This window comes from Mesoplodon mirus, assembly GCF_964341445.2.
Source record: "Mesoplodon mirus genome assembly, chromosome: X".
Classification (NCBI taxonomy): Eukaryota; Metazoa; Chordata; class Mammalia; order Artiodactyla; family Ziphiidae; genus Mesoplodon; species Mesoplodon mirus.
Genome location: NC_138981.1, coordinates 99,390,150 through 99,462,238, shown reverse-complemented (window position 1 = coordinate 99,462,238; position 72,089 = coordinate 99,390,150).

Here is a 72,089-nt window from a genome sequence, read left to right as displayed (position 1 = left end):
AATTTGCCTTTTTTTTTTCTTTTTTTTTTGTGGTATGCGGGCCTCTCACTGTTGTGGCCTCCCCCGTTGCGGAGCACAGGCTCCGGACGCGCAGGCTCAGCGGCCATGGCTCACGGGCCCAGCCGCTCCGCGGCATGTGGGATCTTCCCGGACTGGGGCATGAACCCGTGTCCCCTGCATCGGCAGGCGGACTCTCAACAACTGCGCCACCAGGGAAGCCCTTGAATTTGACTTTTAAAATCCATTTTATTGGGGTATAGTTTACATACGATAAAAATTTAGCCATATATCCATTTAAAATCAATTTGATGAGTTTTAATTTATTTTATTTTTATAGGTTTATTGAGGTAAAATTTACATAGATTAAACTTTAACCTTTTTAGGTGTACAGTTCTATGCATTTCGACAAACTTACTCAGTCGTGTAACTACCACCACAATCAAGATATAGAGTATTTGAAAGTGCTAAGAGAGTAGACCTTAAAAGTTCTCACCACAAAACAAAAGGTAACTATGTAAGGTGATGGATAAGTTAACTAACCTTATGGTGATAATCATCTCGCAATCTATACGTATTATCAAATCTTCATGTTGTACACTTGAAACTTACACAACGTTATATGTCAATTATATCTCAATAAAGCTGGAAAAAAAAGTCTAAAACGAAAGATACGGTATTTCCTCTACCCAAAAGACTTCCTTCATGCCCTATTGTATTAGTTTTCTATTGCTGCCAAAACAAATTACCACAAACTTAGTGGTTTAAAACAACACCCACTTATCTCACAATTCTGTATCTCAGAAGTCCAGGCACAGTGTGTTGGGTTCTCTGCTCAAGGTCTCACAAGGCTGAAATCAAAGTGTTGTCCAGGTTGAGTTCCTTTTTGGAGATCTGAGTGAAAATCTGCTTTCAAGCTCATTCACGTGGTTGGTATAATTCAGTTCTGTGTGGCTGTAGGACCGAGGTTCCCCGTTTTTTTGACATTTGGCCCCTCTATCCTCAAGCCAGCAACAGCCAAGTTGAATCCTTCTTGGGCCTCATACCTCTCTGCCTGCCTCTTCTGCTTCAAGAGCTCATGTGATTACATTGGGCCTACCTAGATAATCCAGGTTGATCTTGTCATTTTAAGGTTAACTGACTAATAACCTTAATTACATCTACAAAGTTCCTTTTGCTACGTAACATATTATAACATATTCATGGGCATAAAGCCAGGGTTGGGGTCAAAATTCTGCTTCCCTTACCTTTTGAATCAATCCCTTTGCTCCATTCTAGCTTCTGGCAACCTCTGGTCTGTTTTCTGCCCCTATAGTTTGTTTTTTCCAGAGTGTCATATAAATAGAATTATACAGTGTATAGTCTTTGAGTCTGGCTATCCACAACATTGCATGGATAAATAGTTCCTTTCTATTGTGGGGTAGGTAGCATTTCATTGTATGGTTATATCATAGTTTGTTTCACCTGATGAGATGGTCCAGTCACAAATGTAATCTAAGAATATGAGTAGTGGTCACATTCAGTTTAAGGGAACAGGGAGAGGACAAAGGTTAGGAATCCCTTAGTGATCTAAAGTTACAGGTAGATTCACACATTCAGGGGATGACCTGGTTCTAGGAGATCATCTATATGCGCCATTTTTTCAAATAAGAAAAAAGAAGCTCCAAGGGCTTATCTAATTGGCTAAGATCACACTGCTGGTCAGTGCCTGAGTTGGGACTTAAACCTATATCTGTCTGACAAGAATTACATTGATGATTCTTAACTTTTGATATGATAAAAGTTATGGATCTTCTCTCCAGAAAAATTTATTATGCAAATACATACCAGCCCCAGTTTAAGAACCGCTGTGCCATGGCACTGTTCTTCAGCATGAGCTACGGCTCTGTGGGTAATTTGGGTTGATGATTTCTCCCCAGATACAAGACGATCTTCAGATTCCTTATGGTTCTAAAGGCTGGGGTGGGGGTGGGGTGGCAGGGAATTTCATTTACTAATGAAGGCATCTCCTGAACCTATAGGACATTTTGATGGGTCAGCAGGGGTTCCCAAACTTTTTTTTTTAAGGGCCAGAAAATAAATATTTTAGGCTTGCAGGGATATAGTCTCTGTGACAACTACTCATCTCTGCAGTTGTAGATCATATGTAAGTGAACGAATGAGCACAGCTGTGTTCCAATAACACTTCATCTACAAAACCAGGCTGTGGGCCTTCAGGTCATAATTTGCTGACCCCAGGTCGGAGTGGCCACAGTCTGTTGTAAATATATAATGCTACAGAGTCTAATGTGTGCATCTGTATCCCTTTATACACTTATCCCTAATCCCCTAGGGCGAAATACAATTACTCCTTGTGATAAAAATGCAGAATATTGCTGCAGGTAGGGACAATTGGAGTAGGAAGACCTGGTTTCAAATTCTGTCATTTACTGTCTGTGTGACCTTGATCCTGTTACTTTGAGCATCAGTAAAACAGTATAAGACCAGGAAAATGAGTGTAATAATGCCAGCCTTGCATGGTTGTTGTGAAGCACACAGTGGGTATCCGGTGATGCCTGATAAACTGAACTGCTCAATGAATTTCACCTCCCTGTCCCTATTTCCTTTCTTCTGACCATCCCATCATAATAAAGAACTCCATCATCAACTTTAGTGGCGATTACTGGTCCGACTGGTTAGTCACATCAGGAAGTTTGATAAGGCATGAGCATCAAGAAACCTTCTGGGAGGGACTTCCCTGGAGATTCAGTGGTTAAGACTCCGTGCTTCCACTGCAGGGTGCACGGGTTGGATCCCTGGCTCGGGGAATTAAGATCCCATATGCCCCACGGTGCAGCCAAAAAAAGAAAAAAAAAAAAGAAACCTCTTGGGAAATAAATCATCCAAAGTTAAAGGGTGACACGTAACTTGATTAAAGGGTAGTTGGGCTCATGTTAGGAGCTTGGCTAGATTATGAGCTCAGCCCAGTGTCTGTCACAGATACCATCTGGCCCAGCCCCCTTGAACCCGGGCCCGAATCTAACGTCAAAGGATCTCCAATAAAAGAACAAATGTAAAGGAAAAGAGCTTTACGGTAATATGTCAGCAGCCTCAGTGTCAGCTTTTGTGGCACCCTGGGAGGCTGTAGCACTGGCTTCTGCAGCATTGGAAGATAGCACCTTCCTTATTGGGCACTGACAGCCTGGACATGGATACTGCTGGCCACCAGTCTTACCCTTGGCAGGCACCAGTAGAGGTTTTGCTTTTGATGGCCATTGGCCAAGACAGTATATGTACCCAGAGCAAGTCCCAGAAGAAAAGAAGAGAAATGGGAGATACATGGTGGCCATGAGTACCAGTTCCCAGAGAACTTGTGAGATATTGTCTTGGTTTGACAGAGGTGGGTTTTTTTTCCTTTTTTTGGTGGGAGTGGGGGGCAGGGCGGTGGGGAAGGGTGGGAGAGAGGACATATGGGAATGTATGGGTACGGAATGGGGAGTGAAGCTCCTGGAGAGTACATGGGAATGGAGCCAGAAAAACACTGACTTGTGATTTCCCCCTTTCTTGCAAACCTAGTGCGATCATGGAAACTCAGGTGCAAAGTAGTAATGTTTACTATCCCTGAAGATTGTGTACTTCATAACCCTCTTTTTCTTTTTTTAAGTTATTTATTTATTTATTTATTGGCTGCATCAGGTCTTCGTTGCTGTGCACGGGCTTTTCTCTAGTTGCGGGGAGCGGGGGCTACTCTTCGTTGCTGTGCGTGGGCTTCTCATTGCGGTGGCTTCTCTTGTTGCAGAGTTCGTGCTCTAGGCATGTGGGCTTCAGTAGTTGTGGCTCGTGGGCTCTAGAGCGCAGGCTCAGTAGTTGTGGCACATGGGCTTAGTTGTTCTGTGGCGTGTGGGATCTTCTGGGACCAGGGCTCAAACCCGTGTCTCTTGCATTGGCAGGCAGATTCTTAACCACTGCACCACCAGGAAAGCCCTTTTTCTTTCTTTACTTGAAGTACAGTTGATTTACAATGTTGTGTTAATTTCTGCTATATAGCAAAGTGATTCATAACCCTCTGACCTTTGCATGTGGGTTTTTTCCTCTAGTACTATCTCTCCTCTTGTGGTTTTCCTCCCTGAAGGCTCCTCTTCATGTCTTTTGTTCATCCCAAGGTTCACTTTTAGTCCAATTTTCTTCTAAGGTATAGTATCTTGGATTCAGGCACAGGCTACGCTTTACTAGGGAAGTCATTCTCAAACTTGCTCAAGTGTTAGAGTACTTGAAAGCCATGGTGCTCTTTGTGGGACTTTAACAAATGATATTTTTTTCATTTGGTTCCATGAGAATGAATTAATAGCTGTATCACAGCACCTGTCATTGGCAGCACTTACTATGTACCAAGCACTCTGCTAACCTCTCTACACGCATGACCTTATTTGCCTCTGACTATAACCCTGTGCGCTGTGTGCCGTGTGAAGATGTAGGCTCAGAGATATTCAGACACTTCCCCCGGGTCACACAACCAGGAAGTGACAACCAGGATTTGCACTCTGGACTTCAAAGTTTGTGATTGTAACTAATGCATCTACTGTCTCTCCTTATGAACAATTTTCCTAATAGAAAACATGCCTATGTGACAAGTGGGCAATATTAAATACAGCCTCTAGAATATGGATTTGAGCACACAAAATAAGTTGATGAATACGTGCATTCCCCCGAATATTCCATGAATATTCTTTTGCACACCATAGTAACATGGTCTTTTCTGTCCCTCGGGATTATTTATAGTAATTAGCTGCACTTCTTTCTCTCTCTGAGGTTCATTTAAAAGCATCAGTTGATGATACTCCCATCATAGAACTACTGTGAGAACTTACACACTATCACCAGTGACAGATTGCAAAGACTCTCTAAGGTACTTCAGAGACTTGGGGACACGTGAAGATAGGCCAGTCTGCCATCCAGACTGCCATTTTATTGATATCTGGAATGGATAGGCCACATGGAGAACAGAGCATGAATGTCTCTAATCTTGCTTCAAAATCGATATTCTGAAATGCTTATACGAGAAAGTTCAAAACCTTTTCTTTCATCTTGCCACTGTGTCAGTTCTGGTTTACCTCACATATGTTTCTCTGGGATGACTTTTCTTCCTGCTTTAGTTCCTTACTAGGTGTCTTAGAGCTTCAGCCTTCACCCGGCTCCAGGTTTAGCAGGTCAAGTACTCGGAATTAGTATAGATCTTAGACATCCACTAGGGAGGAATGCTGACACATTTTGAGATTAAGTGGTTTGTTTAACAGAAAAGGAGACTGCATAGAAAGTAGGCAGTAACATTTTAAAATTTGGGGTCAACTATGACTATAAACCCCAATACTTTTGTGGGGAATCACCAAATACTTAAATGCCCTTAACACCACCCTAATACTGATTGCCCACCCCACTGTAAGCAATGAGTAAGAGGTAGCTATTACTTTTGTGATGATGAGGATGATGTTAATGATGATGTTAATGATGGATAGATGGCCAATTGGAGTGTTCTCAAAGATTATTCAGATTTTTTAAGGTACATAAAAAAATCAAAAGGGGAAAGTCAAACTGGAAAAATGTTTCTATCTGTTTACTCTGGATACATAAAATGAGTGATATCTGTGATTTCTGTTTGTCCCTCTATATTCATTCTTCCCTTCTATTAGTAACAGAACTACCTGAGTTTGACTCAGCCAAAGACTACATATCCCAATCTGCTTTGCAGCTAGGTTTGGCCATGCCACCATCTGGCCAATAACGTGTAAGTGGCAAGTGCAGCCTCCAGGTCACATACTTGAAAGGAAACTGCTTGCCCTTCACTTTCTTGTTCCTTTTCTCATGAGAATTGAGTGTCAATCATGTGACCAAGGAAAACAAAGATAGAAGAACGCCAAGGACTTGGATGACCTTGTGGAGCAAAGCCATCTACCTCCAGACTGTTACACGGGAGCCACTAATTTCTATTTTGTTTCAGCCACTCTGTTTCTGAGTCTCTTCATTATTTATAGCAAGTTAGCCTAATACATGAAATAAAATGCCTGGTACAATGCCCGCCAACTATAAAAGAAAATGACATATTTTTAAAAGAAGCACAAATGAGAGAGTGGCATGGACATATATACACTACCAAACGTAAAATAGATAGCTAGTGGGAAGCAGCCGCATAGCACAGGGAGATCAGCTCGGTGCTTTGTGACCACCTAGAGAGGTGGGATAGGGAGGGTGGGAGGGAGACGCAACAGGGAGGAGATTGGGGATATATGTATATGTATAGCTGATTCACTTTGTTATACAGCAGCAACCAACACAACATTGTAAATCAACTATACTCCAATAAAGATGTTAAAAAAAGAAAAAGATGCAATTAAAACAAAATACAGTTGACCCTCGAACAACTTTCTAGAGAGTTTTTTTTATCATAAATGGGTGTTGAATTTTGTTGAAAGCTTTTTCTGCATCTATTGAGATTATCATACACTACCAAATGTAAAATAGATAGTGGGAAGCAGCCTCATAGCACAGGGAGACCCGCTCGGTGCTTTGTGAACACCTAGAGGGGTGGGATAGGGAGGGTGGGAGGGAGACGCAAGAGGGAGGGGATATGGGGATATATGTATACGTGTAGCTGATTCACTTTGTTATACAGCAGAAACTAACACACCATTGTAAAGCAATTATACTCCAATAAAGATGGTAAATAAATAAATAAGAAGAAGCACAAATAATAAAAATACATCATTAAAGATGATATATCTAAAAATGTGGGGGGAAAAGCATCAGTTGATACCAAATGATGCATTGTTTGCTATCAGCACCTAATACAAGAAAGGAAAGAGAATTGCTGTTCTTCAGGATGTACTTTTGATTACTTCCAGAAACTGTTCTTTGAAAAACAAATGTATTTTAATCATTTTGTTTTCAATTTCCTTCACAAAACTTGAGATCTTCACAGTTTTAAAGAGCAGAGTGTTGGAGATGTTCACTAGAAAGGTGTCTGAGACTTTTCTTTTAACACACTTTCTTTGGCCAAAAATGTCAGGACTACTCAAGTAACAGAACATTCGCCATTATTGTCATTGGTTTCCCATCCCCATTCCTCAGAGGATGAAGATATTCTCCTTTTGGATGTCAGTACCCCCTCAGAATTGACCTTTACGCCCCACCATGAAGGATGCATGAACAGCCACACCGTGAAAAACCTCAGGTTCCAAACCATACCCAGGAAAACAAATGATAATTGCCTAGATAAGGCTCGAGCCAAGACTACATTTGTCTTCTTAGTTTCAGCCTCCTTCACCTTTATGCCAACCAGGACAACTATTAAGCCCATGGTAACTACAGAAAAATAGGTCTTTGTGACTGGACTTTAGGCATAAGCCTAAGATTCTAGACCAATAATAAAATAGCAAAATAGCAATTGCCCTGACAGCCCAGTTGGACCGCTCTCCTTCAAATCCCCTGAATAAAACCTTAGCTTGGACACTTGACCTAGGTCAGGTTACACGAGCTGTTCATGAATCGATCATCCAGTTTCTGTATCTTACTTTTTCTCTAGTCTGTTCTTTTTGTCACTTCAGTCCTTTCTCTTCTTGTCATCATATGGTTTATATTTGACTCAGAGTCATCTTAAATTCTAGGTTGTCTTCACATTTGTATTTTCTCTCTCCTGAGCCAGCATCCATGCTGCCTGAATTTTCTTCAACATACATAACATTGCTTTTCTTAAAATAAAATGGAGCTACATAGAAAATACAGATGGTTCTTGGGAGGCGTGAATCATCATATCTTCAGTACATAATGTAATTGGTGCATAATATCAAAGAAACACGCCTCCAAGGTCTCAGACCATTATATGTATACCAAAACCCAGAGAGGAAAGGGGGACTCTTATAGGAAATGTCTGTTGTTGGGTTTTTTTTAATATTTTATTTATTTATTTTGGCTGCACCTGGTCTTAGTTGCAGCACGTGGGCTCTTCATTGCAGCATGTTTAGTTGCGGCATACGGGATCTTTAGTTGTGGCATGTGAACTCTCAGTTGCGGCATGTGGGACCTAGTTTCCTGACTAGGGACCGAACCCAGGGCCCCTGCATTGGGAGCGTGGAGTCTTACCCACTGGACCACCGCGGAAGTCCACAGGAAACGTCTGTTTTTTAACTCAGCCTTAAAAGCAGCATTAAAAAAAACCTCAGGCAGTGAACTGAAGATCTTATTTTTCAGTGCAAAGATTCAGGAGCGGCTGGTTCATAAAGTATCAGTTCAGATCTCTTTTGGGGAACCTAAGTTGCCAAAAAATATGTGAAAACCCACAGGCTAATTGAAATGCAAATTTCTCCCCAGGTAAAAGTTAAATACCAATGATATCTTATCTTGATGGTTCCAATGTTCTTGAAGTTGCTGCCTGGTGAGAATAACTTTGTTGCACAATAACTTGCTACACAGAAGCATCTTTTGTTAAATTGTGAGTCCTTGACCAAAAAGTTTTCTTTAAGTAAAATTTCTAAAAGATCACGCAGAAGAAAGAGCAGCTAGACACTTATGTTTAGCAATTTTCTTTTTAGATTTTTAAAACCTTGATCAGATGGCTAGGCTTTGTACCAAATTATGAAGACTGAGCTTATGTGAATGACATTGTAACCATAGAAACCTACTCCCTAATATACATGTTTGGCCCTGACCTTTCACCTTTTTTTGGCCACACCTATGTTTTCAGCTATCTATAGTTATCTTCATTTGGGTTTCTCAAATTTGGGTCTCCTCAAACCCTTTATTTAAAAATAAACTCATTATTTCCCCAGCTTTCTGTTTCTCTTGTTATTGTTCATCTATGCTTCCAACCTAGAAATCTTGGTGTCACCTTGAATACCCACCTTTCCTCCATTAACAGACATTTATCGAGCATCTACTGTGAGCCAGGTCCCATGCAAAGTGCTGGGGTATGGTGTCAGCTCTCAAGGAGTTCTATTTTCAGATTGTAACTGAGTTGAATTGTTACCTGATTTACACGAAGGCATATAGAAAACAATGAATGTTGGCTGCTATTATTTTAATATTGCCAGTGTTGTTTTCTTAATGTGTTGGATTCATCCTCTTCTCTCCTTTTCCCATCAATTCTTTTTAATTGTCATTGATTTTTTTCCATTAATTCTTTCTTTTTTTTTTGCGGTACGTAGGCCTCTCAATGTTGTGGCCTCTCCCGTTGCGGAGCACAGGCTCCGGACGCGCAGGCGCTGTCAGCAGCCATGGCTCACGGGCCCAGCCGCTCCGCGGCATGTGGGATCTTCCCGGACCGGGGCACGAACCCGTGTCCCCTGCATCGGCAGGTGGACTCTCAACCACTGCGCCACCAGGGAAGCCGCCACTAATTTTTTTAGTTCTCTCCTCTTCTCTCCTTCTTACTATCTAAATCCTAACTCTTAAAATCTGATGCTTAAAATATTGCAGCAGTTTTTCCTTTTCTTCAAAGAGTATGCATGGTTACATGTGATCATTTTAGTCTTGTTATTTAGTCCACCCACTGAATTTGCTGTGTTTAGGCCTAATATTACAGTCTTTTATGAACATTCTCAGCCCCAGCCATCTTGTGTCAGATTCTGCAGAAGCAGGGATTTGGTTGTAAATAATACGTTGAGGGAATGCTCTTTAGGAAACACCTATCAGTGAGTGAGAGAAGCATGATAAAAGGGAAAAGAACCAGGAAAAGATGTGGTCTTAGATTAAAGTCAAACCTTGATCTGATCCATGGGATTAGGATTCTGGAGCATAAACCACACTGCAGAGTTGTTCCCATTTTTGTCAAGAAGTCAGGCTTTCACACTTCTATCAGTGGTTCAGAAGTTATGGGCCACCCCCAACCAGGGGCACAACTGCCCGGGAGAGGCGGCTCTGACAGCTGAGGGCAATTCCCCCGAAAAAGGGGGACAACTGTGAGACTTTAGCAGCTGCTTGGTGGGTGCACTGGTGAGATCTGGGCAGGACACTAACAGAGCTGGCTATATCACTTGTTTTCTTTTTTTTAATTAAAAATTTTTTAATTTATATTGGAGTATAGTTGATTAACAATGTTGTTAGTTGCAGGTGTACAGCAAAGGGATTCAGTTATATGTATACAAGTATCTATTCTTTTTCATATTCTTTTCCCATTTAGGTTATTACAGAATATTGAGCAGAATTCCCTGTGCTATACAGTACGCCCTTGTTGGTTATCTGTTTTAAATATAGCAGTGTGTACGTGTCAATCCCCAAACTCCCTAACTATCCCTCACCCCCACCCTTCCCCCCTGGTAACCATAAATTCTGTCTCTAAGTCTGTGAGTCTGTTTTTCTTTTGTAAAGAAGTTCATTTGTATCATTTTTTAAGATTCCGCATATAAGCGATATCATATGTATAGCAGTTGTTTTCAAATTTTAGTATATACCAGGATTACCTGCTGGGCTTGTTAAAACAGACTGCTGGGCCCCAAGCTCAGAGTTTCTGATTCATTTGTTTTGCCTGAGGTAAACCCAGGAATTTGCATTCATAACAAGTTCCCAGGTAATGCTGAGGTTGCTGGTTTCAGGATCATACTTTGAGAACCAGTGCTTTATATAGAATAACATTTCATCATAGGTATTCAATCAACCTTGATGAATTTAATTGAATCCTGCATAGGACTGCCAGATAAAATATAAGATGCCCAGTTAAATTTGAATTTCATATAAGCAACAGATCATTTTTAGTATAAATACAACTATTCTATCATATACTACATATACAAATATATGTTTATATGTAATATAAATATAAATGCAAAACATAAATATGTCCCAAATATTGCATGGGACATACTTATACAAAAAAATTGTTGTTTCTCTGAAATTCCCATTTAAATTTAAATGTATTAGCTAAAGCTGGAAACTCTAATCCTGCATCATCATGAGTACAAATGTAGAGAAATTGTTGTGTCACGAGATCAGTGTATTCACGACAAAAATAAAAGTAGAGAATAAAAAAATTGAAATTGGTGGGAAATGACCAGTATTTGATGGGATAACTCCTTCTGTGATAGAAACAACTGTGAATGACAAATAGCAAATAATGACAGATATAAAAAGTTCTGTGCCTTTGCAATCCACGATAATCAGGGAGAGGACATGGAAATCTATTGAGGAAATGGAAAACTTTTGAATGTGGTACTGAGGGCCCAGCATCAGTGTCCTATGCCTGTTAGGGTACTATTAATTTAGGAGAAGGCTAGTTTAGAAGTTCAAAACCTCAAAAGCTAAGCCCGATAAACATGCTGTGAATGAAGATATATTGCGTTAATTTAATATGATGACCCTTTTTATTTAATACTGCAGCCTCTTTCTCTCACCTCTCTCCCTGCTCTCTCTTTTCTTTTTCTACAGCAGTTATTTCCTTCCAATATATAACTTACCTACGTACTATGTTTATTGCCTGTTTCCCCCCTACTAAAATGTAAGCTCCATGAGGGCAAGGATCTGTAGTTGGTTCACTGATACACGTATCCTGAGAACCTAGAACAGTCTCTGACACGTACTAAGTACTCAATATGTATTTCTGAATGAATGAAGAGATGAATGAATGCTTCGCAAGCAATGGCTTATTCCCTATGCTCTAGGTTCCCCGAGTTCAGGGTCATTTGAATCTAGGCAGGAAAGTGAGATCAGGTGGTGAAAGGTTAATGATTGCTACAGGATTCTCTACGACACCAGTTACTGTGCGAGATAGGGGCTGGTGTTGGGAGCGGGTATTTACCTGAACAGATTTTCAGTATATTCGAAACTGGTCTGTTTGGAGGAAGAGATGCTTGATAGAACAGATCAACAAGGAGGAGACGGGTGTGCTTGATTTTAGAGCTGGAAAGGACAGCCCCACACTGATTGATTGATGGCAGAAACTGCACAGCGGTGTTGCTCCTTGGTGAACAGCCTTTTGAAGCACTTATCACTCAATCTCTGGTTATCTGGCCCTTCCAGACTGGAGTGTACCCTTCTTAGTGGGCAGCTCCTATCAGCCCAGGGCAGTTCTCCAGAGAAGAGGGGCAACTGTGAGCCCTCAGCAGCCGACACTCATAGCAGCTGCTCGTAAATGTTTCCAGGGACCTTAAACCTCTCCCTTTGGACTTCTGTACCCATCGACTTATATATAGCTCTTTTGAATTTATCCTCTCCTTAATTGTAGGAGTATTTGTATTTAGTCAATGGGAGGAGAGAGGCCCTGGTGGAAGAGTCTGAGTTGGGAGAGAGAGGCCAGGATAGCTAAGAGAGGGCTGAATGGGAGTGAAGGCACAAGGTTGGGGGGTGGGCTGGGAGGGCAGCAGGGAGGGGGATTCAAGGTAGAGACACTGGAAAAGTAAGTGGGAAAGATGGTCCTGTGCCTGGCCTGGGAAGATTCTCTGTCTCTGGCTTGCAAAGGGAATACAGCTGTGACACAATGGCTCCACTTTGCTTCATCCTTGGAAACTCTTGGGACCAAAGAACCCCACACTGCAGGTGCATTAAGATGGCCCCTACCTAATTCTCCACCTATGACAGTCACCTTCAATCGTTTTTACTTGCATAGCCTCTAAAAGAATTTTGGAAAAACTATATGCCCCATAACATATCTTAAAGTTGACACCTAGCAACTTTTTATGGAGGGATTTATGGAAGTTTACATACTGCCAATGATGCGATTTCTGGCATATTGCCAATATTGATATTCAAAAAGAAACTGCTGCATCCCTCTTTTAGATGGAACCAAATTCCATCGCAGTTTAATATCCACAATGATCCATTCAAAAGGTACATGAACAAACTCCTTTTGCATAGTCAGAAACTGTATACCTTTTCCTCTTGAACTCTTATTTTCATTCTACTCACTCCACAGAATTGTATCCTTATGTAATATATTTTTAGTCGTGAAAGTCTTTGATCATCGCATCTTAATCTCTGTTATAGAAACATACATAAACTTACATTGTAAAAAAAAATGCTTATTTCCTGTAACTGTAAGGCTCTGAGTCTTTGGGACTGTTTTCATTATAATCATTAGTACATAATTAAAATAACACAAATACATGATAAAACTTTATAATTAATAAACATAAAATAGACTATTATTGGGGATACATCTCGATATGCTGGAAGGGGATTTTTATTTTATTTTATTTTATTTTATTGCCTCACCATGCAGCATGCAGGATCTTATTTCCCCACCAGGGATCAAACCCACGCCCCCTGCAGTGGAAGGGTGGAGTCTTTACCACTAGACCACCAGGGATGTCCCCGAAGGGGATTTTTTTAAAAAGTAGTTCTTTTCTCTGTGGATGAATGTTACTTATTGTTAGAATGAGACCAAGCTCAGCATTTTCAATACATTTAAGTGTTGAGAAATCTTGTTTACATAAGTAAGTGGATGGGAATGAACAGAGTTTAGTTAAAACAATATCGTTCAGTTGAGCACTATCTGAATACTATCTCAAAAAATTACATAATGATCTATCATCAAAATTATATGTAATGACCTATCAAATGACAACGTAGTTAGGCTCTCCTCTGATTTTGCTGAAAGCAAGGCATTAAAAACTACAGTCAGCCCTCCATATCCAGCGGGTTCCGCATCTGTGGCTAGAGAGGGCCGGCTATACTTGGTTTACAAACGGATTTGTTATTGCATCGCTAAAGTAATATATTTTCTCAATATCAACACCAATATTTTCAATGGTCTCTTTGTTTGGTGTCCAGGAGGTTTTTACACCTTGGGACCAGGCACCAAGGTAAGCCTTGACCTGAGTTAGAGACATGCTGTTCTCTTATAAAGTGGGAAAAGGGAAGGTGGGAAAGTAGGACCATCAGGTATGTTCTCATGCAGATCAAGTTCAGGAAAGAGTACACATGGAAGCTGAAAATCTGGAAATTGGTTAAAAACAAACAGAGACACAAACAAAACCTGCCTATGTAGTTCTTTAAAGTCTTCATGTATCCTAGAAGTATGTGTACCCAGTGGGGACAACATTGACCCATAAAACAGAATAATGTGAAAAGCAGGGGATTGGAGTAAGGAGGAAGGCAGTATCCCTACTGACTCCATCAAGACACTATAATATGATTTTTAAAAGAGTCAGTGTTGAGTCATTGCGATAGGGGACCCCAAAACTCATATACTCAATCTAGAACCCAACATGCATGCATTGCTCATGTCCTTGGGACTAGGATTCATTTACTTATATTCAGACTCAAGTATAGAAGACGGTACAGAGGTGGGAGGGGGAGATGTTTGCAGAAATGCCATTGGCCCTTTGGACCAAGGAACTCAGTACAGAAAAGGGAGGGTGAGAACCACAAATAAAGTTACCCATTTACCTGGTTTCACAGATTCTCCTTAACTGCACGGGTTAAATAAATCTCTTTGAAATGCTTTAGGTAGTATATGGCACACAGCTTAGATTCAGGGAACAACCAACCTATCAGAGGCAGCTCATGTAATTTCTCTTTAAGTGATCTAACGATCCACTTCTAGCCTGGATTAGTGATTTGGACTTGAGTAGATAAAGTTCTACCCCAGCATGTTTTCAACTGTGTTCCAAGGGACCCTCAGGGCAGAGTGCTCCAGAGTTCTGCAAACAATGGCATATTTTGCCAAAATATTTAAACTTCCTGAGGAATTGTTTCATCACTTCTATTTTTCTTTTTTTTTTAGGGTACGCGGGCCTCTCACTGTTGTGGCCTCTCCCGTTGCGGAGCACAGGCTCCGGATGCGCAGGCTCAGCGGCCATGGCTCACGGGCCCAGCCGCTCCGCGGCATGTGGGATCTTCCCGGACCGGGGCACGAACCCGTGTCCCCTGCATCGGCAGGCGGACTCCCAACCACTGCGCCACCAGGGAAGCCCCTCATCACTTCTATTTTAAACATTAAGGTTTAGAGAAAGATTTCATTGGGAAAAAGTGTTCTGTTGCTGAAAACACACACACACACACACACACACGCACGCACGCACGCACCCAAGCCATTCACTGAACATGCAATTACTTTCATTCCTTATTTGTGTCCTAGCACATGTTATTTCTTCTGCCTGGGATAACCAAAGCTCATCTTCTCACCCAATCCTTCCAGACAAAAGATGTTTTCTTTCTCTTTTAGATAGTCTTTTGTATTTATTATTCTTACAGCACTTCCCATACTGTACCATAACTCTATCATTACATGTACTGGCAATTCAACTTTCTAAATATCTCTTGAATATGTCCTCTCTTCTCCATTCCCTCTACCAATGCTTTAGTTCAGTTTATCATCATCTCTCATCTCGATCATGGCAACAGCATCCGGTCGTGACTCTTTCCTATCTATTTTTCCATACTGCCACAAAGGTGACCCATCTAAGACCATATTCTGATCATATCATGCCCCTACTTACAACATTTTGCATATCTTATTGCCCTAAATGATAGAGCCCATGATTCTGAGTCTAGCTAACTTGTCCTTTTTTCCTCCTCAGGCTTCTTTCACTATTCTCCTTACCCTACCTGTGAATCCTAAGTTGTAGTCATGCAGAATTACTGATGATTCAACCAGAAAGCCATGTTTTCTCAAGGTTTTGTGCCTTTATAAACACTGCCCTCTCTACCTGAGATAGCTGTTCTCTAGTATTTAGTGAGCTTAATTCCTGCAGATCCTTTACATCCCCACTTAGACGTTACTTCTTCTGGGAAGCTTTTCTGACACTAAAGGTATTTTCTTTTGTGATCACATAGTTCTCCTCCACCCTTATTTACCACATTTCAAAGTAATTGTCTGTGTTTGTGTTTGTCTCTACCATAAGACTCTTAAGTCTTTTTTGAGGGGGTATACAGTTTTCATGTTTTGTTGTTCTTACATTTAAATTTCACCATTAAATATGTGCATAAGTATATGCTAGCCTTATGTCCAGATTTTTGAGATGTAAAGATAATTAGATGGATGGCTTTAAGGAGGTAATATATTAGACACTGCAGAATATATTAAACAATTAAACAATTAAACAATTAGAGAATCCAGGGGGTGGTAAATTTCTGCCTATAAACATTTACACATTTAGTGGCACTAGTAAACACTATCGGGACAAGAAGACACGTAAAACTTTGGGTTGCAATTAGAGGAAAAATCCATTCAGGACTGAACTGAGAGGTCCTTGGTTGCTGAGAGAACCTCCTCTTGACTTCACACTTTAGACAAACTAAGAAGTCTTTGTCAGTATACACAAACCACTGATTTGTACAAAATCCCTGTTTGTCAGGAGAGACATCAGCAACAGGACAGATTAAGGAATTCGCTCATGCCATTTCGGATTGTGGCGGCTGGCCACAAAGTGAGCACGGCAGGCTGGAGGCTGAAAATCCAGCTGGATGTTGTAGCTCAAGTCTGGGGTCTGTAGATTCAAATAGCAGGCTGGAAACTCAGTCTAGAGACAGAGCTGGTTAGTGCATTCCTCAAAAATCATTGTTTTCCAAACAAGTTCCTAGGATGCTTTCCTCAAGCAGAGCATAAGTCTTGTCAGTCTTAAGGGCAGGGACTGTATCTTCATTATCTCCTTAGCTCCATTTCCTAGTACAACGCCTTGCACAAAGTAGTTTTCAATAAATAGTTTTTGAACAACAACTGAGGGATGAATGTTTGGGAGGAGAATGTATGTCTGGCCTAGGGTAGGCTTAGGGTATCTATTTTACTTTGGGGTCCTGGGTCATTCCCAACGAAGAGGCCATGGGGCTTTAGAGCATGATGTAGGGAGCCAGGGGGTTTCTAGGCTATGTCCAGAAAGGGTTAGCTTCCATATAATCTACACAAATTTATGTAGTTATTTGCATTAAAACTAGATTAAATAGAGCTTCAGTGTCTAATAGCCACTGCAGTACACACTGCAGCATAATCAATAGCAGTAAATGAAGACATTAGGAAAATGAGATTGCTGAAAGACTAAAGGAGAAAGGAATCTGGGTGCTATAGAGACCAAACAGTAGTCACAGCTGTTGACTCCAGGGGACAACAGAACAAGAGGGGGATAAAAAGAGCAATAAAAGGCCATTGAAAGCACACCTGTTATAGTAGGAGACAGGCCTTGGACAGTATCCGGTTACATGCCTAGGACAATTTGCCTCTTATTTATTTTAAACTCTGAGCAATCTAGGGATAAAATTGGACTAACATGGGGCATTGTTCTAACATTTCCTATTGGCAATATCCTTTCTGTATTACTGAACAAAGAAATATATATATATATATAGTTAAACACAAAGCAAAGGCAATTTATCTTTTAAAATACATGTGTAAAATGTAAACAATATAAGAAAAAGAAAATTATTGAGCCACTAACCATCCAACTCAAATGTAATCTCACTGTTAACCTTTTCTGATGTCCTCTCTTGCCACTAAATATAATTTGGGGAAATCTTATTATCCAGATGTTATTGTTAAAATAATTCTTTCATCTTTAGCCTCACAGATGGTTTAGATCCACAGGAATCTAGTTTGATAATGTAAGTACCATATTCTAAAGATTTCTGAAAGTAAGTGGATAGTTTAATAAAGCAGATAATGTATACAGACAACCACAAATATTTAGATAAAAATGGAAACATTCAGTCAAAAATCTGGATTTATGTCTACATGATGACAGAATAAAATTTCCATTTTTCACGCAACATTTTTGCTATAACCATGTGGACGCTGTAAAAACATCTTTTTAAAGTTATTAATTTCTTTGTATAGAAGAGATTATTGCTGTACCAACAAAAGCAACAAGCCAAGTTTGACAATATTAATTCATACTAAGGCAGGCCCTAACAGGAAGAAGAACTTCCTATAGCGCTTCTATATTTTTCTGTTTGATGTGTTTGCTATTAGGTGAACCAAAGATTTCCTAACTGCCAACGTTCATAGTTTACATAGTATCAGTTCTAGTGACATTCATTCCTTCATTTGTTCATTTGAAAATTAAACTGGGAGTAGCAGGAGAGGGTGTTGAAGGATATTCCAAAAAGAACAGCATGTGCAGAGGATTTGACTTGGTAAGAAACTTGGCATGTTGAAGGATGTAAAAGAAGGCCAGAATAGTTCAAGGATAGTGAGTAAAGGCTCTTGGGCTTTACCCTAAGAGTCATAGGAAATCACTGTATGGTTTTCATGTTCAAGAATGACACAATCTTATTTATGTGTTTAAAAGGTCACTAGGTGGATAGTGTGCAAAATGGATCAGAGAGCTGGGCAAGGCTAGAGGTAGGCACAGTGATACCTGTTGGCTTGCCCTACAGTCCTGGCAATGGAGATGGAGAGAAGTGGACAGATTTGAGGGAGACGTCAGAGGCAGAATCAATAGGATTTAGTTATTAACTGATGGCAGAAGAAAGACTGTGAGTTTGAAATTGACTCCTGGTTTTCTGACTTGAGTAACTGGGTGATAGTGGTGCCTTTCTGAAATGCAAAGCTCTGAAGGAAGAACAGGAGTTCGGGGAAGGAGGTATAAATCTTCAATAAACTTTTTGTCCTGATGAATTTTTGGTGCCTATCAGATACCTGCAGTAGGCAGGTTTCAGGTTCAGTATGAAAATCTAGAATGGTGTCACTGGTATATAACTGAAACCCTGGGAAAGCATGAAATCAACTAAGGAGAAAAGGCTGTACCCCAAGGAACTCCAACATTTAAAGTTTGGTCAAAAATGGAAGAAGCAACAAAGATGCCAGAGGAATAGCCAGATAAAAGGAAGAAAAGTAGAAGAGGGTGACGTCATAGAAATCAAGGGAACACTGTTTCAAGGAGGGTGTGATCTTCTAAGACAAAGACTGAAAGAATGCCACATGTAAGATTCTCTCTGGTCAGGGTCCCATCATGCCCTCACACTTCTACCCGAATTATATGGTGTAAATACACTGACAAGGTGGCTCCACTAAATCTATAGGACTGAGGCATATGGAGAAAAATGGTTCTCCTCTTGAATCTAGTAAGGCTTATGGAGAAATGCCCTGGGTGTTTTTCCACAGGCATGTGACAAACTACCTTCCTTTCTTAGACAGGAGAATCAGACTTCCTATTTATGATTTATTAGGACCCACATGTGCCAAACACACTGGAACTCAACAAAAAAGAATTAGATTATTTCCTAAGGGAGAAAGAAATACACTTCTCAGGGGGAAATGTCCACAGGGACACAGATTATTATGTCAGTGTTTGTCAAACAGGCACAAGAGACAGATCAAAGAGCAGAAAACACTGAAAAATGGTTCTTGAGCTAAAACTCCCTAAAGTTTGTGGATTTCTGGGAGTATGAAGCCCTTTGAGTGAAGAGTTTAAGCTGTACACAAAGTTGGAGTTCACTTAGGATCAGATATCAAAGATGATCTTGCTTACTTCAAATGATTTAACTGGATACTGGCTGAAGAGAGCTTAAGCTAAAAAGGAATTAGTAATGTTGTGACTAAGATTCTAACAGATGTGAATAACAGGAAGAAGAACTCTGGGGCAATCCAGAAAGGAAAAAAATGGAAAAGAGGCTGAATAGATACAAACTGCTGATTACTTTGACTGAAGTTCATCCCATCTATGAATTCAAATAATACATATATCATTTCAGAAAAACAAATCTCTCGTAATGAAGAAAAATTGCACAGTGTTCAATTTCTAAGCCTGTGATATTAATAAAAGCTTTTAGAGAGAGAACAAGGGTGGGGGGAGGGAGGGAGGGGGAGAGAGGGAGAGAGGGGGAGGGGGGAGAGGGGGGAGGGGGGAGAGAGAGAGAGAGAAATTGATTCTGAGAAATTGACTGTGTGTCTGCCTGATTTGGACGAAATCACAAAGAAAACACTGGCAAGAGATCAGGCCTCCTGGAATCCATTAACTACAAAGAAGGAGAAAAATATCTAAATGTTGGTTGCAGATCAGCATGATATATTCAAAGATTTGAGCAGAACTGTTTAAGGGTGAGCAGACCTAGCAATAAAATTTCATAATCAGCACTCATAAAAATAAGAACAGAAATTTGCTAGGTTAGAGAGCAACTACTACTACTACATATGTTGGATCCCATACATGGTTCTTAACCAGAAACAACGATCTTGGTGGGCCATTTAGTCCTGATTTCTTTTCTCACCTCCACTAGTTGCTATAGTCACAATTACAGTTTTTGAAGGTGTGCTCAGAATAAAGACTAATCTTCCGACCAACTAAACCACAGACTCAGAATAGAAATGAGGGCTAATCTAGGCTGGGAAATGATCACTGCGACAGTCATGTCCCACACCCACACCTCCTTTGATTGATAAATCCAATAGACAAGAGCTGTGTGGTAGAATGTATTTGACTTGAAAGTGTAGTTTGCTTTAATGAGAAGTATCAGAAAGAAATTAGAGATCAGATAGGCAAGATGCCAAGGACAGGGAAGTCAGCTAACACAGGATAGAACAGGTTGGTACTGGAGGCTTAAACAGCCTAGAACAATCATTTCTGACCTTTTAGAAAATGGAGACTACTCATTACTAATAAGACAATAACTTGCTGAAAAGTTGAAAAAGCAATAATTTTTCATTCTAGAAAAATTTTAGAAAATAAACATAAACAAAAAGAAGAAAAAAATGCACACAATACCACCCCCAGAGATAGCCACAATTAGCTCCTTGGTGTACATCCCATAAAATCTTTTTTCTATGCATATACAGATGTGTGTGTGTGTGTGTGTGTGTGCTGTTACTGAATTTTAATCAGAATTTTCACTTAATGATATTTTTATGAACAACTATTACAATAAATATTTATCCACAATACTATTTTTTCTACATAATATTACATCATAAGGGTCTATCAAAATTGATTTTACTAATTTATTGTTGAACAAGTTTGATGTTTCTAGTTTTTTGCTACTGTGAAGAATACTACAGTGAATATCACTGAACACATTCTTTCTCTAAGGATCCCTTTCTAATGTCAAACATATAAAAATGGGACAACTGTATATCCACGTGCAGAAGACAAATATTGTACCCCTACCACACACTAGATACTAAAATTAACTCTAAATGGATCAAAGACCTAAATATAAGAGCTAGAACTACACAGCTTTTAGAAGAAAACAGAGAGGTAAAACTTCATAACCTTGGATTTGGCAATGATTTCTTAGATATGACCCCAGAAGCACAATCAACAAAAGAAAAAGAAAATGGACTTCATCAAAATTAAAAATTCTTCTGCATCAAAGAACAGTATCAAGATAGTGAAAAGGCAATCCACAGAATGGGAGGATAGTGATGCAAATCACATATCTGATTAGAGTCTAGTATCCAGATTATTTAAGACCTATAATTCAACAACTAAAAAGAAAACAACCCAATGAAAATTTGGGCATAAGACCTGAATAGATGTTTCTCCAAAGAAGATATACAAATGTCCAATGAGCACATGAAAAGGTGCTCAACATCACTAACCATTAGGGAAATGCAAATCAAAACATTATGAGATACCAATTCACACCCATTAGGATGGTTACTATATATTAATGTTGTATCCTAGGTTTTTTTTTTTTTTGATGTGAAGGCTGGCTACTATAAAAAAAAAACCAGAAAATAATAAGTGTTGGCTAGGATGTGGAGAAACGGACTCTGGTACATTGCTGGTGAGAATGTAAAATGGTGCAGACACTGTGGAAAACAGCTCGACTGTTTCTTAATAAGTTAAACATAGAATTACCAAATCAGCAATTCTATTCCTGGATAAATACCCACAAAGAATTGGGGACAGGTGTTCAAACAAAAACATAAATACCCATGTTCATAGTGACACTATTCAAATTCAACAGTCAAAACATGGATGCAACCCAAACATCCATCAGTGGATGAATGGATAAACAAAATGTGTATATCCATATAATGGGTTATTATTCAGCCATGAAAAGGAATGAAGTACTGATGCATGCTGCAACATGGAAGAACCTTGAAAACATGCTAAATAAAAGAAACTGGGCACTAAATGACACATATTATATAATTCCATTTAAATGAAATATCCAGAATAAGCAAATCCTTAGAAACAGAATGCAGATTGGGGGTTTCTAGGAGCTGGAGGGAGCGGGTATTATGGAGTTATTGCTTAACGTGTAAGGGGTTTGCTTTTGGAGTAATAAAATTCTGGAACTAGACAGTGGTGATCGTTACACTATATTGTGAATGTACTTAATGTCACTGAATTATACATTTTAAAATGGTTTAAATTGTAAATTTTGTATGTTCATTTTACCACAATAAAAATTAAATAAAAATATATTTGTAAAATACATTTGATACATCATTAATTAAAGTCCAAACTGAAAACATTTCCACTAAGATCAGGAACAAGACAAGGTTGCCCACTCTCACCACTCTTATTCAACATAGTTTTGGAAGTTTTAGCCACAGCAATCAGAGAAGAAAAGGAAATAAAAGGAATCCAAATCGGAAAAGAAGAAGTAAAGCTGTCACTGTTTGCACGTGACATGATACTATACATAGAGAATCCTAAAGATGCTACCAGAAAACAACTAAAGCTAATCAATGAATTTGCCCCTGAACACCTGGCAACCACTGATCTTTTTACTGTCTCTACAGTTTTGAGCTTTTCCGGAATGTCATACAATTGGAAGCACAGAATATACAGTCCTTCCACACTGTCTTCTTTCCCTTAGCAATGTGTATTTAAGGTTCCTCCAGGTCTTTTCAGGGTTTGATGGCTTTTTTTCTTTTTTTTGTGAATTCATTTTCTATATTTCCCTTCAACCAATATTTACTGACCTTCTCTATCAGTGTCACTGTGGTTTTGACTTGCATTTCCCTTATGAATAATGATGTTGAGCATATCACCACATGCTTACTGGCCATTTACATATCTCCTTTGGAGAAATTTCATCAGGTCCTTTGTCCTTTTAAAAATAAGGTCACTGGTCTTTTTACTTTTTACAACATTGAGTTGTAATAGTTCTGCATATATTCTAGATACAAGTTTCTTATCAGATATATAGTTTGCAAATATTTTCTCCCACTCTGTGGATTGTCTTTTCACTTTCATGATGGTTTTAGCAGTGCGTTTTTGTGGTGCCTGTCCCTAGAACACTGAGCTACTTTGATACATGAGTTTCAAGAATAAAGCTGAGACTGCTTTTCTTTGTAAACAAATATGTCAGCGTTTACATATCCTGAAATGGTGTTTTTCACACGCAATTCGTTGTCTTGGTAGGATTTATTTATTTATTCATTCATTCATTCATTCATTCCAGATATAATACTGCCATTGTTTACATAGTTTATTGAAAGCACAAGAGCTCAGTTACATTCTAGAATAGTGTTTCTCAAACTTTAGCGTGCTTCAGAATCACCTGGAGCGCTTGTTATAATGCAGACTTGTGGGCCCCACCCTCACTGTTTCTGATTTAGTAGGTTTGAAGTGGAGCCCGGTAATTTGAATTTCTAACAAGTCTGCAGGTGAGGCTGACGCTGCTGGTGTGTGAGCCACATTTTGAGAACCACTGTCAGAGCAGCATTTCCCAAAATGTCTATCGGATATTAACAGCTGTTACGTGGTGGAAGGATTTTATTGTTATATAACTTTGAGAAAAGTTGGGTTAAGGAGATTTCTTTACTGCAAGCCTTCTCTGAATTTCTAATCTGTGAGTGTGCATTTTCAACCACCGAGGGTGGAAACGTTGCAAACATTGTATGTTATTTCTAAACTTTTTGACGATGGGATGCTTTTTCAAAACCACTTTATTGAAGTATAATCAAAATATTTATATATTTATTTTATAACTGCACATGTTGACAGTGTACAGTTTTATATGTTTTGACATATGTACACATCTGTGAAACCATCACCACCACCACATCACCTGCTGAGGTAATAAATCCTGATTAGTCTAAGTCAATCATAATAATCTCTTTCCCTTGCCAGTGTTTGAAGTATGGACATATAACTCAATTTTCAGCAATGAGACATGAGGGGATGTTTTGGTGGGGTTTTCTGGAAATAGTTTCCTCACTTTTAAAAAGATATGAACAGGAAGATATGGTCTCTGCTTCTACTGGTCATAGTTATGTCTAGACGTTATGGCTGCAACTACAGCAATCATCTTACGATTGTGAGTAGAATAAGTCTGAGGACAAAACTGACACTTTGAGGATGGCAGGGCAGAAAGATGGAATGAAGCTTGTCCTTGAATTCTTCTTTGAAGACACTGAAGACAAGACAAAACAGAACCCTGGAGCCACATGACCTTGACACTTCTTGTTATGTTATGTGAATTAAGACATTGTCTTTACAGAGAAAGACAAATATGATATCGCTTATATGTGGAATCTAAAAAAGGGTACAAATGAACTTATCTACAAAACAGAAATAGAGTTACAGATGTAGAAAACAAACTTATGGTTACCAGGGGGTAAAGGGGGAGGGATAAATTGGGAGATTGGGATTGACATATACACACTACTATATGTAAAATAGATAACTAATAAGGACCTACTCTATAGCGTAAGGGACTCTACTCAATACTCTGTAATGGCCTATATGGGAAAAGAATCTTAAAAAAGTAGATATATGTATATGTATAACTGGTTCACTTTGCTGTACACCTAAAACTGACACAGCTTGGTGCCTTATGAGTTGCAGAGTGCAATTTTATGTACCTCTCCTCATTTATGTGCCATCACATCTCTGGTCTTTGATTGCTAGAACTGTGCTCCATCTTTCAATGCTTGGTTTTGGCCCTTCTTTGACTTTTGCAATTTAGCTTTACATTCAACTTTCAGCTTCCATTGACCCCCTAAATTAAGCTGCTCTCACAGTTTAATAGAAGCCACCCCTCACCCTGCCCAAGCCACTAATCCCAGTCCAGTAATTCTCAGCACCTTCTCTCATAACTGGCTCCTCTTCCTTTATTTCCCATTTGAAAGTATGATACCCCCTTCCATGCCCAAGCTAGAAATTATCCTAGCTTCTTCCTTTTTTTCTCATCCTAATATCCTAAAAAAAAAGTCACTGGAGACCTACTTTTTTTTTTTATTGGAGTATAGTTGATTTACAATGCTGTGTTATTTTCTGCTGCACTGCAATGATGTTAGACCTTTTGCCTGGAATCCACGATTCTTGAGGAATGCTACCATTCACCCAGAGACAGAAGATGAGGTGTTAAGGCACTGAAGGAATCTAGTAGTGTGAGGCCAAAACTGAGTCATACAGAACAAGCTGGCTGTACTCACCAGTCAGTTGGCAGAAGAGAGATTATTGCTTAGCCTGTACTCACACATCTATCAATCAAATACCACCTTCTCCATCATCAAACTTGTACTTGGTGACATTCATATGGGTTCCTAATTATTTTTCTTCCTGCAAATGGAGCTTTTAATGGGTTTCCAAGGCTTTGAATTAAAAGAAAAATCCAAGATAGTGTGATTTCTCCACTCACTGTACAATGGTATCACAAGAGACCCTCTCTATCCTCTGTAACTCTTTCAATGGCTCCACAACAACTACTACGTTGCATGGTAGGAAAGTCCCCTTCTGCATCCCAATGTAATTAAGAGTAGGAAATCCTCATATCCAAGTGAGTGCTGTGATATGTTCTAAGACATCTTCTAACTTAATCAGTGCATCCTTGGTCCCACTCAGCTGTCAAACTTGACCACACTCACTACCGTGCAGGTGGACATTAAGAAAATACACCACGGGCTTATGGGTCTGATGACTGATAGCATCCCTATCAAAGGGCTCATGCTGTTCACCTCTCACTGCCTACTCTTCCCCTTGTTTCTCAGCTTCTTGTCTTTGCAATCTCATTCTCCTTGGAATCCTATTCTGTTATTTCTTTACCTTACTTCCAAGATATTCATTTGTTGTTTTAAAATCAGCATTGTTGTTCCTAGAATCCCAGATAAATATGCCACATTACGGAATGTGAGTGGTTGTCTACTGGGGGTTTTTAAGCCACAAACCATTTATCCAACAAAATGTATTGAGCACTTATTATGTACTCAGCTCTATTCTAGGTCCCATAGATACCATGAACAAATCAGGCAAAATTGCTGCCTCATGAACTTACATTATAGTTGGGGGGAGGGGACAGACATTTAACAACGTAAATAAGTAAAATATATGTTAAATGGTGATAAAGAAAAAATACATCAGAAAAAGTTTGAAAGTGTGACTATCCTATTTAGACAGGACAGTCAGAGAAAGTAGCATTGAAAGATTTGAATGAAGTGAGGGAGTGAGTCACGTGGATATCTGTGGGCAGAATATTACAGGTAGAGAGAACAGCAAGTGAAGAGGATCTGAAGGAGGAAAAATGACTGGAGGGTTTCAGAAATAAGAGGCCAGTGTGGCTGACCTGAAGTGAGTAAGGGGATGAGTGACCAGAAACGAATTCAGAGAGAAAACAGAGATTTAGATCAGGTAGGGCCTTATGAGTCATTGCAACAGCTTTGGATTTTACTCTGAGAAATTTGGTGTTTGAGAAAACAAGTTATGTGATCTGACTTACATTTAACAGGATTTCTCTGGCTGCTTTGCTGAGAGTAGATGCTGCAGGAAGGTGAGCAAAAGTGGAAACAGGGAGACCAGTGAGACTATTGTAGTAATCCAGAAAAAATAATAACAGTTTGGATTAGGGCAGTGACAGTGGAAGTGGTAAGAAGTGGTTGCATTCTAGATATGTTTTGAAAGTATTGTTGACAGGACTTGTAGGTGAATAAGATGTGGGTCATGGGGAAAGGAGAAGAATAAGGTTGACAGATTTTTAGTTTGGACAATTAGAAAGATGGAGTTGCTCTTTACTAAGATAAGGAAAAAATGTGGGAAGAACAGGTTTGAGGGGCAATGACAGGAATTTGATTTCGGGTCTGTTAACGGTGTGAAGCCTATCAGACATCCAAATAGAGATGGTGGGTAAACAGTTGTATGTGTGAGTCTAGAGTTCAGGGGAGAAGTCCGATTATATGTATTTGGAAGTCATCAACATACAGATACTATTTAAATAATGGATGAGATTACCAAAGACTGCCTCAGGGTTCATAAGGTTGGAACTGAGAATTGAACATTGGATTTATCAATGTACAGGCCATTCGTGATCCTGAAAGAACTGTTTTTGTGGAACAATCATGTCAAAAGCCTGACTGCGATGGGCTCAACAGAAAATGGCAGTATGGACAGTTTTTAGTTTTGAGGTGTTTTGCTATAAAGTAGAGAATAAAAATGAGGGGAGGAGTTGCTAGAGGGAGATATGGAATAAAGACTTTTTTCCACATGAGAGAAATAACAGTATTTCTTAAATGCTTATGGCAACGATTCAATAGAAAGTAGAAAATGGGTGATGTAAGAGAGAGGGGTATGAATTGCAGGGGTGATGTCCTCCAGTAGGTGAGTGGGGATGGGATCTAGTGGACAAGTGGAAGGGTTGGCGTTAGATAAGAATATGAGCAAACAGGCACAGTTCCACAGCATGTAGTTGGGTCTATGAGGTGGTAGGAATTGTGGGAGTTCTTTTCTATTTTACATTTTCTTTCAGGTGAGGGTAACAATGGGAGGAGGAAATGTTCAAAGTTTGAGGAGATTAGAAACATGAAATAGTAATTTATGAGAGTGGGAGAATAAATGGACTAGGAAAATGTAGTATGATTCTTGAACAGCATTAAGGGTCTATTTGAAGTGGGTGTCTTTTTCCTCCATCTACATTCAGCAGCAGGGATGCAGATGTGGAATGGGCAGAAAGTTAGATTTAACTGGAGTTGGGGCTTTTCCAAGTGTGTAAGATGAAACAAGGGGTAGTTGAGCTTGAATGTGAGAGCGTGATTATAATGACTGGCCACTGTGATGGATAATTTGGGAAGTGGGACTATGAGGCAGTGGATGGGATGTGAAGGTTGAAAGGCTGCCTCTGACTTGGGGTAGACAACAGACTTGACAGAGCACGGTACACTTACTGCCTGAGACCCATATTATTAATAAAAATTATATTATTAAAGACAAATGGATGAATTCCCACAGTGACTACTTTGCCTATAACGACACTTACTTGAAAATATAAGTTCTGGCATGTGTGTTGAAAAAAAAATCTAGTCACATTACTAAAGTAATGTACTAGTCTCACCTCATTTATTCATTACTTTACCTCTGAAGGGCTTTAGCTGCTGAACAAGAATCTGTCAAACACTAAACATGCCTCAGAGGTTGTAAGTCCTAGAAGAATGAGGGTTTGAGTGAAAGCAGATGAAAGTCTAGAGATAGTAGGAAAGGGGATGAAGAGAAAGGTGGACTAGAAAGGAAGCAGCAGTCCTCGAAGATAAAAATGCCATTGGCAAATCAAACTAGGCAAGAAGTAATACATTTAAAAAAACTAAGGGGATGAACAAGAATAATAAGGGGGCAGTGCAGAAAGAAGCATGAAAGATATGGCAAGTATGGTAAAAGGATACAACAATATTACTGAGATTCTTCAGTGATGCTTCTGATAAAGTTGAATTTTCTTATAAATAAGGAATTTGAAAAGGATATTTGTTTAGTGCTTAGTACATGCCAAGCATTTTACACGCATTTATTTATATTACACTCTTGAGGTCTAAAAGATAGATACGATTATTATCCCCATTTAACAGATGAAGAAACAGAGGAATAGAGATGTTAAATCACTTACCTGAGTCCCACAGCTCATCTCTCTGATTTCAAAGCCAGCACCCCTTCCATCTTATCAAAACCATCGCCAGGTGATTGAGACACTTTATATAAAAGTGTCCTTTTAAAGAAATTCTTTGAATCCATATTTATTTTTAATTTGCACAATAATTTATGATTACCAAATAGAACAGTATGTTCGCAATTGTGTCCATAAAGATAAGTACAGTAACTGAAAGCCACAAAACAACTGAAAAGGTTGATGGGAAATCCAAACACAAGTGAAAATGTTCCTCTGAGTTCATGCATTTTAGTGAGCATCAAACTCCACTAATTACTTCTATTTGTGTATATTATTCTTTATCTATGTTAATTAATTTCATCTGGATGGATCCTTTAATTTTATTTCATTTTCTATGTGGCCTTCTCCATAGATTTTAACATATCATTCATTGGCTGCTGCTCTGGGGTTGGATATCTACCAGTCAGCATGCAGGACCTCCCACTCTCTTCTCCCACATCATACCCTTCAATTTATTTTTCCAGATTGTAAAAGTTTACTGAATGGTCAAAAAGCCAGCCATTTGATTATACTTGCTACTACATTACGCCATGTGAATGATATTTTAAAATAAAAAATGAATGATATCTGAAACATTACTAGAAAAGTAAATAGTCAATTTAAGGCATTTTAGATGAAAGCTAATTTCAAAAATCTATACAAAAGTAACATTGTTTTAAATGTAACAAGTCTACCTTCCACAGATTTTAGCCAAAAGTTTGTTTTCCTCCTTATAGAAGGGGAATTAGGTCTTAAAGATGTAGGAGACAAATCAAGTGTAAAGACTTTTATTGTTTCATTTTTTCTGACAAGTTATTTTGTGATATACAGATTAAATGGAATTAGTATTTCCCTGGTCAGAGTGCTACAAGTCAGGTCATCCTGATACAAGTCTTAACCATAGGAATCAGAGCATAAACGTATTTTGTCTGAGGCAAGTTCAAGAACAGAAGAAAAGATGATGAAAAGGCATCGAGATCTATTACTTCACCCCTGTGTGGCATGTCGACATGTTTCAATCCCAGACAAAGGTCTGTGGATGCCCTTCTCTAGCATCTGTTGACTGGATTTCACAACAGAAAGTGGGGCATGACACACAGCCTAATGATTTTCCCTGTTGCAGACCATGCAAGGAAAAGCACTAGGTCACTTAAACATTTAAGCCAAGCAACAAACTATTCACTAATAAGTTAGAAAGGTCAAAGCAAGCTTCTTCAAAGCAATTCACTGGAAAAATAAAGACCCCAATATTCCTAACTTAAGGAATGAAAAAATAACCCCCCATATCATTTACAACTTATCAATTATAAACATCTACATATATCATTTAGAATTACAAATACACAGAACAAGAAGATCACTTTTACTGTATCATCTCATCATTCTTTGGATAAATGCTAAAGGATTTGTTGGCTCTTTTCCACATTAGGGTACTTAGTATTCAAACTAACCAAAAAATAATGTAGAAAAAGGCCCATACACAGAATGCCACCAGGATGGGGATATAAATCCTTCTTCGACCTCCTCAAATAGGGAATATAAAGACCTCACACAGGTGAGAAAATTGTAAAAAGTGGAAGCCTTATGCCTTAGTTCAAGCTGCCATAACAAAGTGCCATAGACTTGGTGGCTTAAACAACAGAAAATTTTTTCTCATTGTTCTGGAGGCTGGGAAGTCTACCATCAAGATACTGGCAAGGTAGGTTTGGTTCTGAGGCCTCTCCTCTTGGTCTGTAGGTGGCTACCCTCTCACTGTGTGCTCACATGACCTCTTTCTGTAAGAGTGGTATGGTGGAAGGGAGAGCAAGTTCTCTGGTGTCTCTTCTTATAAGGGAACTAATCCCATCAGACCAGGGCCCTACCCTCATGACCTCATCTAACCCTAATTACCTCCTAAAAGCCCCATCTCTAAATACCATTACAGTGGGGGTTAGGGCTTCAACATATGAATTTTTAGGGGACACAAATATTCGGTCCAGGATACTTTACAAACACATATGACATGGCTTTCAATGCCAGTGCTCATGAAGCTATTTGTTTTCTCCTGGGTACTAGGTGTGTAAATCAGATGCGCTGTCATAGGAGAGGTGATGGGGCCTTGGTTACAGCTTCACTGTTTACTCAGCTAAGCTTCCCATTAGTTTGGTGTATTAGTCAAGATTCTCCAGAGAAAAAGAACCATTAGGATATATATAGATATACAGAACGAGATTTATTATGAGGAATTGGCTCACGTGATTATGGAGACTGAGAAGTCCCACAGTCTGCTGTCTACAAGCCAGAGACCGAGAAAAGCCAGTGGTGTAATTCATTCTGAGTCTGAAGGCTTGAGAACCAGGTGAGCTGACGGTGTAATTATTAGTCTGAGAGCAGAAGACCCATATTTCAGCTTATGTAATCAGGCAGAGATGGGGCAAATTCTTCTTTCCTATTTCTTTTGTTTTATTTAGGCCCTCAACAGATTGGATGATGCCCACCCACGTTAGGGAGGGCAATCTGCTTTACTCATCCTATCAGTTCAAAGGCTAATCTCACCTGGAAACATCCTCACAGACACACCCAGAAACAATGTTTAACCAGATATCTGGGTACCTGGCAACCCCATCAACTTGACACATAAAATTAACCATCACGTTTGGTTATTAGAGATAAGGTGAGGAAAATATTTGTCTATTGGTTGTTGACAGCTGGCATTGTATCTTATTGGTCAGTGTCCACGCTGTACAACTTGTTAAATATTTGGAGTATCACTACTGGTTATACATATTTTCTTGTTAAATAAAATATATTCTTCATTAAAGCATAGAACTAAATCAAGGCATAAAGAAATAGAAAGATTTAAAAATAATTAGCCACTGTTCTCATTAATCTTTAAATATTATTTTCTGACTTTTGATGTAACTCAAACTTTAAAAGAACGAAGTGACCTTGAATATTGAAAGTTAGAGTTTGAGTTCCTATGATTTGAGTAAAACTTAAATTTTTTTATTGAGATGAAATTCACATAACATTAACCATTTTAAAGTGAACAGTTCAGAGGTTCACAATATGGTACACCCATTATGATTATCTAGTTCCAAAAGTTTTTCATCACCCCAAAAGGAAACCCCATACCCATGAAGCACTTGCTCCCAAATTCCCCTCCCCCAGCCCCTGGTTTCTGTCCATATGGATTTGCCTATTCTAGATATTTCATATAAACGGAATTATACAATATGTGACCTTTTGTGTCTGGTTCTTTTACTAAACAATGTTTTCAAGGTTCATCCAGGTTGTAGTATGTATCAGTACTTCACTCCTTTCTTAATGTCTGAATAATATTCCATTGTATGTATATATCATAATTCGTTTATTCATTTATTGATAGATACTTGAGCTGTTTTCACCTTTCAGCTATTTAGTTAGACTTCTAACAGTTCAATCCAGAATCAGACCCCAGTGTTATCTCCCCACCTTCCACATTATAAGCTTAACTACCCTAGAAGAAGGATTTTGACTGCTTCATGTATCTTGTGGTACTTGGCTCTGTTTCCTGGACTGTTCAGTCTTTCCCTATGTGAAAGCTTAAGGAAGAATCTGCTCATTCACCCAGCCTCCACAATAGAAAAATTGATCAGTTCCTGCAACATCAGCTGCTCCTTCACTTCCTTCACCTCCCTGCTGACCAGTTCTTTCCTAAACAGAGTGCCTTTCAGTCTCTTCTCTTGCTTTCCTGCTCTTCTCCATCTGTAATTGGCCATCCATGCACTGGCTCCTCTGTGAGTGATCTGACACATGTAAGAGTATTTCTTTTCTGATCTAGACCATCCTCTAAAAATAGTTTGATATTATAAAACTCAGCTACACCTAAGCATAACTTTAAAAAACACATTGAAACAGAATTAAACATGAACCATGTTCCAGCTTTCCCTTCCTCTACTCCCCCATCCCTGCTCCATCACCGTTGACTAGTCTTGCACGTACAGCTAAATTGATTTTGGCTGGGTGGCAAAAGAGTGTATCTTAGTTAAATAAACCAATTCCTACAGATGTTATTCCTCTGACATAACAGAATGCCTCAATCCACATAAGCTGTTCATTTCTCCTTAAGAAGAGCCATGAGGATTGAGTACATGGTGAGAAATACAGGTCAATAAGATCAGATTGCCCCAAGGTGCTCTTCAAATCACACTATGTCAGCACCTGGCTTCTCTGGATCTCAGAAGGCCTGTACCGGTAGCCAGTATAAGAGCTACATCTTTCACACATCTGCTCAAAGCAAACTTATTTTGGGATGTTCCTCAGCCTTGAATTGCACTAAAGAAATACTGCCGTATTTCTTACAGAGTGCTGGTTTACCCAATAGACAGTCTGAGCACAAGCTTACAAACCTGGGACACAAAGGTTTTTCGGGGTGGGAGAATTTGGTCTTTATTACTCTATACAAAACATGAAGATAGTCATTATGGGAAAAATAGAATGTCTTAAGAGTGCTGTATACTTAGTTAACAGTACATAATTCATTATTTTTCAAGTTATCATGTAGTAAAACTGACTTTTTAATGTACAGTTCTATGAATCATAGTATATCCTTTAAATTTTAAATTGTATATAAAGTGGAGACACTGTAATCTTTTCAGGGCTAAATGCCTCTAAAGGGCTTAATCCAGCCCTGTACTCCAGAAATTTACGGGTTAAAATAAGTATGGAAGTTGGAGAACACTCAAGATACCTCTCTACCATCCTTCACTTTACGTTAAAAAAAAGTTAGAAATTGAGCATTGAACTGTGAGCCTCCTTTTTCCTTCTTGTGTCACAAGGTAACCTATGGTAATAAGCCCATTACATGATCAATGAAAAAAGAAATAATTTCCACAATTTTCAAAGATAACTGGCTCTGAAATGTGCAAGATTTCCTATTTGTCTTTAATCTGAGAAAACTTTTTTAAAATGGTAGAGGTGAAAAAACATAGTTTTGGTGATGCAGTGATATCTTAACATATATCTTACTTGAAACCTTGTATCTTAAGTACTTATCACCTTATTTTTCAATTTCTATTTTAGTGTAGCAGTTTGTACATAGGGCTAAATTGATCTTATTTTTCAATGTTATTTTGACTTAGCACTTGAAATTAATGTTTACCAGCCTCCTGTGTTCCACATACCCTATAGCAAGTCTGTATTGAACACAGAATATTTATCCCAAGGTGGAATTTGAATTTGTGACTTCTACTTTGGAAAACTGCATTATATTCAATTTCATAAATATCTACAAAGTATCTATTATGTACAAGACATTGTTAGGCACTGAGACAGAGGTAAAGAGGAATAAGATGATATGTTCCTAAGCATATTGTATTTTATCATGTATCCCATTTATTATATTTGTTAGTTCATGTGTTTTTTTCACCCCTTATAGCAGGAAATGTGCCTTATTTGACTTTGTATACAAGTGTTAAAATTATTTGTTGAACTATGGTTTTGGCTAACCCAGATTTAGATAGAACTATGTCACTCTGATCTGTAATACTGGAGATAGACCCTCATGGAACTTGACTGTGAGTCCAAGACTCTCAGTGGCTAGATCTGGCATCAAAAATCCCTACTACCATATTTCTACTACAAGTTTTACCAATGAAATCTTCTGATCAGATCTTTAGATTTGTTTGCTTATTTTCTTTTCCTTTTTGATATAAGGTTTCCTTTCCTTTTGTACTTGAGTGAATGAATGGACCTATAGTTGACTAGAACAAGTATGTTAGATACATTTAAAAAAAACCCAAACTATAGTACAAGGTAGGGAACAGCAGGAGCACAGGTATTAAGGCAGAAAAACACAGGGAATAACCACCAAAGGGGAGTAGTCCAATTTGACCAGCATAGAATATGGGATGCCAGAAGGGAGTAATGTAAGATAATGCAGGAAATATTTGTTCACTTAGGTACACACACAGTGGAGCTAATAATGGTGTTGCTGTCAATACCTGGCTGAGCTCTTGAGCTTTATTGATACAGATAAAGTCTTTGTTCCATGGCCCTAGATAGCATCCAGAATCTGCCAACTTTCTCTCCAAGGTGCTCCAGAGCAAGTGCATGGATTAATTCAGTTCATCACACCTACTCCATAAACAATAGGGAGTACCACTTAAAACAGTCCTACTGATTAAGTGACACAAGCCGCTTCAAGTGCAAGAGTATGCAGTTATATAGTACTACGTGAGGAAAATAAACTGAGGCTTGAGTCTGTTTAAATAACCAATAACCTCTGTGAGTCTAATTTTCCAAAAGAATAATTATGGCTGGTCTTTCTGGGATTCTTCTGAACAAAAGAAATTTAAATCTCTCTCCAGCCTTGCCAAAATAAGGGTGTTTGGATATTCTGACACCAATAATAGGCATTATACCAACCTTATGTCTTGTTACTAAAGAGGAACCAAGCTTAAATGACTGCATGTAGGATGAAATTGAAACACAAGTGAGTTAAATTGTGGAATGGCAAAAGTCATTTAGGGAATCAACTTTTCCAGAAGTCTTTAAAATTTGATTGTCATATGTTCAACTGTTTGAGATAGTTTATGTCTAGCACAGTCTGGAAGCAAAATTTCTATACAAGCTGATTGCATTTGAATATCTATTTTAATTCATTTATACATTCAATAAATATCAGCTGAGTACCCACTATATGGCAGTCCCTCTTCTAAGCTTCAGGGATAAGGAGTGAATAAAACCAAGTCCCTGCCCTCCTGGAGCTTACAATCTGGTGAAGGATAGATAATAAATTAATCAATAAACAGGTATTCTATCATCACACAATGATAATTATTGGCAGGAAAGTTAAAGCAGGATGAGGTGATGTAGAGTAAATGGGGGTAGATTTTATATCAGGGGCAGCCACTCTTAGGTGCTGATGTTTGAATAGACATTAATATAGCGAGGGAGTAAACTATGGGAAAGTCTAGGGGATGAGCATTCCAGACCACAAGGGCAGCAGATCTGAAGGTTCTAAGGTGAGAATGAGTTTGGCATGTTCTAGAAGCAGCAAGGAGAATGTGGCTGGAGTAGGGTGTTCAAAGCAGTGAGACCTGAGGTCAGAGAGGTGGACAGAATAAAAAAACATGTAGGGCCATATTGGCCCATGATTAGGATTTCAGATTTGATTCTAAAAGTGATTGGAAGCCATTGAAAATGTTGAACAGCAGGTTAGCATGATCTGATTTACAATTTAAAAGTCCTCTGCTTGCTTGTGTCTGTGTATAAGCTAAAATTGCCCTGATTCCTGATGAGTAGACGTGGGCTCCTAAAAAGACCGAATCTTTTTATTTGGGGCAAAGTGAAATCTACCTTAAGTGCAGACCCCACGAAAACTCTGTAGTATTCCAGTTCTCTGGCTTTAGTGTTTCAGTTTTCATGTCTTCCTCTCTGGTGGACATGGTCCAAGGCCCCTCATCAGTGACTGGCTGAAAGTAGCCTACTCAGCTTTAAGGACACCAGCCCATTTTGGAACTCAGTTGTCCTCGTCCCTAAGCCTGTGGGTAGGATAGATGTGTTACTATATCACTGTTAACCTAGTGGCATTCCATTACTTGGGCTCTCCAAAATAATAACTGGCCCAATAGTGAGGCTCCTGGTGTGCTGAGACTTGTCCTATTGCCTTGCTCTGACACCTCTGTGTCAAAGCATATTTGCAAATAACCCCCCAGGGAATGTGGTAAAAACCTCATTTTCTTCCAAAAGGATCAGCATATACCTGCATATGCTTATAACACAATTCAGAACTTAGAGTTCTCAAGTCACCATATTATTCTAGGAATAGCTTTCATTCTTTTTTTTTCCTCACATAGAGAAAAACTGAGAAGTGAAGTTCTTTACTACCAAATGGCAGAACCAGATATAGAACTGAGTAAGAGCTATCTGTGAAATGTATGAAACTACATCATTATATGTTGCTCTGTTGCTAAAGATACACTAATTTGCCATTTAAAATTTCCCTCTACTCAGTGGCCATACTATAAACCTTGCTGGCATTTATTTTGATTCCATTGTTAAAAAGAAGCTTCCCCCTACCACGTTTATTTGAAAATATATTTCAAGCCTGCAACTTATTGGGAAAAATATGGAGAGTGCTTTATTTTTGTTGTAGGCATAATAAAACTAAATAACCAAGACTAACATTAGTTTGAACTTTATCTTGGAGTATGTCCATGAAGAACAAAGAAAGCCAGACTAATCTTCTTGACTTTCTCTCCTCCAGATTCTTATATCAAAGACCCTTTGACACAATGTAAGTTATAGCTTTTGAATTACTTATTGTAGCATGACTCCATCTTGAAGTTTTGCATACTCAGAACAGAGATTTTGCCCCAATTCCTGTCTTCTGTCTGTTTTTTCAGCCACTATTTTACTTCATTCGGATTCCTTATCTTTCAAACCACATTATTTGGGAGGATGAGCTATGGGTTGAATCAGACTGTCAATTCTGATTTGGGAGGAAGTTTTATGAAACTCAGCAGTGCTGGAGCTCATTGCTCGGTATTCCAAGAAATATCATTGCTATGACTCTCAAAGTTTTCGAAACCTTACAAAGAATGTGGGACAGCTCATGTGTTTCAGCCATATTATTTCAGAGCAAATCTCCTAAGGGATTGGTAGACTCCTGCAAAGCTGACTTTGGCTGTACTAAGGTTTATTTAAGTAAAATAATGAAATAAAGGCAGCTAACTTCAGATTAGCCTCCACATGCCTTTGCTGTAATGCAAAGTCTACAATCACCCCAAATTCAAAATTTGGCAAACTTTCCAACAGAGGGTGCCACATTGCTGACTTCTATTATTTTGGAAAGGGAATACGCATGGGCAAGGTGAACAAGGAGGACTCTTCCTCTGCTCAGAAATTTTCTCCCAGGCAATCAACAAATGGAGTTAATATGGCCATCTTTTTAAATGAAAATATCCCATGGATAAGGTTAAATATATTGCCTTTGATTTTAGGTAGCCAGTGAGGGATTGGCACACTCTTTCTGTAAAGGTCCAGATAATAAATATTTTAGTCTTTGTGGGCCATGTGGTCTCTGTCACAACTCCTCAACTCTTGCTTGTTGTAGTGTGAAAGCAGCCATAGCAACACATAGCTGAATGGGGATGGCTATGTTTCAATAAAACTTTACTTACAAAAACACAGCAGCCCAGGGACTTCCCTGGTGGCGCAGTGGATGAGAATCCGGCTGCCAGTGCAGGGGACAGGGGTTCGATCCCTGGTCCGGGAAGATCCCACATGCTGCGGAGCAGCTAAGCCTGTACACCACAACTCCTGAAGCCCGTGTGCCTAGAGCCTGTGCTCCACAACAAGAGAAGCCACCGCAGTGAGAAGCCCGCACACCGCAATGAAGAGTAGCCCCCGCTCGCCACAACTAGAGAAAGCCCACGCTCAGCAATGAAGACCCAATGCAGCCAAAAATAAATAAAATTTAATCTTTAAAAACAACCACAGCAAAACAAACAAAAAACCCCACAGCAGCCCAAATTTGACCCACGTGCCATAGTTTGCTGACCCCTAGATTATAACAATTATAGTAGCGCATAGGTTTCTTTGCAGAATTATTTCAACACAAAGGACATCATGAAATTTTTGGACAACTGAGAGAATGCCTTGAGTTGGGTGGCTACTTTATAATTTGGCCATCTACTCTAGTGTCTTCATTCTACTAAGAGTCACCTCATCTGCTGCTTTTGGACTTGAGCTGATGTTTTATTCTGGCTAAAAGTGTAGAAACCGCTGATATTTTACATTACTCTCCTTCTCATAATTCCCTTAGAAATAGCAACATCTGGCATTTTTAAATAGCAATAGAATTTCTGGCTGTCTCACTTATAGCAAATTTCATAAAGCAACTAGTGACTTTAAAAGTGATTTTTATAGGAGAAGTTTAAAGTAGAATAAGTAGAATTTATTTCAGTGTATCTATCTTACTCTAGTTATAATTTTGCATTTGGCCAAACATCACTTTACATTGTTTTGCTCTGTTCAAAGCCTTTCAGAACTCATCTAAATAGTTTTGTGCACGTATTAAGGCATGCATGTGTTTATTACTTTATATCATAATAACCATGTACAACTTATTCTGCATTTCCATTGTAACCTAGAGAGGGAATATCCTTCAATGAACACTTTCACATATGTTTTCTCATTTAATATAATTTAATTATTTTTACAGATGAATCATGGGGAAGATAAAGTTACTTGCCCAAGGTCACCCAACTAGTTAAGATTGCAGCCATGCTTCACAAACAGGTCTGTCCAACTGCAGAGGCTCTGCTTTTTCCACTACATCACAATGCCTACAGGAAGCTACTTGTAATTCTTGGCAGGCTTTGTCTTTTCTTTTCTTTTTTTTTTTTAAACCTGAGCTGTTTTCAAGTAAATCATAGAAGAACTGAGTAGCATAGTATTCAATTCTTTTCATTTATTTTGGAAGTACGTATTTTCAAAAGGAGATATGGTAGATGGTTTTGTTTAAACAACCATGGTTCTATGACTTGAATATTTCCAAATAAGGGTGACTTCCAAAAATTATTTGCTTTCTTGGCAGTCTCCATACATTCTTTGTGAATGCAACTACATTTCCCATCTTCCTTGTTTAGCAAAAAAATCATGTTAATAACATTTTTGAAAGGTGTGGCTTGGTGATATTCTTTTCAGATTTGAAATAACTAGACTTCCTGGCATCATAACTTCAAATTGTGGTGGAGCCATCTGATAATAAGTTGAACATTCTGAAACTGACTTTTGTTTGGGTATAGCTTTGTGTCACTCTGAATGTTGATATGAGTTAGGGGTAAAAGTTAATGCCAAAATCTTAAGATACAGATATGCAAGCTTTTTTATAAGTATGAGATAAATTCCCTTCTGTCAGAATGTCTTTCTTTTTTTCTTGGCCAGAGCAGAAAACATCAAAGTGAATCCTTGCATTATAAAAAAGTTTGGTTGAGAGAATTGACCCTTAAAGTTCTTCCAGCATGTATGACTCTCAGACCTCAATCACTGTTGTGCAAAAATATAATGATTTTTTAAAATAACATCTATATTTCAGACATTGAGCCCCAAGGGCTCAATGGTGGGGGACTGGTGGGAAAAAAACTAACCTCAGTCACTTCTTAGGGTCTTCTCCCCAAGACTGTCAACATCATACTGTCAACATCTTATGTGGTGCCCGGGTGTTGGGGGGAATTGGAGTGAGTAGCAGTGATGAGAGGACAAGCACACAGTTATTAGTTATTAATCAGAGGTCCATATAGATTAGTGCTGAGATGTTCCCTCTCCTGGCCTACGTAGTCCCTTCAAATCAGAGGTCCTTGGCTGCTGTCCCACTGCTCTTGGGGCTCAGGAATCTTTGCCAACTCTGCATACAGACCTGCCTGCCAAGAAACACCTCACAGCCATTGCTTTCTAGGGTCTTAATGCTTTCCTGCTATAACTGCTGTGAAATGAAGTAAAAGATCCTTGATTCTATTCAAGAGTCTTATATTTTGTTTCCACTCTTCTCCCCCAGCTTGGAAGAATCCATTTCTAGTGTGAGGAAAAGCCTTCTCCCTTTCTATATTTTGAGGGTCCTCTCTGCCTGTGGAATTCCTTCCTCTATGAGCTTAGATTTTTTGAATGACTAAACTCACAAGCCCCTTCTGTCTTTTTTGCTGAGGTGCTCTAACTCTTTCCCGCAAGGCCAGGAGAACAGAGCCCGGTACCCACTTGGATGGAGGGAAAAGGAAGTGGAGAATATATTGAGAAAAACATTACGTAAAACCTCAGGATACTATCTTGTCACCTTATCCATTACAACCAATAAATTGCTTTTCTGTGAAGTTGTCTCAGTACCTAATGAACTCTGATTTGGAGTCCAGAAAGAACTGTGATATGTTGACTTAAATTAAAAAAAAATCAGTGTAACCCTGTAAAAGCAAGTCCTTAAAAGCCCCAAAATGAAAAGTGGGGTCATGGTGCTGAAGAAAAGAATGCTCTTGTGAGAGTTTCAGCTTCTCATTCTCACCGGAGAACAGCTTCATGGAAGCCTCCTTTGCTTGCCAACCTCAGCAGCTGGGTTGTTCTCTCTCTTTTGGCTCTCCTCAAGCTCCCCCTTCCTGTGGATCCTTGCTGACAGTTCTGCAGCTCTAGGGAGCTACCAGCTCTCCTGAACTAGCTGTTTGGTTGCGGCCTGCAGCGCAACTAAGGGCCATGTCAACAAAGAGCCACAGAATCACTCATTTTCAGATGGATTTGGTTTTTTCTAATTATCATTGATACTGATTACAAAGCAGTTGACTGGACCACAACAAAGTAAATCATTTGTCAGACAAGACCAGCAAAATGGCCAGACATGTACTGAAAAGAATGTGGCTCAGAAACGGAGACATGGGGGGGTTAAAGGGCTTGTCTATGTTCATACAGCAGCAAGTTCATGAATGGAAGAACGCGATCAAAAGCCACTTCTGTGGACTATGTTAAGTGCAGAGTTGTGATAACATTCAAATACACTGTGAAAGACTCAACAGCTGTTTAACTCTAATAAAACAGTAGCACTGATTGATAATACAGTGTCAGCACAGGCCTGACTGCCTTAGTGCCACCACATATAAACTGTGAAACCTGGGCCTTGTCATTTTTCCTCTCTGTGTCTCAGTTTCCTCATCTATACAATAGGGATAATAATAGTACCTACCTCATGGGGTTGTTAGTAAGCTTGAATGAATTAATATATGTAAAGCACTTGGGATAGTGCTTAGCTCATAGTAGGTATTATATATTAGTTGTCATTATGAAATTACCATTAGTTTGGGGAAATATCCCAGTGATATTTTCAGAGAAGATAAATGTGTATGTGAAGATTAAAGGACATCAAAACAAAGCCCGGTGGGACTTCCCTGGTGGTGCAGTGGTTGAGAATCTGCCTGCCAATGAAGGGGACACGGGTTCGATCCCTGGTCCGGGAAGATCCAACATGCCGTGGAGGAACTAAGCCCGTGCACCACAATTACTTAGCCTGTGCTCTAGAGCCCGTGAGCCACAACTACTGAAGCCCACACGCCTAGAGCCCGTGCCCTGCAGCAAGAGAAGCCACCGCAGTGAGAAGCCCATACACCACAATGATGAGAAGCCCACGCACCACAACGAAGAGTAGCTCCCTCTCACTGCAACTAGAGAAAGCCCGCGCATAGCAATGCAGACCCAACACAGCCAAAAATAAGTTAATTAATTAATTAATTAATTAAAACAAAAGAACAAAAACAAAGCCTGGTGGTTGCCAGAGGGGAGGGAGTTTGGGGGAGGAAAAAGGTGAGGGAGATTAAGAGGTACAGACTTCCAGTTGCAAAATAAATGTGTCACAGGTATGAAATGTACAGTGTGGGGAATATAGTCAATAATTATGGAATACCTTTGGATGGTGACATATTATAACTAGACTTATCCTGGTTATCAGTTTGAAATGTATAGAAATATTGAATCACTATGTTGAGTAACAGGAACTAACAGTGTTAATTATACTCCAAAAACAAACAAACAAATCCATAGAAAAAGAGATCAGATTTGTGGTTACCAGAGGCAGGGTGTGGAGGGAGGGGGAATCAGATGAAGCAAAAGGTACAAACTCCCAGTTATAAGTAAGTACGAGGGATGTAATGTACAGCATGATGAAGATAATTAACATGGCTCTCTGTTATACATGAAAGTTGCTAAGAGATTAAATCCTAAGAGTTCTCATCACAAGGAAAAAATTTTCTCTATTTTTAAAATTTTGTATCTATGAGATGATGGATGTTTACTAAACTTATTATGATAATCATTTCATGATGTATGTAAGTCACCTCATGGTCACAAGGTGGCTGCTCCACATCTATCCTCACAAGCATGCTCCAGGACAGAAAAAGAAAAAGGGAATAGCAAGGGGAACCTCCTACTGCCTATTTCAAGCAAGCAAAATGTTGCCAGAACCTCCAGTGAACTTTTCCTTATATCTCATTTATCCAGACTGTCACATGGATACACTTAACTTTAAGCAACACTGGGAAACATTGGTTTTCAGCTGGAAACACTGCTATATTGGACAGGATTGGATTTCTTTAATAAGGAAGATGGGGAAAATGCATATTTAATCACCAGCAGGATGTGTTATATCTATCCTAATATAGCAAAATATAGCAAAAAAAAACAAAATAAAAACATTATAAAAGCTTGAAAAATGAAATACAGCTAACTGTACTGACATATAGGGACTTCCGCTGGTGTAAAGATGCCTAACACGCTGAAGAATGCAAGATAACATTTTATGCATAAAAAGCTACTGTTGGGGGTGGTTCTGGGAAAAAAATGTTTCAACTAAAAACACAACTTTTAGCATTTCTGCCAAACTAGTTTTTTTCTTTTCTTTTCTTTCTTTCTTTAGCCCTTTGTAAGGCAACAAAGTAAAACAAGGAGCTTCTGCTACCAAGACTGGACATTCTCCTTTTGGCAGCTCTCTTTGTACTTCTGATTTATGTGGTTTGTTTAATTAAAAATATGAAGAATTTTCCTTCTCAAATTCTTTCCCACATTCTGATTCCCAATATCTGGGCCCCAAGGATTTCTCTATCTGCTTTTTCTAATCTCCCAGAGCAATCTAAAAGAGTCCACCTTAACTTCTTCGTCCTCTAATGCTAGCCTGCCATGTGACAGTGAGGAAAAAGTCTATTGTTTCCGTTTCTGTTTTCTTCTCTGGCTACCTTGGGATCAGATCTGAAAATTATCAATATACATGCAAAGTGCTTGGTAAGTCATTGAAGATATGGACAATGAAGCGTAAACTGTCCTAACGTTATAGCTGTACACATTCTTTTGGAAATCATCTCAGGGAGTCTGGGGCTGAAGTCAGTACTGAAATGGTTTGCCTTTAGATTCAATAATAGGAATGAAAATTTCACAACATGGAGTGGAAACACCAGCCAGGTGGATGCTTCTCTTTCCCTCCTGCAGGGCATGCCCGAGGACCTGCTCTTCTTCTACGACCACCTCAGAAAGGTCATTGGGGTCATTGGAATGGAGCTTTTCTACTGCTACCACTGGTACATGGCCACACACTTCATCCTCCAGGCCACCATCTAGACCCACTGCATCTGGAAGAAAAGGTCCTCCCACACTGGGTAACCTTCACCAATTGGAATGAAGCCAAGCAGGGGTGCCAGGCTGTATGGCTGGTGGACTCACAGCCACCAACTGATGCAAGGTTGTTGTGTTTTGTGACATCAATGAGAACAAGACTGAGAAGGGCTTCTACTGCTAGGGGACTCTCAGGAAAAGTCCAAGCCTGGGGTTCTTATCTTACCGCCCATCATCAACTGCGTGAAGCTGGACCTGCGGTGGGGGGAGGTCAGGGGGAGAAGCGATTGAGGACAACCTGACAAACTGAGGCCCCTGCATCAGCAGGAGGGTGGGGACTTCCTTTACTTCAGGGGACAGACCCACGGCAGCCACTCCCAGGCAAGGATCCAGACACCACTCTGTGATGCATCTCACCTCCCTGCTGTCTGATCAGGAGTTTTTTGTAACTTCTAGGTGTGATGCACCACTCCACAACCTTCACCTTCTGAAGTGCTCTGGCTTCCTGGAACTGAACTGGCGGGTACGACAGTGGAAGTTTTGTGTGTGCAGTCCTGCAGGAGATGAGCCTTGTCCACCAGCATGGTGGTAGATGTCAGGGGCTGACCCTGGACACAAGCTGCCTGGTCGTCTTGGACCTCACACCCAGGCTGCATGACCTCAGCCAGTCTCCACTAGTTTTACTCATTTAAAATGGAAAATTGCCTGTTTATTTCAGGAGGGAGGCATGTTTTCAGCCTTGAATGAAATAAAAGTTAATCTATAAAGTTTAAAAAAACTAATGTAGTTTAGTAAAATTGGCTTCTCAACCTTTAAAAATGTTTTTTTTTTGTTTTTTTTTTTTGCGGTATGCGGGCCTCTCACTGTTGTGGCCCCTCCCATTGCGGAGCACAGGCTCCAGACGCGCAGGCTCAGCAGCCATGGCTCACGGGCCCAGCCGCTCCGTGGCATGTGGGATCCTCCTGGACCGGGGCATGAACTCGTGTCTCCTGCATTGGCAGGCGGACTCTCAACAACTGTGCCACCAGGGAAGCCCTAAAAATGTATTTCGTGAAACTTTTCACCCATTGAAACCCAGCAATCTCCATTTTATGTTTCCTAAAAGAACAGCACTATGAATGTTTTCATAGATTGTCAAACAAATAGGAGACCAGTTTATGGCAGCATTCAGAAACCAGGGCAAGCCAAGCAGTGAAATCACATCCTGTGTCATTTGGGATGCTGGTATACCTGACTTGTTAAACCAAGCTGCACAACTGTTCTCGTAAGCTCCTTACTGGCTTTTGAGTAACCATCTTCCTTCTTACTCCATGTTGCTTTCTGACATGTTTGAATAATTATCTTTTTCAGACATTTGGACAAAGGAGAAAATGCCTTGGCTCCACTATCAGTTCCCTTCATAGCACTGAACATGTGATCACTCTAGAGTCTTGGTTCTCCTTTTCTCCCTGAGGACATAGGTATTGAAAAGAGAATTGGCTCAAGCTAGCTGGTTGCTAATGTGATATGATTAGCAAGACAGGTTGGGTATGATGTTGTGGCTGTGTGGCCACAGAATTTTGATTTATTCCACAGGCTCTTTTGCTATTTTATTACTTTCCCCACTCAGGTCCATTTTTTTTTAACTTGTGAGAAAAAAATGTTACAGTTAGGTTATGGCTATATGGCACTACTACATTAGCCATTTTCTATTCAATTTTAATTTTTGACTGTCATAAAGTCTAAGCTTTAAAGCACTGATATGAATCATTCCGAGTTGTTTTGCTCCTTAAGACAATATAATAGCCAGGCCTGAAAGTTCCCAGTCTGGTTATGAATGTAATTCAACCAGCCAGGCAGTGATCCAGTCCACTGCTCAGCCATCGAACCCCAACAAAAAGGTAGTTTCGTCAGTTACAGCAATCTTGTCTAAAGGTTTATAATTTGACTAATGCTCTTTTAACAGACTAGTTTTCCAGAGTGCATCTGGAAAGTGTGTCTGGAAAATGGAGATGCTATGGAAAATAGAGAAATAAAAGTAGGGAAGAGGGGGATCATCTTTAGATGTGTTCACCATGTCTCCCTCCAGTTCTGTTTTTAGCATTTGACTACACTGTCTGTTCAAAGTCCAGATAAATTTTTGTTTCCCACAGATCATCATTCTTTCCATTCATCCCCAAACCATTCATCATCATCTCCAAAGCATGTTCTGACTTATCCGCACTTTGAAAGGATACACCCAAGGTTGGACATGAAATATTATCAGACACTAGGACTACAAAAATTAAGTGTTTAGCTTTGTTCATGGATGCTCCCCAAGTTTGGTATGTACATTCATGCTTCTGCCACATGCCATCCTATACCTTTTGTATAAAATACCCCTTGATTCCCTCGCACAACTGGTTCATTCTTCAAGGTCCTTTACCAGTCAAATCAAGTGCCACTTCTTCTAGAATGTCTTCCTTCACCTATCCCCATAGGTAATCAATGATTCAATAACAAATTCCATTTTTCAGTACTTCCTATAGACAGAAAATATACTTTTTTGAAGTCTTTACCCTTCATGACTATCCCTAAGTCATTATTTAACTCTCACAACTATATTATGGGGTGGACATTACCCAATCAATGGAAGAGGAAACTGCAACGTAAAGAGGTGAAGTGACATTCTTAAGGCTACACAGCTAGTACATGGTAGAGGCAAGATTTGAACCCCAGTTCTGTGGTCTATATTCTAAGCCACTATAGCATTGTTTCCCAAAGACTGACACATAAACCACTGCTGAGAGATGATTTGAGATAGAAAATGATATAAAGATATTCTGCACTATTTATTCATTTTTTGTAAAACATACAGAGAATAAGAAAACAAATCAATTCTCAGCATTTTGCCATATTTGCTTCATATTTTTATTTTGAAGGAATAAAACATTATATATATACAGTTGAAGACCTGTTTATTGCCCTCCTAGATCTCATTCTTCAACCCTCCTCAGAGGTAACCACCATCCTAAATTTAGTGGTTACCATTCCGTTGCAAGTTTTTTAACAACTACTGATAAGAACACATTTATCAATAAATATGTAGTGTTGTTTTGCTTGTGTTCAAACTTTATATACATAGCACACCATATGTATTATTTTGCAGCTTGTTTTGTTCACTCAACATTGTTCTTGATATTTATTTTTTTGATATACGTGGTTTTTGTTCCTGCATTTTAAATACTATAGACCAACCCATTATATCAAGGTCAGATTTATTTATACATGCTCCTCTTGACTGACATATAAATTACTTCCACTGTTTGATATTACAAATAATGCTGTACTTAGTGTTCACGTGCATGTCTCATTGTGTACATGTACTGGATTTTCTCTAGGATACAAACCAAAAAGCCGAATTTCTAGGTCATAGTATAGGTATCTTCAACTTTAAAAAATATTACAAAGTTGCTCTCCAAAATGTATCAGTTTACACATCCATCAGCAGTTTATGAGTTCCCTTTTCTCAAAATCATCAACAGACTTCTTAGTTTTTGCCAACCTTGCAAGTGGGAAATTTTATTTCATAGGGTTTTTTTATTTGCATTTCCTGACATTAGTAAGATTGAAGATCTTTTCATAGATTTATTGGCCATTTGGATTTCTTCATTTGTGACTTGCCCATTTTCCCTTTTAGAAATTATTTTTAAAACTTCTGTCTAGGAAAATTCATTCTTCTTTTTCTTTTTTTTTTTCTTTTTTTTTTTTTTTTGCGATGCGCGGGCCTCTCACTGTTGTGGCCTCTCCCGTTGCGGAGCACAGGCTCCGGACACGCAGGTTCAGCGGCCATGGCTTACGGGCCCAGTCGCTCCGTGGCATGTGGGATCTTCCTGGACCCGTGTCCCCGCATCGGCAGGTGGGCTCTCAACCACTGCGCCACCAGGGAAGCCCAAAATTCATCCTTTTTGATGTGCAGTTTAATCAGTTTTGACAAATGCATGGAGTTGCATAATCAACATCAAAAAAGAAGATATGGGACATGATCCCCCTTTGTAGTCAATCCCCCTCTGTATCCAAGATCCCCGTTAACTTACCTTCCATACCAATAGTTTTGTCTTATCCAGAATGTCATATAAATGGAACTATACCGTATGTAGATCTTTGATGTTTGGCTTCTTTCACTAAGCATAATGTGTTTAAGATTCATTCATGTTGTTCCTTTCTGTTGCTGAGTGGCATTCCATTATATGAATGTACTACAGTGTGTTTCTCCATTTACCAGTTGAAGGATTGTTTCTAAATTTGGGCAATTATGAATAAAGCTGCTATGAAAATTTTCCATATAGGTTTTTGTGAGGCATCCTCACCAGCACTCGGCATTATCAGAGATTTTTTTGAGGTTGGCCATTAGAATATAGAGGTACCTCACTGTGGTTTCAATTTGCATTCAACTAATTATTAATAATGTTGAGCACCTTTTCATGTGCATATTTGTTATCCATACATCTTCTTTGGTGAAGCATCTGTTCAAATTTTGTCCATTTTACAAACTGGGTCATTTGTTTCCTTATTGTTGATAAAATAATACTGTTAATACATTATCAGAAATATGATTTGCAATATTTTCTTCCAGTCTGTGGTGAGCTCCCCTTCCCATTTCTGATCTTCCTATCAGTGAAGAAGTTTTAAGCACCTGCATGCTAATTGGCAAGATGGCATTAAATCACCTTCTCAGTTAAATTTTCCTCACACTGGGCAGGATCCAACTTTTTATGATTAAAACCAAAGGATGTCAACAAGTCAGAGTTTTCTTTTTTGCTTAAAATTTCTCTGTTTTAATATTTTTAAGCTTTTTATTTTGGAATAATTAACATCCTGAATAACTGTACTATAACGTCAAACCCAGAAACTGACAATGGTACAATCCACAGAGCTTATTAAGATTTCACCACTTTTCCATGCACTCATTTGTGTGTGTGTGTGTGTGTGTAGACCTATGCAACTATATCCCACATGTGGATTTGCACGACTACTACCGCAGTCAAGATACAGAACTGTTCCCAGAGCCCTCTCGTGGGATCCCTTTATACCCATATCTACCACTCTCTTAACTTCTATCCCTAACCCCTAGAAATCACTAATCTGGCCTCCATTTCTAATTTTGTGATCTCGATATTATTATTTAAATGTATTCACCTGGAGATTTATTCAGGTTGTTGAGGGTATCGATAGTTCATTCCTTTTTACTGCTGAGTGTCATCTTGTGGCATGGATGCACCACAGCTTAACCATTCACCTGTTGAAGGACATCTAGATTGTTTCCAGTTTTTAGCTATTATGAAGAAAGCTGCTATGAATATTAATGCACAGGTTTTTGTGTGCACGTAAGTTTTCATTTCTCTGGAAAAAATGACAGTTCAGTTGGGTTTCTTTTCTTATACATTAGTATTAAAACTTAGCAAATATTTTTCTGAAATGCTTCACATAAACAATTTTTCTCCTTTAGTCTATTAATATGGAGAATTACATCTATATATTTTCTGTTTTTAAACTATAGTAGAAAGGTAGGTTGCATCTATATTGTGTCACTGAGTAAGGAATTTGTGCTTTATAAAATGATATGGAACAATAAAATATTTATAAAGAAAAGTAATACTTTTATGTAGACAAATCTGGCCAAAGAGCATAGGATTGATTGAAGTGGGGAGAGACAGAAAATAGATGATAGGGCCAGGTGAAAAAAATAACAATAATTTTATAATGAAAGGATTGGGGGCATGAGAACTAGGAGATTCCTGTTCTAATCCCATTTATGTCACTAGTTATATACACAACCTTCAGGAAGTCATTTACCTTTTCTTGACTTCAGTTACCTCATATGTAAGAGTGATTTGGCCTGGATCTGCAACATCATTATTGTTTTCAAACGTGCAACTCTATAATTCTAAACAATGAGGGAATGGTCAGGTTTTTCAGTGTGAAAGAAAAACAGAAGATGGATATGATCAGCGTCTTGAAGGTAAAAATCAATTTGGCGGGCTTCCCTGGTGGCGCAGTGGTTGAGAGTCCACCTGCCGATGCAGGGGACAACAGGTTCGTGCCCTAGTCCGGGAAGATCCCACATGCCACAGAGCGGCTGGGCCCGTGAGCCATGGCTGCTGAGCCTGCGCGTCTGGAGCCTGTGCTCCGCAGTGGGAGAGGCCGCGGCAGTGAGAGGCCCGCGTACCGCAAAAAAAAAAAAAAAAAAAAAAAAAAATCAATTTGGCTCAGCTGCTGATTGAACGTAGAGCACAAGAAGAGTTGTCAAAAAGACTTCCAAACTTCAAAGCTAAGTGACAGAGAAAAGGCAATGCTATTAGTTCAATGGAAATGGAACTCAGCAAGATAAGGTCATTTTGGTGGAAGGACTTGGTAAGTTTAATTTTGGATATGTTTTGCCTGCGGACAAGGTAGGTGTGTTGTACAACACCAAGAGACATATGGTAGTCTGTGTAAATGGCCCCTTCACTTCAGAAATTGTATAGTATACAGTCTGCATAGCCACACACAACAGTCTTAACTCTGGACATCCAGGTGGAAATGCCCAAAAGACAGCTGGATAGGAGTCTGGAATTTGGGAAGGAGGATGCCTGGGAAATGTTGGCTTGGAGTTAAGTGGTTAGAGGTGGATAATACATAGACACTGTACATTGAGAAAGAAATGCATCCTGTGAGTAGAACCAAACACTCAGCTGTAATCAAATGTATGATTCAGTTGGATTCTTTCCACATACATATACTCGAGCATTACAAATGTTTGTTTTGTAGTAGTTAGGGTATTCTCTATCTCATTCTGTGCATAATGTTGCATAAAAATAATCTGTACTCAAATTCTTATAGCCTAATTACAGATTACTCACTTCTCTAACAATCAGATGGTTCTAAAATTAGCAAGAAGTAATATGTCTAGGATCAAGCATTTGGTTGAAAATGAAAAAAGAAATTTATTGCCCAACAGATGCATCCAAAAGTTTTATTCTTACCAAAAGAGATTAGGTTATAAAAATGGGCAGACATTCAGAGGTTCTTATCTTCTTCAGATAAAATGAAGAACTCCTCCTAAATTGTATTTTTTTTTTTTTTTGGTGGTACGTGGGCCTCTCATTGTTGTGGCCTCTCCCGTTGCGGAGCACAGACTCCAGATGTGCAGGCCCAGCAGCCATGGCTCACGGGCCCAGCCGCTCCGCGGCATGTGGGATCTTCCCGGACCGGGGCACGAACCCGTGTCCCCTGCATCGGCAGGCGGACTCTCAACCACTGTGCCACTAGGGAAGCCCTGTATTTATTTTTATGCATTCAGTCTGCACATTGCTGTCATGAATCTTTCTGGTTGATGATTAGTCTGTTTTAAGAAAGTTTTATCTCTAGGGAGGATGCCAGGCTGAGGCTGAATTATGAGACATAAAATTGAAGCTTACTATTGAGAGGACCACCCCTGTTACTTCTGAGTTAATCCAACTGATCTTTGTGATCTTGCTAGGGAATACATAGTGTGGCTAAGTAACTCAACAAAACAGATATTCCTGACCTATATTTTCTAATGTGTGTTGACCTTCAAAGTCAAAATGATTATTTTGGGAGCTTTATTTACATACTCATTAATTTATGAAGTCTTTAGGTACTGAGCTGGTGTATGAACAGGCAAGGAAACAAATTTGCTATGTTATAAACATAAAATTTCTGCTCAAATTGTATTACCCAGCTTAATCACATTTAAATCAATAAAATGACTTTTGCCAGTTTCCAAAAGCCAATCCCTCTCAAAGAACTAAAATTTACCGCTATTGAGAATAATCAAAACAATGATCCATAGTCTGTGAAGACATTCCTGAAGACAAGTCCCACAAATTTTTCAAATAATAAGTGCAACAGAGTTGGCCAAGATGACTCCTTTAAAGGATTGTTATGTTTATAAATAAATTCAGTCACATTGTTTGATTATAATAGTTGTATGGTTTTGCGGAAAGAACATGGATTTTGTTATCAGGCATATCTGACTTCGATTATTGATTTTACCTCTTAAACAGATGTATGACTATGGGCCACTTTTTTTCAGTTTTTTTCCAATTTTTTGTTGTGATAAAATATATATAACAGAAAATTTACTATCTTCACCATTTTTAAGTGTACAGTTTCATAGTACTAAGTACATTCATATGGTCGTGCAACCATCACCACCATCCATCTCTAGAACACTTTTCATCTTGCAAAACTGAAACTCTACACCTATTAAACAATAACTCCCATGACTTCCCTTTCCCCAACCTCTGATAACCACCATTCTACTCTGTTAGTATGAGTTAGGCTTTTTCCTCCCTTGGATTCTACATAAAAGTGAGATCATGCAATATTTGTCTTTCTCTGTCTGGCTTATTTCATTTAGCATACTGTCCTCCAGGTTCATCATGTTGTTGCAAGTGGCAGGATTTCCTTCTTTTTAAAGGCTGAATAACATTCCACTATATATATAACACCACACTTTTGTTATCTGTGCATTCATCGATGGACATTTAGGTTGTTTCTACGTCTTGGCTACTGTGAATAATGCTGCAATGAACATGAGAGTGCAGATTATCTCTTTGAGATAGTGATTTTATTTCCTTTGGATATATACTCAGAAATAGGATAACTGGATCATATGATTATTCTTTTAATTTTTGAGGAACTTCTATACTGTTTTCCATAATGGCTATCCCAATTTACTTTCCCACCAGCAGTACATGAGAATTTACATGGGCCACTTGCTTATCTCTAAGACTGTTTCATCATCTGACAAAATGGAGATAATATCTATATCATAAATGTATTGTGAGCATCAAATAAATGAAAAGTATTTAGTACTAAATATGCACCATTTGAAAACCAGATTATTCTGCAGCAGTCCTATCAGAGAGTTGGTGTGTTCCTGAAGACCTCCCACTGATGCAGCTTCTTTTAAGCACTGGCAAAGGGAAGCTTATCACACAGTAACTCAGACCTCATGAATGTTTCTTAGGAATGATGAAGGCTAAGTGTCATCCACTAGGTAAAAATCAATCCCTAGTAGTTCAGCAAGTCAAGAAACTTAGTTTTATTTTGTATTTAATTCCAAAATGGTGTTTTAAAGAAACATTTATATTGCTAATGAAGACAGGCACTAAGTCTTGTTCACTGAATTATCATGTGATGAGATCATTGCTTAGAATTCTGAATCATCCACCAGGTCAGTCAATTCCTCTTGCCTGCTTTATAATGATAAATAGCCCATGAAGTGTTCCTTCTGGCAATGCCCTTCCTCATTTATAATGTCTTATACAATCAAAGAGGAAATACCTCATCTTGTATATAAATTTGATACTAATTATGTGGTCAGCCGAAGCCTTCCTGTCCCTGGCCCATTTGCCCAAGCAGTCTTCTTCCTGCATAGGGGTTCAGGACTCAAGTGCTGAGCAGACCTACTGGATATCACTTCAGAAGGGTTATTAGTCCCCTTGGAATCATCCCTTTGAGCTCTCTTCTCTCTCATATTCAGATTGGACTGCATATTCTGCACTGCTTTGTCAGAGAGAGAGAAGTTATATAAAGATGAGAGAATACGAGTTGGCATAGAAAGGAATCTGAATTACTGGCCTTGCCAGAAGTTTAAGTGAATGGTTTATAACACTTTGGGGGTCAAGGACCCTCTCTAAAATTCTGTGGAAGCTATAGCTCTTCTCCCAAGAAATCTGCTCATGTTCATATACACAGAAAAATTCACACTTCATTTCCAAGAGTTTATGTACCTCTTCAAGTACATCCATAAGCCCCAGGTCAGTAGTCTATAATAATGACCACCACATCATGAAATTCAGACTATCTGCAATTCATATGGCAAAGATATGAGAATCATTATGTTAAAATGTCTGATACTTTACAGTTAGTTGATTTTCTAGTGTTCCACTTGGGACTTTCCTCTGTCCCCACTTTCTCTGGATAGTCTCATCCATTCCCCAAGCTTCAGCTGCCCTCTCTGAGTGGTTAACCTTTTTTCTCCCCATTTGGAAAACTCATGAAAGTTACAAAACCTCTATCTAGAAACACACACATACATGTATATCCTCTCAGTTTTGCACCCAACCTTCAATGCACTCATGTGCTACTTATAGCCCATCCACGGACCCAGGATTAGGAACCCCTGGATTAGAAGGAACCAGATCTCCATGTATGAAGTAGATTCAGACATTTAGCATTTCTACTTGTTTTTAAAATCTATTTTAGTAGTTAATAGAATCAAAGTTTAAGAGCTGTATAATCCACTCTCAGATCTTCCTGCTTTTAGCTTCAGTATGGAAATCCTAATCAAGTCCCAAATGCCAAAAATGTTGATGGCTCACATAGAACTCTGCAGAGCCTAATCTCATTCCCCAGACTCTGCTACAGCCCTTCCTGGCACTGTGAATAAGCAGCCAGGTACAGGCCTTGGTCAACTGTGCTCATTTGGGGATTAAGTCAACTTGTTTTATTACTATACCAAACCATGAAAGAAACTCAGTCTCTTTCCATTAAAAATGGTATCTTGTGCAAGTAATAAATGCTGGAAAGGGTGTGGAGAAAAAGTAACCCTCCTACACTGTTGGTGGGAATATTAATTGGTGCAGCCACTATGTAGAACAGTATGGAGGTTCCTTAAAAAACTAGAAACAGAGCTACCATATGATCCAGCAATCCCACTCCTGGGCATATATCCAGAGAAAATCATAATTCAAAAAGACACATGCACCCCAATGTTCATTGCAGCACTGTACACAATAGCCAGGTCATGGAAGCAACCTAAATGTCCATCAACAGAGGAATGAATAAAGAAGATATGGTACATATATACAATGGAATATTACTCAGCCATAAAAAAGAATGAAATAATGCCATTTGCAACAACATGGATGGACCTAGAGATTGTCTTACTGAGTGAAGTAAGTCAGACAAAGCCAAATATCATATGATATCACTTATATGGGGAATCTAAAAAAATAATATAAATGAACTTATTTACAAAACAAATAGATTCACAGACATACAAAACAAACTTATGGTTACCAAAGGGGATAATGGTGGCGGGGGGTGGGTGGGGATAAATCAGGAATTTTGGATTAACATATAGACACTACTATATATAAAATGGATAAACAACAAGGACCTGCTGTACAGCACAGGGAAGTAAATTCAAGGTCTTGTAATAATCTATAATGGAAAAGAACCTGAAGAGGAATATGTATACACAACTGAATCACTTTGCTGTACCTGAAGCTGACACAACATTGTAAATTAATTCTACTTCCAAAAAAAAAGACAAAAAAAAGAATTAAGGAATAAAAAAAAGGTATCTTGTGGGTTAACGCAGTCCCTTTAGATAATTCTCAGTGTTTCAGAGTTTCAACCCTCCCTCCCCCACCAACCCCCAACACACCAGCCACCTCTATGTCCTTCCTCTCTAAGATGGCGACTGAGAGGGAGCAACCAGTAGACATGGGTATCCTTGTGTGGCTCCTCACTGGCCTCTATAGTAATGCCCTCAGCAATGCTCTCTCCCCCCACAACATTGGGCACCCTGTTGGCATTTAATGATGAAGTCTGGGGCTTGTGGAATATAGCATCTATGGTCGCAGCCTATGTAGGCCCAGGGTTTTTCACCACCCTGCTGTCTTGGTCCCACTTCTCCCCCTACCTGCCTTTCAGATCTTCTGAATCTCAGCCACATTCTCCATCCAGCCCTTAGATGAGGCTGTCTACCTGCAATCTCTGCCATGTGGTCACTTTGCTCCTCATGGCAGTGGCCCCATGGCAGACATGCTGGCTTTCAACATTCAGCTATTTTCCACGTCCTCCACTGGGAACATGTAGAACCTTCTGGATCAGTGTATGCCAGGTAGGAGCTGAGGGAGATATGACTCTCCCTCTGCCTAGATATGTCATGTATCCATTTCTTTTCTGTTATCATCATGCCTTGTTAGTGAGGGGGCACAGAAAGGTGGTGTCTCTGAGTTCCAAAGACCAAATTGGGCATAATTCCACCTATTTTCAATTTTCCCCCAAACTTGGTTAGAAAAATGTTTGTCAAACCTTCACTTCCCGCCTCAGGTTCCACTCTTACACTCGTGAGATGGAGCGGGGAGGGAGGAACACTGGTGTCTGGCCTCTTATACTCTACCTTCTTTCTCTCTCTCTCCCACCTCTCAGAATGCTCCACTTTTGTTCATGGATAGTGTACCCTTCCCTTGAATCATATACTGAGTTCTCCCAACCTAGTAAAGCTCTAGAAAGCCAGACCTGCCTCTTAAAAAAAAACCCAAAAAACAAAAAAACAAAACAGCTTCATTGAGGTATAATTTATATACCATGTGATGACTTTTTAGTAAAGTCATCGAGTTATATAACTATCACTATATTTCCAGTTTTAGAATATTTTCATTATCCCAATAAAATAATTCATGCTCATGTACAGTTAATCTGCTTTTCTACCCCTAGGCTCCAGGCAACTACTAATCTGCTTTCTGCCTCTATGGATTTGCCTATTCTGGACATTTCATACAAATGGAATCATATGATATGTGGCCTTCTGTGTCTGGCTGCTTTTACTTAGCATATTGTTTTGGAGGGTAATTCATGTTGTAGCATGTATTAGCACATCATTCCTTTGTAAGTCGGAATAATATTCCGCTGTATGGATATACCACATTTTATTTATTCATTAATCTGTTGATAGAAAATCAAAAGTATGGGCTATGTCTAGATACTTGATTTTTAGAACTGTGTCCAAGTTAGGTCTTTAATAATGGACACTAAATCCTTATGTCATGCTATCTCCACCCTCAAGTGTCATTGAATTGCAGACAATGAAGATTTCTCATAATTAACCACATTTGAAATTCCTGGCACAAATTTCCTCTTGATGAAAGGTCAGGTACCAAACTTAGGTCGGAAATACACATTCCCATTAGGAGATGTAAACTATTATATAGAGAATGGTTAAACAACAAGGTCCTTCTGTATAGCACAAGGAACTATATTCAATATCCTGTGATAAACAATAATGGAAAAAATATTAAAAAAAAGAATGTCTGTATGTGTATAACTGAGTCACTTTCCTGCACAGCAGAGATTACCACAACACTGTAAATCAGCTATACTTCAATTAAAAAAAAATTTTAAAAAAAGAAATATACTTTCCCAGATGTCATCCCCCAAAATACATGAACTCATAATGGAGAGATATCGGTACAGTTTTTTCCCACTTGCCTTTGCAAAGGATGTATGATATATTGATGAAAAGTTGAAATGTAGCATCATCTACATTATAATGTTTAGTTTCATCTTGAAGTAGTTTATACACTGGCAAGTGAGGATAGCCATCTATCATAGTATAGAATTCGATACATGTGAAAGAGAATTATAAGTAATATTAAAGCTATGCGACTGAATCACATCACATATTCCATTAAATTCTGGAACAGTTTTAATTAATCAAGAATGAGCCAAAACCATGAAAAATGAACTCAAGAGACTTGAAAGTTAGAATTGTAAAGACCAAAACTAAATATTTTTTATTGTGCCTTGATATAGTTACTAAGAGTTTTACTGTGGATAATTTTTATGTCCATGTTGAACACTCATTGTGGCAGAAAGAAATTTACTTCTCAACACCTGTGCTTTCTAAAGGATAGAACAAGACAAAGAGATTGCACCATCTTGGTTTGGGGTTATAATGAAGGCTATTTAAAAACAGTCTTTGGATGATTATTATTTTTCATCTTCTTTTCCCACATGCCTCTCTGTTAATATGATACTAACTTCCTCAGTCAGGCTTGGTGAGATTGGCCAAGTCAGCAAGGCCTAGAAATGGGCCAACCGCAGGAGGATGATTCAGGTAGGTAGAGGGTTGACCTCAGGAAGATCACAGGAACCCGGCCATAAGCACTAGGGTTAATATACAGCCCTCCCATCTCCAGGAGCACTTTGGGTTGATGGTCATGGCCAGCCACCAGTTCTGTAGGAACTGAGTGCCAAGCAGAAACTCAGACATACAAGAAAGTATGTCTGTAAGAACTGGAGGCCAACTCAAGTGGCTTTACCAACAAGAACCACGTTAGAGACCTATTATGAGAACAAAGTGTAGAAATAGAGCAGGACCCTCCAACAGATCGACTTTATAACTGGACAATATGTAGAGTTCCTTATATTCTCCTTGTCTGTGGCCTGATTTTCACCAGAGCTTTGGAGCAAGGTTAATCCTATCAGTGGGATTTTGCAGCCGTGATTGTGATGTTGAAGCCTGCTAGGCAGAATTAGGTAGGGCACTGCTCACTAAATAAGCAAGTTCTTTTAGTACAGGAGTTGCAAACTATGGCCTGCTGCCTGTTTTGCTGTGGTCCACAAGCTAAGAATAATTTTTACGTTTTTAAGTTGAAAGAAATCAAAAGTATATTTTTATGACACATGAAAATTTATGAAATTCAAATTCCAAGGTCCATAAATGAAGATTTATGGGAATGGAGCCACACCCATTTGTTTACATATCGTCTATGGCTGCTTTCATGCTACAATGACAGAGCTGAGAACTCAAGACAGATACCATATGGCCTGCAAAGCCTCAGACGTGTGCTATCTGGACCTTTATAGAAAAAGTTTGCCAACCCTGGTTTAGTGTATAAATGCCACTGATATACAGAAATCTCATAGCCCAATATTTAGAGCCAGATCATGTTTAATTCCTTAAGAAGTTGCAGTCAATTCTGGTCGAAGTTAGCAGTCAATGAGTATGATGTTTTTGCTACTATTTAAGCACTGGCAAATAGAGGAGTTGAATGACACAAAGTATATGAAGTAGCCTTTTGTTAAACCCTGCCTTTCCTAGCTCTGCTCTGACAGAGGCTAGGAGTATTCTACCTCCTACATCTAGTGAGCCAAATCCTGCCTAAGAGAGCAGGATATTAGGCATCCCATGCTGCCAGTAGGAATAATAGAATAGACATTGCTACCCAAGGTCTCTATGTCTGATGTGTGCTCACTGAATTGCCTCCTCTTCCCTGACACAGTAGTGTTGGACTAACCTCTGTGGTTTGGCTTTTGGCCCTGGTTCTCTGATTAGAGCTATAATTCTCAGATTGAGGCTAGACCTTCCCCCTGAGTTCCCTGCTGACTGGCTAGGGCACTGATTCTCAAAGAAATCTTTTCTACTGTATTGCGCCTGGGAGCTGGATCCTGCTCTGCATGGCTTCCTCTTTTAGCTGGTCTCCTTCTCTAATCTTAATAGATGATCTGATACCAGGTCTTGCCACCAAATGTTTAGTCCTGCTGCTTTCTCTTACCCCAACTCCATGACCTGATCATGCCTTTAATAAAGTGTGCCTCAACCTTTGAATCCTGATTTGATGTACTAAACTCAATCTTGAGGGTATAGTCCTACAACCAAGTTAGTCCATGTAATTTCACTTAGGCCCTCTCCAAGATTCTTTCCTACCCCTTTCCTCTTGTTCCTTTTCCTGAGGTCTCAGCATGCATCATGGTCCAGTCTATATTAATTATTCAATACAATAGGCAATGGATCAGAGACAATTAGAGCTGGAAGGACTCTTACAAGTTACTTACAGATGAGAAGATCAATTAGGAGGTCCACAGAAGGGAATACCCATATTCATTCAGTCTAAGAACTAAGGAATAAGGAGCCCCATATCCTCCAAGAGTTGTCTTGGAAATAAAAACTAAATCAAATGTAGTAAACTGTCTTTAATGAGTCAATTCTGAATTTATTTATTTTTGGTCCATCATAAAAAAGCCAAATAAACAAAAGTGAGGAGAAATCAAAATGAGTGTAATAAGTCTGCCCCCAAGAAGAATGAAACCCATAATTTGAGGCCAGTATGCAAATAGGATTAGTTTTGCTAAGATACCTCATGGCCTACCACTTCAGTTCCCTTTTTAATTTTTGACAATTGTCTCATGAATTAAATGACCACTTTAATGCCTAAATCTTTACAAGGAAAATCTCCAAATAAAATCTCAAATTGTACCTACTCACTCGCATTCCAATTTAACGACAAGAACAACAGAAGAACTGACCAAATCAGAAAGGATTCCAGCTTCCAATTAGTCCCTCTCTATCTACAGAGGCTAAGTGAAAGGAGAACTGAGGCATTTATGGCAATTGCCCATGGAAATTAGGCAAAAATTCCCTGCTATCATGGGAAAGTGGTGGTGGAGGTAGAGTGGGAATAGAGATTTGCATAGAATCCACCTCCCCTGGCTAATTATTCAGAACTGTTTCCCTGTAGGGACACAGCCCATATCTTGTGTGTGATTGCTGAACCAGATCACAGCATAGCAGGTCCAATCAGTTAAGCAATCTTAAAGATCAGTTGATGCATCTTCCCTCTAGGTTCATGCTGCTGTGAATGGTCACAAGATCATGAAGATGGTTGAATTACTTGATTAATCATGCCTCAATGTTCAATGTAGTTACCACATGTAGATTATATATAATTACATTTATTGTAACAGCTCATGCTCTGCCCTAACACTTCTAATATTTGAAAAGTTTAATAGCTCTTGGCTGGCTATGGCCAAGCACATAGCAGGCAGAATAAATATCTGTTGACTGGCATTTAATGACTAACTGTACAAAGTGTAATAGTATAATGTAGGCATTCTCTTGAAAGTAGAAGTATGCCTTGGATTAGCCCAGTGGTTCTTAACAAGGGATGATTTTGCCACCCACTCCCGGGGGCATTGGACAATGTCTTGAGACATTTGGGGCTGGCCCAGCTGAGAACGGCAGTGCTTCTGGCATGTATTGGGTAGAGGCCAGGGATGCTGCTAAACAAGCCACAGTGCACAAGATATGCCCTTGAAAAAATTTATCTGGTCCAAAATGTTAAGAGTCCCCGGCTGAGAAATTCCAGATTAGGCAGATAAGAGATATGGAATAGGGCTTCCCTGGTGGCGCAGTGGTTAAGACTCCGCCTGCCAATGCAGGGGACACGGGTTTGATCCCTGGTCCGAGAAGATCCCACATGCTGCAGAGCAACTAAGCCTGTGCACCACAACTAATGAGCCTGCGAGCCACAACTACTGGGCCCATGTGCCACAACTACTGAAGTCCACACACCTAGAGCCCATGCTGCGCAACCAGAGAAGCCACCGCAATGAGAAGCCCACAACGAAGAGTAGCCCTCACTCACCACAGCTAGAGAGGGCCCACGCACAGCAACGAAGACCCAACGCAGCCAAAAATGAATAAATAAAATAAATAAATTTATAAAAATAAATAAATAAAAGAGGAGGCTAGAACCCAGGGTGGCGTATCAGAAAACTAAAAAACCACAATGCCCTGAACTCAATAATTATTTTTAAAAAGAGAGATATGGAATAATTTAGCTTTTAAAAAGTAGATAAGGAGGGATGAATAGGTAGAACACAAAGGATTTTTAGGGCAGAGAAACTGCTATGCACGATACTATAATGGTGGATACATGCCATCGTACCTTTGTCAAAACCCATAGAATTCTCAATCCCCAGAGTGAATCCTAGTAATATAAACTACGGACTTTGGGTGATAAAGATGCGTCAGTGTAGGTTCATTGACTGCAACAAATGGTGCAGGATGTTGACAGTGGGGGAGGCTATGTGTGTGTAGGCAGGGGGTACATGGGAACTAACTCTCTGTACTTTCTGCTCAGTTTTCCTGTGAACCTAAAAATGCTGTAAAAATAGTCCATTTTTCAACAAGTAGACGAGTGGTTGGGAAGAGAATTTTGGTTTTCAAAAATTAGTCAGGTTGTCATTATTCTAAAATATTCTGGAGGAAACTGAAGATTTATAAGATTTACTTTATGCTTCAAAGTGACAAATATTGTCATGTAACATATTTTTCTTGTTTCTTTCCATGTAGTTTGTAGGGTTTTTTTAAAGGAAATTATTTCCATTAGCCACCTTAATTAAGACCAATTTCAAATTGCACTTGTGGTACTCTCAAATGTATGTTTTTCCCCAGCACAGGGCCTGATCCCATGACTGGTTTCTGAAGTTGAGTTTCTGAATCAGTTTAGGAAAACCTACTTGTAATTTTCCTTCTTTATTACTAGCAATGAAGAGCTGAAAAGGAGCTTCCAGTACATTGCTTTTTGCAATGCACACGAGAGCAATTATAAATTCACCTAAATCCGGTATCAGGATCTAAAATTTTTTGTGATGCAAGAGGAGGAAAAAAGAGTGTTGGTGAGGGCTTCCCTGGTGGCGCAGTGGTTGAGAGTCCACCTGCCGATGCAGGGGACACGGGTTCGTGCCCCGGTCTGGCAGGATCCCACATGCCGCGGAGTGGCTGGGCCCGTGAGCCATGGCCGCTGAGCCTGCGCTCCGCAACGGGAGAAGCCACAACAGTGAGTGGCCCGCGTACCGCAAAAAAAAAAAAAGAGAGTGCTGGTGAAAGAAACTTCAGTCTGCAGCCTGCTAGACTTACTAGGAAAGATAGTACTATCTCCCATATCTAAAATCCCATTCACAAAGAACAGCATGATCTACAAAAGTTATTTCCAGTAGACTCATGGCTTTAAAAAAATCTCTCAATAAATCCTATTTTTCAGCAGACACTTCTTGAATTACTGAAATATGAACATTGAGGACTTTTAACATTTGCTGGTATTTTCATTATTTTTTCTTTTTTAAGACTTCAGTAATTAAATGTCAAGCACTGTAATAACAAAGTGCTAAGATTACAAATTTAAACTCATGAAAATGCAGGAAATATGCAGAACTCTCTAAGAGTAACAGGACACGTCCCAAGCTGTATGTCTGACTATTAAAATTATAGGAAATAGTTCGTTCAAGAATCAACATTATTTACCACATAGCATTTGGAATTTTATGCTATTATCATGACCTATATATCATTGTGACTTTTATGAAAAATTTTTAGCTTTTCTTTTTGTCAAGTTCAAACACCTAACCTAATATTTCATTTCCAGGTATTTTCTTCAGTACGTAGAACCATAGTCTATTATCACAGATATAGTTTATGAATAAGTAAAGCTTCCTACTTCCTCTACTGAACTCCTCAAGGTCAGGAACCATGTCTTATTCATCTAATAGCATGATGTCTATCTAGCATACTTCCTGGCATCAGAGGTTACCAATGAATATTTATTGAATTTTATTGACTATACAAACATTAATTGCTTCTAATTGTTCATATGTGAAAATCAAACTTCAGGTAATTACACTGCATTAAGCCCTATCCTTTGTTCATTTAAACTTCATGTGTTTAGTTTAGATTTTCAGGAAATAGTAAATGGTTTTCTCATATATGAGTAAAACTTCCTAAACTATGTTCTGCAGATATCATTTTTATTTGAAAACAATTACGATAAAGAAGTGACCTAACATTTTTACCTCATGAATTATTAGATAGCTAATATAACAGTAACTCCATCAATGTAAAACATACAAGATTTATAATTTCATAGTCTATTTACCAAACACTTCCCTAAATTGGTTCTATATGATTATTAAGATTTAGCCCATTGTCAGCCACCTGTCAAATGTTGATCCAATTTGTTCAGTTACTTCTGGTAATAAGATCACCAAGAATTGCTGACAAGAAAAGGACTTTTCCATGATAGTCAAAGGATTCATTCAGCCCCCAAAGCCCAATAGTACTGATTGATCTACTGTTTTGAATATTATACAGAATTTGTTTTTTGTTCTTCTTCTTTTTGGGTAGGCATAATATGAGGGAGAGATTTAATTCCTAAAATGATAGAGGAAGAGGAGATTTTTCTTTATAGAGGTAGAATGTGATACATGGTTATCTTTGCTTTTCTTTTAGGAAATTGATACCACAGATTGATGTACAATTTAAAATCTTGATGACAACTGATAAAAAGCCACTCAAGACAGAATTGTAAGTTCTAACTTCATTCACAGTTCTAACTTGCTGTATGATGTTGAATCTTGTTTTTCTCCCCTTAGCTGTGGAAGGAAGAAAAACTTGAACTATTTTTTTTTTATTAATGCCTTCAAAAGTGAGAGTGATAACAACTCTGACTTTACTTAGTAGGGAATAGAATATTAGTGGTTCCTGTGTTTTCACCATTCCTCCCAGAGGTCTAAAAGAAACTTGATCTGAAAATTGAAAGTAGATACTTGAAGAAAGATTTACCAAAAACTTAAATACCCAAACTACAACAACAATAACAACAGAAAAAAAACCAACAAAGAAGTTGAATATTATTCACTTGAGAGTAGTTACAACCTCTCCCTGAGTAGAAACATTTGCAGTTAGATCTCATGAAGATAGTGCAAAGTTTATATCTTTTATTCAGTGATCCTCAAACTTTAGTTGTGCATAGCAATCACCCAGGAAATTGTCATAGTGCAGATTCCAGATCCTCACCTCTGGAGATTCTGATGCAAAGGCAGTGTTTGAAATGGGATCTAGCTCTGTCCTCAATAGGGGGTTTTCGGAGGGTTTTTTTTAATAATTATTTTTTATATTTTTTGGCCACACTTCACAGCATGCGGGATTTTAGTTCCCTGATCAGGGATCAAACCCGGGCCCGCTGCAGTGGAAGCACGGAATCTTAACCACTGGACCACCAGGGAAGTCCCTAAGTCTTTTTTTTTTAATTGAGATATAATTTACATACTATACAAATTCACCAATTTAAAATGTACAATTCAAAGGGTTTTTTTTTTAGTATATTCAGAGTTGTGCAAACATCAGTCCAATTTCATTTGAATATTTTCATCACCCTGAAAGAATACCCATTACCTATTAGTAGTCAGGTCCTGACAAACACTAATCTACTTTCTCTTTAACTTGCCTATTCTGTACATTTCATATGTGTCATTTGTGTCTGGCTTCTGTCACTTAGCATTATGTATTCAAGGTTCATCCATGTTGTAGCATCTATCAGTACTTCATTCTTTTAATGCCAAGTAATATTCCACTGTGTGGATATACCACATTTTGTTTATCAGTTCATCAATTGATGGACATTTGGGTTGTTTCCATTTCTTGAGTATTATGAATAATGCTGCTATGAACGTTCATGTTCAAGTTTCTGTATGATCATCATTTCTAAGTGTTTTCTTTTTTAAACTAGAAAGCTTTATTAAATTGGGGAAACATTTCTAGTCAAATACTCTTGTAACTAGCTACTTCTGGGCCATAAGAAAATGATGACCCATTAAAGCATTAGCTAGTGACTAATGAGGGTTAAAGGCTTTCAGAGGAACTATTTTTTTTAACATCTTTATTGGAGTATAATTGCTTTACAATGGTGTGTTTCTGCTTTATAACAAAATGAATCAGCTATACATATACATATATCCCCATACCTCCTCTCTCTTGTATCTCCCTCCCACCCTCCCTGTCCCACCCCTCTAGGTGGTCACAAAGCACTGAGCTGACCTCCCTGTGCTATGCAGCTGCTTCCCACTAGCTATCTACTTTACATCTGGTAGTGTATATATGTCCATTCCACTCTCTCACTTTGTCCCAGCTTACCCTTCCCCCTCCCCGTGTCCTCAAATCCATTCTCTATGTCTGCGTCTTTATTCCTGTCCTGCCCCTAGGTTCTTCAGAACCGGTGTTTTTTTTTTAGATTCTGTATAAATATGTTAGTGTACAGTATTTGCTTTTCTCTTTCTGACTTACTTCACTCTGTATGACAGTCTCTAGGTCCATCCACCTCACTACAAATAACTCAATTTCATTTCTTTTTATGGCTGAGTAATATTCCATTGTATATATGTGCCACATCTTCTTTACCCATTCATCTGTTGATGGACACAAGGTTGCTTCCATGTCCTGGCTACTGTAAATAGAGCTGCAATGAACATTGTGGTACATGACTCTTTGAATTATGGTTTTCTCAGGGTATATGCCCAGTAGTGGGATTGCTGGGTCATATGGTAGTTCTATTTTTAGTTTTTTAAGGAACCTCCATACTGTTCTCCATAGTGGCTGTGTCAATTTACATTCCCACCAACAGTGCAGGAGGGTTCCTTTTTCACCACACCCTTTCCAGCATTTATTGTTTCTAGATTTTTTGGTGACGGCCATTCTTTCAGAGGAACTTTGATAGAATAGTTCACATTCTGTGGTAGTTGGGAAAGACAAAACAGAGACCAAAGAAAGAATGCAACTTTTTACCCTCATTAATATAAAAAATATAGAAATGAGTGATTGCAAGAAGCAAACCAGACCTCCATAAAATGTCTGATCTCATCTGCCTTCTGACATAGTCAATAGCATAGTTTATTATAGTGGTTTTAAAGCAATAGTAGGAAAATTCAAATGCAGTTAACTTAACCAGTTCATTGTGTTAGAAAAATATCAAAATGCTTAAGAGGAAACTGATCCCTTAGAATAAGAAATGAACCTGAAAATAAAGAAATAAGAGAAGAGAATTGCTGTTATTTTTTCCCTCTTGCCCATCCTGAAAATACAGTATGCAATTCACACAAGCTCTAAGCTACACTGCCTTTTTACCAACTCTGCCCTCCAGCTCTTCCTTGTGTCAGCTGTGGAGTCTATGCACACTTCTCTGGGTCAAACCAGGCCTAGTTATTCAACCTTTTAAACATCCCCTTAAATGCATGAATGGACTAAATCTATGATGGGAGTCCAAATCTCATCAACATAGATTTTAATCCTAGAAGGATCTAATCACCAGGAATTTGGGCTTTATTATTTCTACTATCATTAAAAAATGATAATAAGTTTAATTTATTAGGTCCTTGTTCAACCATGTTTCATAAGTAACCACAAAAGTCAACCATTTTAAATTTACTTTCTCCCAGTTTCTTTAACCTATTGCAAGACAGCCAGCTAGATTAACTGCGAACAAACTCCAATTTGGTTGTTTAAAAAATTAATTTTTAAAACTCTATCATTCTGAGTAATATTGACCAATCTTTAGGTTTTTTCACAAACCAAGTTATAGAGTTCTTTTATAGGCAAAAGTAGGCTGTGGGGATCTAAGTTTTTTTCAACTTATGAGAAATTAGAAATAAGGAAGAAAATAGCCCTGTAGATTTATCAGTCTAACAATCATCAGCACTATACCAAAGGAGACTAAGATATGCTCCTTGCCCCAAAGAGCCAATATTCCTGCTAAGGAAAGCAAGACAGATGCATGAAGGAATTCAAGAATACCATAATATACTATATTATCTCTGCTAAAGGAATTCAGACACAGAAGAGATAAACATGGGCTCAAATAGTTAAAGATGACATCATGATTAAAGTAAGACTTAAGCTGGGTCTGTAGTTTGGGGAGGATCTGATCAAAATAAGGGAAGAGTAATACTAGAATGGGCAACAGTGTGAACAAAGGCTGAGATGAAGTATTTAACATAATGAGGAGTGGAGGACACTTGCTTAGAAACAAATGAAATTAGGCAGACATCCAGAAGCTGCTTCGGCAGAAACTAGGAGTGTCTCACCATAGCTGGGTGTGTCTAACTGGATTTTATTCAAAGAGAGCTGTGTGACTGACCATTAAAGAAGTAGAGACCAGGAACCAGGAGTGGGGATACAGGGAATAGGGTGGGTAAGAAACTTGCAGATGTGGCCAAGTCAATTCAAACAATAATTACCAAGTGCCTACTGTGCACGTTCCAGGTACTGGTTCAGATGCTTTAGGGGTAATAAGGATGAATAGGAGTTCCTGATCTCGTGGAGTTTACGTGCACATTACTATGATACCAGGAAGAAAGTAATGTTTCAAATACAAACAAACAACAAGGGCACAGAATAAACTTAATTCTACCAGTGTAAGAGAAAAGGTGACATTTAAATTTGACATTAAAAATATTAGGCTTTTGGCATTGATTAGGGGAGCATGTTTGTTCAAGATAGAGGAACCAACAGGGGCAACGGAGTAAAGTAGGATGTGTTTTGGGAAAGGCAAGAAGTTCAGCAAGTCAGGAAAGCAGGGTGCATAGAAGAACAGTGTAGGGATATGTCAAGTCTGAAATGGTTGGTTAGGGCCATAGGGATGGGAAAAAAGAAAGGAATTTAGACTTAGCAGATGATTTGTAGCCACTGTAAGTTCTTGAGGGGAGACTGAATTGGTGTTCTCATATTTACTGTGTCTACCATATGAAAATCCATGAAAAGAGTGTGTACGAGTGGGTACTCTGGTGGCAGTATACAAAACAAATCTGAAAGCGGATGATATTGAGGTCAGGATGGTCAACTAGGAAGACTATTATAGTAATCTAAAGGTAAAGAGATGAGGGAAGAATAATGGAAGGGGAAAAAAGAGATAGGAATCAATACATCAGACACATCTCAAAGAAAACTGTATAATACTTGCTGGCTAATTGTGCATGTGGATGGTATAAAGTAGATGCAGGAGCTATAGACATCTGATGTACGGAACCCCAGTGATTAGGAAACTTGGTTTTAACTGGAAAATACGAAATTATATTGCAAGAATAAACGGAATCATGGTGGTTGAATGCCATGGTTTTTTTTTTTTTTTTTTCTTTCTTTTTTTGCGGTATGCGGGCCTCTCACTGTTGTGGCCTCTCCCGCTGCGGAGCACAGGCTCCGGACGCGCAGGCCCAGCGGCCATGGCTCACGGGCCCAGCCGCTCCGCGGCATATGGGATCCTCCCAGACCGGGGCACGAACCCGTATCCCCTGCATCGGCAGGCGGACTCTCAACCACTGCGCCACCAGGGAGGCCCAATGCCATGGTTTTTATTTATAGTTCATTTGAGGTATTAGGTGACCAGTACTCCATTGGCTTACTCAGATTGAAACATGGATCTGGGAGATAATTGAAGCCATGAGATTAAGTGAGCTTATGGAGAATGGGGGAAGGAAGGAAATAAACATTTTTTTTTCTTTGCTGTATGCGGGCCTCTCACTGTTTTGGCCTCTCCCATTGCGGAGCACAGGCTCCGGACGCACAGGCTCAGTGGCCATGGCTCACGGGCCTAGCCGCTCCGCGGCATGTGGGATCTTCCCGGACTGGGGCACGAACCCGTGTCCCCTGCATCGGCAGGCGGACTCTCAACCACTGTGCCACCAGGGAAGCCCAATAAACATTTTTTGAATGCCTACTGTGGTCCAAACAATGAATGAGAAGAAAAAAGAAGAGTGAAGAAGAGAGTCTTGGGGAAAAGTCCAAAGTTAAGGGTCAGAAAAGGGGTCAGCAAACAAGGAGGACTAAAAATTCTCAAAAGTGTAGAAAGGTAATATAATATGCACACAATGCTGCCTCTGAAAACAAAGAAGAACAATTTTAAGAAGACAGGGAAGGATTAAATAGTTTGAGTATTCAGAAAGATGAAAAATGGAAATAAAAGCCTCGCGTTTTGTGAGGATCCTTGGTGACATTTAATTCACTTGTATTCCACAAATATTTCTTGTGCATCTACTATATACTTAGCACCAGAGGCCTGGAAACAGCCTCATGGAGATTGTAGTCTGGAAGAAGAAAGATAAGTAAACTGTCAATTATAAGGCAATCTGTTATGTTCAACATAGGGGAGACATAGGGTACTAATGTAGCAAATAAGGAGGGCCACCTATCCCAGACCTAAGGATTCTTTTTTTTTTATTAGTTTCTGCTTTATAACAAAGTGAATCAGTCATACATATACATCTGTTCCCACATCCCTTCCCTCTTGCGTCTCCCTCCCTTCCACCCTCCCTATCCCACCCCTCCAGGCAGTCACAAAGCACCGAGCTGATCTCCCTGTGCTATGCAGACCTAAGGATTCTGGAAGACTTTTTAAGAAGAAGTGATGTTTAAACTGGTACCTACAGGACAAGTTGGAATTAGCTAAATGAGAAGGAAGGGTGTGATCCAAGAAAGAAATACCCGATGTGGTAATCCAGAGAGAAAAGAAAGTATGACCACTCAAGCAACTGAAAGAAGTAGTGGTCCGAGTGGGTGATTTTGTAGAACTATTGTTGAAGAGGTTAGCAGGGGCCAGATAATGAAGGATGTTATAGAGCCATGTCAAAGACTTTAAATGCAATCCAAATTGGTACTGGGAAGGTGCTGAAGGGTTTAAGCAGGAGAATGATATAATCAAATTTGAGTTTTAGAAAGATCCCTCTGACTGAATGTGCACAGTGGCAAGATCAAGGTCAGGTTGACCAAGTATGAGGCTGTTGTAACAGTTTAAGAGAGAGTTGATTCACTTTGTTATAAAGCAGAAACTAACACACCATTGTAAAGCAATTATACTCCAATAAAGATGTTTTAAAAAAAAGAGATAGTTGATGGTGTCAGTAGAGATGGAGAGGAGCAGGTAGACTCAATAAATATGTAGGAGGTAGAATTGACAGTTCTTGGTAATTAGTTGGTAGTGGGAGGTTTTAGGAGAGAGAAGAGCCAAGGATGACATCAAAATTTTTGGCTTGGACAACTGAGTAAATGCTGATATAGGAAACACTTGTGGAGGAGTAGTTTTGAGAATAGAATATAATGAATTCAGTTTTGTTCATGTTGATTTTGAGGTACCCACTAGACATCCTGGTGGAGGTATATAGTAGACAGTTGGCTAAATGTATCTCAAGTTCAGGAGAGATTTAATTCAGAGAGAGAGAGAGATTTTAGGGACAACAACAAGTAGTTGGTAGTTGAATCCATGAGAGAAAATGAAGTTTCCCTGGGTGAGGGTAGGGCAGGTTGAATGTTGAGAAGAGAAGATGTCTGAGGACAAAACACTGAGCAATGTAAAGGTTTAAGGGGTGGGCAAGCAAAGAAGGTCCTATAAAAGAAACTGAGAAGGAAGTGTGTGGGAGGCTCAGCAAAGAAATAAGACTGCAATTTCAGAAGGCAGTACCTTTTCTAATGGAGAAAACCTATTTTATTTGATGATGGAGGGAAAAGGAGCCAATGGAGAGGAATAAAGTAAAGATGTGGCTAAAGAGAAGATAAATGCTAGAGCACGGTCTTTCCGGAAACAGTAGCAGAGGAGTGAAGACTCATAGTGGAAAGAAACTTCTTTTAATTTTTGTTTTTTGTTTTTTGTGGCTGTGTTGGTTCTTCATTGCTGTGGGCAGGCTTTCTCTAGTTGTGGTGAGCAGGAGCTACTCTTCACTGCGGTGCGTGGGCTTCTCACTGCGATGGCTTCTCTTGTTGCAGAGCACAGGCTACAGTAGCTGCGGTGTGTGGGCTCAGTAGCTGTGGCTTGTGGGCTCTAGAGCGCAGGCTCAGTAGTTGTGGCGCACAGGCTTAAGCTGCTCCGCAGCATGTGGGATCTTCCCGGACCAGGGCTTGAACCTGTGTCCCCTGCACTGGCAGGTGGATTCTTAACCACTGTGCCACCAGGCAAGTCTCCCCTTCTTCTTTTAGTAAGAACAAGAATGACAGGAAAAAGAGTTGAGAAAGGAGATGGGCTATTGGTAGCAAAGGAGGCATATATCAGATTGCCCTAATTTATCAGTGAAGTAGGATTGAGGTTTCTGCAGAGCACATGTGTCATGAGAGGGGAAATAAATTAGATGGAAGAAAGGATTGTGCCTTAAATGCCTTAAAGTTGCAAAATTCACCATTCCTGACAAATATTTACTTATAATGTAGCTATTTTTAAAAGTCGGTTGTGAATGTTTAAAAGGTTGAATAACACATCAATAAATCTAAAAGATCTTAGACTTGCAGGATGACTAGGTGCAAGAGATGTGAGGCCGGAAAGTGATATTTTCCAATATTTCTCTTAGCGGAGCAAGACTGGCTTACACAGCCTAAAAGAGTAAGTCTGAGAGGATATTCTCAGATAGAATTAAATATACTGACTCACTTTTAAGGTTCAGCATTAATAATAAGAATTCTAACTTTGATATAGTATTAACAATTATAATATTGTAGCTACCACTTAATGAGTGCCTATTGTATTCCAGGTCTGACACTTATCACTTTATATTGAGTGATTCTCAACCAGGGGCATGTATTCCCCACTCCCTGCTCCCCCACCACTGCCCTGGCTCCATCCTGGGGACATGTGGCAATGTCTGGAGACATTTTTGGTTGTCAAGACTTGGAGGGGTAGCTGTGGGTAGAGACCAGCAATGCTGCTGCGTATGCTACAATGCTCAGGACAGGCTCCCACAACAAAGCATTTTGCTGCCCCAAATGTCAATAGTGCCAAGGTTGAGAAACTCTGCTTTATATTTATTATTTTGTGTAATTCTCACAACAATCCAATGAGAGAGGTATAATTTTCTCTAATATATATATTAGAGAATATATATATAAAACAGAGAATTGGGGAGGTTAAGTAAGTCGCCCAAGGTCATGTCACAATGCCCTAAGAAGCAAGACT